Below are 72,089 nucleotides of genomic sequence, written 5' to 3' on the forward strand. Positions count from 1 at the left end.
AGACTGCTCCTTGTGACTACGGCAAGAAATACTGGCGATTCAACACCCGTTTCTATACACTCTTGCTGCATCTGAGCTGGGACAATGGCGTTTTTTTTTTTTTTTTTGTGAACATGACCGCGGCTGCTGAAGAGTAGCACCAGGCTTAATGGACAAGACACCCCTTAACTAATAATTGTTTGATTAGTGACTGGTCTACTTAATATCATAGTAAGATTTTATTATGCAAGTGTTAACTGTTTTAATTTGAGAATGCTGTTATGGTTCCCTTGGTTTAGCAATGTATATGTTAGTATTCCATGAATGACCACTTTGAGATCCTATAATGAGCCTTTCAGAGCTTAAGTTCTTACGGCACATTGCCTGTCTCATATTTAGTGACCCCTTGTGACCTGCTTAAATGGACACTGAACCCACATTTTTTCTTTTGTGCTTCAGATAGAGCATGCCATTTTAAGCAACTTTCTAATTTACTCCTACTATCAAATGTTCTTCATTCTCTTGGTATTTTTATTTGAAAAGCAAGAATGTAAGTTCAGATGCCGGCCCATTTTTGATGAACAACCTGGGTTGTTCTTGCTGATTGGTGGATAAATTCATCCACCAATAAACAAGTGATGTCCAGGGTTCCGGACTTTCTTTTTCAAATAAAGATAGCAAGAGAACAAAGAAAAATTGATAATAGGAGTAAAGTAGAAAGTTGCTTAAAATTGCACGCTCTATCTGAATTACGAAAGAAAAAATTTGGGTTCAGTATCCCTTTAATTTTTACCACCATCCACTTATATATACGCTATATTTTTGTTTTAAATAATATTCTAATTTAGTATTTCTGTACCATTTATTCACACAGTTGTAGCTTTTAGGGCCAACTTCATTTACACCCCATAATATCTCAATGCTTCTATGCCCTAGTTATATTCTTAGTGGATCAGATCATAATATTGGGAGGAAGTCTTGCTGTCAGCGGCCGGGGCGGCATGATGTTTACCCTCTTATATTTGTACCTATCTATGTTTTAAATTCTCCCAACATTTTAGCACATGTAATTCCTACCGCTGGAGCGTCTGAAATAGCCTCGGCTAAATATCAGATGGACATATAACTATATATATTTCTCTCTCTGCATGGTCAAGATATATTTCTTCCCTCTTGCTTAGTCTATTACTAATACTCTACTGCAGTGTACTTATAGGATTCTAAACTAGAGACTGAGTATACTCCACTTTAGTTGCAGCAGTAAGATCTCTCTTCCCTCTATCTGTTTAACTTACACTTAGTTCAGCTCTGGAGACTCCGCTCTTGTAACAGTTATAAATTCTTATGGGTTAAATGTGATTTCCATATTTAATGGACTCTATGGGGCATATCTATCAAGCTCCGAATGGAGCTTGATGCCCCGTGTTTCTGGTGAGTTTTCAGACTCGCCGGAAACAGCAGTTATGAAGCAGCGGTCACAAAGACAGCTGCTCCATAACCTGTCCGTCTGCTCTGAGCAGGTGGACAGACATCGCCGCAATCAACCCGATCGAGTTCGATCGGGTTGATTGACACCTCCCTGCTGGCGGCCGATTGGCTGCGAGTCTGCAGGGGGCGGCGTTGCACCAGCAGCTCTTGTGAGCTGCTGGTGCAATGCTGAATACGGAGAGCGTATTGCTCTCCGTATTCAGCGAGGTCTGGCGGACCTGATCCGCACTGTCGGATCAGGTCCGCCAGACCTTGTTAAATAGAGGCCTATGTCCTGCACACTGTTTTAGGATCGCAGCGCAGCGCCATCTTATACTACGTTACTAACATTTCCTACTCTAGTTACGTAGCAGGCAAAGCCCTAGTTACATTTTTCTTTTTTTTTCTTGATACTAATCTGATATATACATTATTAGTTTCCTTCTGCATATGTATGAGGTCTCCTGAGCACCTAGGAAGGTTCCCATTTAATTTGCAAGCTATTTTACTACTGTATGACAACATTGTTCCCTAATGTTTATTTATTGGATTTTCCACAAACATTTAATATTTAAATGTATTTGAAACTTATTGTAATATCTCATTTGTAAGCCTTACGTTAAACCTCAATAAAAATATAAAAAAAAAATATTGCATTGAAAATCATAAGGGCTCAAAGATATGAGGTCTCAGGTGTTAATAAAAAAAGGCAGGCAAAGGGCTTTAACATAGAGATACATACACATACATGTCTAAATATGTAAGATTTTTTTACAGTTTTTCCATTGAAGTGTATGGGGCCGATTTATCATGACCCAAATACATCTGTTTCCGCGCAAGCCTTCAGGCTCGCCAGAAACAGGAGTTAAGAAGCAGCGGTCTTAAGACCACTGCTCCTTTACTCAGCCGCCTCTGAGGCGGCAGACAGCAATCCGTTGATTGACACCACCTGCTAGCGGCCAATTGGCCGCAAATCTGCAGGGGGCGGCATTGCACAAGCAGTTCACTAGAACTGCTTATGCAATGATAAATGCCAACAGCGCATGCTGTCGGCATTTATCGATGTCTGGCAGGCATGATCGCTACAGAGGTAACTTGTCCGCCACTTCTGAAGCCGCAAATGTGCAGGGGGGCGGTATTGCACAAGCATTTCACAAGGAATGTTTGTGCAATGATAAATGTCGACAGCGTATGCTCTCATCAATTATCGATGTAGGGCGGACATGATCCGCTACAGCGGATCATGTCCACCCGAACATGATAAATCGGACCCTAAGGAGCTATTTGTAAACAATTGAATACACTCCAGCAGTTAAAATTGAGCATTGGGAACAAATTTAAGGAGAGAAAGTTTTGGGGTATACTGTCCCTTTAAGTTCTAGAATGAGGAACAAAACCTACTAGATTAACAGAATTGTGTCCAGTAAAATAAACCAGACGAAACCAGTGTGTAAAATGAAAATCCCACAATTGGCATTTCTATTATAAAACATACAAATCTGCCTTTTTTGAGAGATATAACGTTATGGGGGGGGGGGGGTTGCTCTGTAAATTCCTCTTATTGATTGACATGTTTTATTTTTTTATATGTGCTGTGATTACATTGGGTACGATTTGACTCCGCTCTGTAATACACATTACTGTCTGAGAAATGCTGGGGAATATGAATATAAACCTTCCTTTGGTCAGTCTGCATTATTGTATTTTATATATTAAGATTTGAAATACACAGACAGACAAAAAGCCTTCAAATGTATTTTTTTAGTGGCAGATCTCAATACATTCAGAGGTGTTCAGGAAAGATACTATTTTTGAGCATTAACTAAACCATTATTAGCATTGCCATGGAAACCAAATGCAGGATCAGAGACTGTCTAGAGTTTTCTGCACTTCAGTTAACAGAAACATATCTGCAGACAGGTAAGTATCACACTGAGCTGTCATGTACTGTATGACTTCACTGATTCATATATACTCATCACTTGCTTCTTAACCACAGTAGGTATATGCCAAGGAAGTCATTCATTGTCTGGTACAACCCTCTGTTCAGTATTGTGAACCGTAACTTATAGACCAACAAAGAAAGCTGCACAAATCTGTTCTTTTAACGGTGCCACAGGAACCAGGGGAGTAAGTGGGTGTGGCTTCTATCGGGCTCAGAGTTCAAGCAAAGGGCCACATTTGGACCCTATATGCACACACACATAGACAGATAAAATATAATATAGAATAACAGCTTGACAGAAGAATATATAGATAGGCATCACTAATATCTTGAATATGCATGAGGCTATCCTGAGAATTAATTAAGTTTACACTTTTTAGCCAGTAATAAAAAAAAACTTTCTATATTTCCTGATATATTAGAGCAATAGAGTAATGTTTCCCTTGAGTTGCTGCAATTACTAATACAAGGTAATTTAAACGATCTTGTGCTAGACATAAGGCTACAGGCTGGAAACCAAGCCAAGAATTAAATTGTGACTGCAGTATATAAAAATGAAAGGGAAAAACAGGCAGAGAGAACATGCCAAGTAGTTCTTAGGAGCCTTAAAGTACAGGCTTTTATTTAATTACTGTGAGCAAAATAAGCTAATATATTAAACACGCTGTAGATTGACAGATTTGCCAGCACTGAAAAAAAATATCTAGGGTGTTCCCTAATGCTTTGTCAGTAGGTCTCTGCAAGGAAGCACCAACACTATACAAAACATATTAGGATGTCTTTATTTTTACTTATGCTAAGGCCAACATTTTTTTAAAGGGATATTAGAGTCAAAATTAAACTTCTATGGTTTACAAAGAGCATAACATTTTAAGTAGACATGTGCATTTGTCTTCAGATGAATACCTTATCGTCTGAATGTTGGCGCATTTGTCCATTTGTTTGCATAAGGACTAGAAGAATGGATGACTAAAGACAATTTTCATGCTTTTTAGCTGCATTTATTTCTATCAGCACCAAAAAAAGGGAAGAAAACATAGGAAAAGGGGAAGGAGCTGAGATCCTTTGACAAATCAGATCTTTCATTTGCAATGATGTACAGGGGGTTTGACCATTCATGTGTACAACTTCCCCTGTCCAATACAGACAGATAAGGTGTCCAGTATTCAACCGGTCCAGTATTTTAGCAGGTTGCCCAGTAAAATCTTCACAAAAATACTGGACACTCAAATGTCCAATTTTTTTTAAAGTCCCAGAGTGTTAGCTAAATGTAAAAGGTTTCCTATGTCTTAATGCATTACAAATACGGTTCAGAAAGAAATGAGGGGCAGTCAAATGTCTACTGTACGTGTGTTACTGACAACCAAAAAGGTAACATTATTGATTTGTAGGTTGCTGGCAGTTATGCACATACTACATTATTTTTTCCCTCTTGGGACCAGGGATTGACAATTTTAAAGAGATGCAGTTTAAAGGGGCAGTTTACACAAATTGACATATAACTGCATGTAATAGATACTACTATAAAGAAGAATATGCACAGATATGCCCATTGTCTATCTATACTGTCACTAGTATACTATCAGTATTATATAAATCAGAGCACGGAGTACCCATAATCTAATTGAAACAATATTTGTTATTGCAGTGGGGGCACGGAGGGCTCCTGGCATTTTGCTAAAGGTCTCTCGAGCACCATAGTAGAATCAGTACTTTAGCAATAGGGAGCTGAAAAAGAATGAGAAAAGTTGAAAAAAGGAAGATTTACAGAAAGTTTGTAGGGTGATGAAAAAAAGAAAATAATGAATAATTGATATCACTGTAATTATCAGAAGCTTTTAATTTTAATTTATTGTTTGAATTATCTTTGTAAAAATTGTTCTGGTTCCTGTGTGTTCTTGTGTCACAGTTAGCACTGAATCTTTCAACTGTTAGCATTTACTAGCAGTGTCATTTTTTTTGCTAACAGGAGTGTTTTGTGAGCTTCCCATTGGCTTAATGCAATTTAATGAAATTCTTATCCAAATATCCAAACTGAAAGTGACCATGAACGAAATTCTAACGACCTAAATCGTCTAAAAAATCAGAATCTTTCAGGCTAACCAGTTGTTTTGCCTGTGTACATGTCTAATTTACTTCTGTTATCAAATTTACTTTGTTCTTTTATTATCATTTGTTGAAAAGCATACCTATGTAGCTACATGGACTGCAATACAGCTGGTGATTGGTAGCTACATACATATGCCTCTTGTCATTGGATCACAAGGTGTTATCAGCTAGGTCACAGTAGTGTATTGCTGCTCTGGAGCTGACTTAATCTATGTGTTTAAATTGTTTGCATTGGTTAAAAACAGTTATATAATGCACTAGTACAATAATAAACTGCTGTAACACATCAGAGCATTTACTTTTTAAACTTGTATGCCCATTCAAAGTTGTGGCACTCCATTTTGAGAGCATGTGCCCAAATTGAGTACAATATTTGTATTGAATTTATAATAATAAAATATTACACAACCAAAGGAAGAGAAATAAGACATTTGTAACAAAATGATGGGTTCTGAGGCAGGTGAGATGCTAGCCCATATTTTAGCAGTGCAGGTTCTGGATCTGAATGTCCTCCAGGTGTTGTAGCTGAGCAGAGACCAGCTTACATATGATATATGATCAAACAGAAACGTTATGGGGCCAAATTACAAGTTGAGCGCAAAATATCGCTTCCGCAAAAGCGATATTTGCTCCCAATTTAGTAATACCAGTGCATGCAAATGTGTGCTGGTATTACAAGTGAGGTGCAATGCAATCACGAGAGCGCACTTCCATAGGCTCCAATCAGTGCCTCATTCTCATGCCGTGAGACAATTCATAAGAACTAGCGCAGCGAAGGGTTTAAGTCGTGCAGCGATGTGAAGCAAATGTAAATATATATATATATATATATATATATATATATATATATATAGCTAATGATTATGAGACGCACTCAAACACACTGTGATTGTTTTGCACTTAAATATATATAGTACTCCTGTATTAAGTCAAGCTTCAAGCTGTGTGACAAAGTGCTTTTTTTCATCAGTGTAAATATAAAGTCTCTAGTTCACCTCACCACAGTATACATAAGAACACAGATTAAGAATGTGTGATGTAAATATGAGTATATGTTACATCTATCGGTATCTCTATGAATCAAAAAAGAGATTACCTTGTATCCACTGTGAAGTCTATATGTTTCTGCGTGGGTGGTAACGAGGCTCCTTGCAACCTGAAGTGGAGACACTCCTTAATCTCATGAAAAAGAGGATTACTGGATACTGTGTTGTTTGTCTGCTGCAAGGAAAACACTTCAGCCGCCTTATTTGCAAGTAAAAACCGACTTTATTTAAAGTCAAATATAAGCATGGTACAAGTGAGCTCGGGAGGGAGCACTAAGAATGAAACGTCCGACGCGTTTCCTGCCCGGATGCACTTCGTCAGGGACAAATACACAGTAAATCACTTGGTTCTTTTAAACACATAGCATTTCCTGTTACATTTGCTTACATTGGTCTCATCACACACAGCATGTCCGCGCATGCGCTACGGACCACACACAGCTACAACTTAGTTTCTCAGTATATATATCTTGTATCATCTAGTGTCTCTGTCTGTCTAATAGCTGTATGTGAGTAAACCAAAACGCTTCCGTCTGTTGCTGCACATTAAGAGTAACACTGATAAAGCAATTACGTAACAGTATCTTAAGAATCATTTCAAGCTAATATGTTTATAAAAAATAGATAGAAAAAATGTTAATGAAAACAAGTTCATCTCAATTTTTATACATATGTTATATTACATTGTATTGAATATAATATTATACAATACAATGTAATATAACATATATATAAAAATTGAGATGAACTTGTTTTTGGTAGATCTTTATATACAAGGGGATGTTTGCAAATTTTCTTCTCTCAGTATAATATCGAACAAATTTTAATAAGTAACATGTAATCAGATTCTTAAGATACTGTTACGTAATTGCTTTATTAAGAGTAACACTGATAAACCGCCAACATTTAAAAGCAGTACTTGAACCCTATTGGTTGCAACCAATAGGGTTCAAGTACTGCTTTTAAATGTTGGCGGTTTTCTGTATAGAATCACTGTCTAGGATTAAGGCCATTGGCCGAAACATGTCAGACCTTTCTATTGAATCCTGTTAAAGCTTTTAAGATTTGACCATTAAAATTTGGAACTTTTAATTTTATGACGTCTGGCTACTCGCTCCTTTATTTCTATATATATATATATAAGCATATACATATATATTTACTGGGAACACACAGATCCCATAGACCGCAATGTAAAGGCACTTTTCAGTACCGTTTTGTTTCTAACACCCCCCACCCGCTAACTTTCAGCCCTCATAACTGCTTCTTGCAGTTATTTTATTAAAAAATACAAATGCTACCATTTTTATACCACTGAATTTTGGGGCCAATTGGGGAATATTTATAAAATTAACCAGAGATTTTTACCTCTGATAAATTTTATGAGCGTTAATTGTGGCCTGTCATAAATTAGAGCTCCACTTGTAATCCAGCCCAAGATATACATTTTTTTTTCAGTTTACTGGGGCTCACTGATCCATATATTTTGTTAACTACTTTTGATGTAATCCTTAGAGATAGTGGCTCCTCAATTTGATGGTGGTACGAATGGTGACCATGGTTTCATAGCGACCCAGATGCCACAAAGTAGACTTCAGTGCATTTTATTTGATCTTCAAATGTAAGGGAATATTTTAGTGCAAAGCATTGTGGGGCTTTTACAGACTTAGAGGACAAATTATCAATGTGCGGACGGACATGATCCGCTGTAGAGATAATGTCCGCCGCACATCGTTAAATGCTGACTTTATCATTGCACACGCATTTCACTAGAAATGCTTGTGCAATGCCGCCCCCTGCAGATTTGCGGCCAATCGGCCGCTAGCAGGGGGTGTCAATCAACCCAATCGCATGCGATCAGGCGGATTGCTGTCTGCCGCCTCAGAGGTGGCGGACAAGTTAAGGAGCAGTGGTCTTAAGACCGCTGCTTCTTAAAGGGACACTGAACCCAAATTTTTTCTTTCATGATTTAGATAGAACATTAAATTTTAAGCAAATTTCTAATTTACTCCTATTATCAAATTTTCCTTATTCTCTTGGTATATTTATTTTAAATGCAAGAATGTAAGTTTAGATGCCGGCCCATTTTTGGTGAACAACCTGGGTTGTCCTTGCTGATTGGTGGATAAATTCATCCACCAATAAAAAAGTGCTGTCCGGGGGGGCGGAGCCGACACCGGGAGAAGCCAGTCGCACTTAGATTGAGCTCCTCTAACAAGATACCTAAAATCCTACAAAAATCCCTTTTTATTGTTTTTTCTTTACTAATTTTTTTTTTCCTGGAGCTTTCCCCATCCCCTTTACCAGACCCTGACACAGCGACAAGTGAAAAGGAAAACTGAGTATCAGCTGAACATATGCAGCCTTAAGAATCCGTGGCATCTTATAGGGGCAAATTCAATCCGGAGCCCAGCAAAAGCAGTGGAATCTATTCCCGCTACCGCACTTCACCTTAGCACGGACTCCGGTGCTCTACATTACAGCACTACAAGGAAGAGCCTTGTCACAGCCCAGCAGTTACCCGCAGCACGGAGGAGACGCCATCTTGGCTCCTTGCCATAACCCACGCGGTCAGGGCAGCGATCCGCTTGCGGCTCAGAAACTCCTCTCCATCCTTGCCGGATAATTGTTATCCTCATTCCACAAGTAGACCATCACTCAGAGGCAAGCATAAAAGAAGGTGAGCTACCAACAGTGAATAAAAACATTGCAGCCACGCTCTTAGACACCCATTAACTCTAAAAAGACTCAGATTGGGCCTGATACTTTTACTCTGATCTCAGAGTGCACCGCTACAGCTAAATAAGGAAGACACTGATATAATATATTGAGCCTCAAGTTAAGAGCCAAACAGAGGCCCTGAGTAACACCTGAGCCTTATGAACACTTAGGCACATATACTCATCTGTCAAGGAGGGATATATTGGAAAGGCCTACATTTCACTTCAGTAACGTCTTTCTCACAGAGAAGTTGTGAATTTTACTATTGAACACACCCATTTCTACCACAAGCCACTGTTTGAGGCCTTGCAGGGAAAGGACAGCGGAAGGTTTGTTTATTGGTGCTTTGCAGCATCTGGAACAGGGATACTGTCTTGATTTAAAAAAAAAAAAAAGCTTTCTACAACACCACCATAACCTGCACAAAATACTCCATTCCTATAATAACCTTAACTCTGCAACCATGAAATAAACTCCCTATACTTGGTCGCAGGAAACCCACCTTAACAGACCCTGAGAACTGGACACTACAATCACATTTTGCAGCGAAGTGTGCACACCGTATCCTTTGTTACTTAACGCAACCTTATTTTCTTTTTGAGGAGTGAGACTTTACACACCCCATGCTACTGAGACATTCTCACATTAATCTTTTTCTTATCTATGCCAGCTGCTGCGACAGCTTCATTGTCCTCAGGTTCATAGCCTGAGGTGGAGTGTGATTTTATATTGCTGCCTTAACCATACATCTTTCTCCCACAGGTTTTTGGGTGTTTCACGATAAGTACTAGTGTAAATTTTCTCTTGCATGAGGTGCTAACAGAGAGGCTAAGAAATACTGGTCTCTCACAAAAGGCTCCCGTGACCTAACCTGACATATATATTTACCTAAACCCACCAAGTAATTTCACCAACACTTACTTCCTGGGGCGCATACACATAGACATACATATAGACACGTCCCCCTAGCCACACACACACTGACACGTTGCTGCACCCACACTCACTACACATAGCCTGATCTTCCCACATAGTACCACCCCTACTGAAACACACCTTTTGAAACCCTATATCTTGAAGAACATCATCTATACCTGCACTCCTGACCCAACAACTTAAGGTCTTAATAGCAGGGTATCTTAAACACCCCTACTCAGTATTCTACTGAGTCACACTGTCTGTTAATCCTCTCTGGCACCTCTCCCTTTCCGGCCCAGCCAGTCTGGGTTGGTCACTTCCCTTTTCCTTTTTCCCTTCTACACAGTCGTATCCCATCACTCCCTGAGGTGCCAGTGACACATCTGTTTACATTTGTATGTTGGGACCGAAAGGTTCAGTTTCCACCCATTATGTGATGCTGTAACAAAATGTCATAAATATAGAAGGTGTTATTGACCCCTGCTCCGCAGTCTAGCAATACAGGTCAGAATTAGTAAACTTTACTATACGGTGCTTCATGCTTTTTAGATTGTTTTCAGAGTGCTTTATAATAGAAGGTTGGTGTTAATTTTTAACTTACAGGCATACCTAACAGTCTTAACAAAATGCCCCATGGGTCCAGACGACAGGGGAAACCCTCCACTAACACTCAGAAGACTGTTTATGATCATTTTACTCAATCAGGAAAGGAATCTAACCCTATCACCAATGAGGAGATGAGCGACCCTGAATCGATAGATGCTGAATCACAATCTAGTGTGCGCTCAGAAGCGCCATCACATCACTACATTACTAAAGCTACCCTACAACATATGTTGGCCAGTCAAACACGCTCTATCACCCAGGAAATTCAACGGTCCTCTGCGGAACTGAAAAAGGAGATTTCAGAGATTGGAGAAAGGGTCGAAGCGCTAGAGCGGAAACAGGATGACCTAGCAGTAGACCAATCAAACCTGCTCAATTACTCTGAAACCCTAGCAGATCAGATGACTCAACTTGAGTTTAAAATGGCAGACATTGAAGACAGATCTCGCAGAAATAACATCCGGTTTAGGGGCATCCCAGAAACTATAGAGAATGCCCAACTCCAACCCTACCTAAGGGAGCTATTTACAGAACTCGTGGGCACCTCAGATGGACACACTGATACAATGGAAAGAGCCCATAGAGCCTTAAGATCACGACTTACTCCCGCCGACAAACCAAGGGATGTAATTGTCTGCTTTCACAGCTACATATATAAAGATAAACTTATACAAGCAGCCTTCAAAAAGCCGCCTATGCCTGAAAAATTCAAGGATGTTCAACTCCTGCCTGACCTTTCAACTCATACACTACAGTACCGTAAAACCTTTCAACAAATCACTCTGACACTCAGGAAGGCTAATATTAAGTACAGGTGGGGCCATCCTACAAATCTAGTAGTCACCAGAAATAACCAGAGCCACACAATCAACTCCATACCTCAAGGTATGGCTCTCCTGGCCACATGGGGCTTACACCAGGAGCAACCTCCACCGATACAGCCGACCTACCCAAAGCTGAGAGCTTCGGCTCCCGAATGGACTATCAAAGAGCAAAGAGCTAAGAAACCTAAAACTAACCCACCGTAAACACACGTCTGGTAACCTTTCATGGAACTTATCTAGACTTCATTTAATCCGGAAGTTTGACCTGTCTTCAACAGATCATAACTGAGATTGAGTTAAAGTTTAAAAAGTTTACTATTAGATAGTACAATTAAGTTATGTGTTTGATTGTTATTTTAAGGTTGTTGTCTTAATCTAAGTATTGCTCATATGTAATAGCAAGTTAATTTACAATGTTTACTGCGGAGCAGGGTCCACCTCAAAGACCCCTGCTTCTGTTCGCTTCTCGCCCCCCCCACAGGCAGCCCACACTAGGGCTCCACCATAGCGAACTATTTTCGCTAACTCTCCCTCACTTTATCTGTTGCCTATTCCCCTCCCTCTATCCTCCCCACCTACACTGACTCTTATTACTAAAAGACTTGACCTGCTCCCCACACCTCCCTATGCCACCCCTCAAAATACTAACCCATAATGTAAGAGGCCTAAATTCCCCACATAAGCGCAGCCTTTTAACTAGATCACTCAAGTTCCATAACCCTGACATAGCATTCCTTCAGGAGACACATTGGTCATCAGACAACCCTCCCTACACAATATCTAAAGATTACACTGTCCTCGAACACACCTCTTTTTCAAAAAAAGCCAGAGGTACGGCGATTTTAATCCATAAAAGAATAGCCTATGAACCAATCCAAGTCCTAAAAGATCCCCAATCTAGATTTCTCATTCTAACATGTAAGCTAGACCACACTGATCATACCTTAGTCTCTATCTATCTACCTAACTCACATCAGCCTAGATACCTCAAGCGGATCCTACACACAGTCGACCGGATAAAAATAGGCAGAGTCTTACTAGCTGGGGACTTCAATATGACTTGGGACCCAATACTAGACAGAAAAAGAACTTCCTGGACAAAACACACTACCCCTCCTGCTCAACTCTCCCAAAAGTTCAGACAAATCATCACTCACTTCGGCTACTTCGATGTATGGCGTTCACTTCACGCTAGGGATAGAGACTACACTCACTTCTCATTTCCTCATAAAACATACTCCAGACTCGACTATGTTTTTTGCTCAGCAGAAACCCTTGACCAAGTCAAACACTCTACCATCTCCCTATGCCCATGGTCTGATCACGACCTAGTCACAGTAACCCTCCGCTCAGCGGAACGACATAATGTTAAGCCTTCATGGCGCCTCCCACATGACATCTTACAGGATGCTGCATTTAAGGAAACCCTGAGAAAAGACATAGCCTTCTACTGCCAAACTAATGACAATAATCAGGTCAGAGATGACACACTATGGGGGGCGGCAAAGGCCACCTTTAGGGGTCTCATAATTAAAAAACAAGCTCATCTCAAAAAACTATCTGGCCTACCCCTTTCCAAATCTCATATTGAATTACGTCGTCTAGAACTCCTAAACAGAAATACTCCCTCAGATGAAAACACAGCTCAAATTATACAGATTAAAAATCATATTAACCAGCTAGAGCTAAAACGCACTCAGGCTAATTTATTTAAACTGAAACAGATTACTTACCACAAGAGTAACAAAGCAGATACACTATTAGCAAATAAACTTAAAAATAGGACGAGCACCTCAAGAATACATCAGATTCAATTTGAGAACCAGACATACCGCAAACCCTTAGACATTGGCACTTGCTTTGAGAGATTTTACTCAAACCTATACAATCTAGAAAAAAATGCAAGCGACAAACTAACTCCTGTTGACAAGATTAGCTCTTTCCTTCGCAACTTAAATCTTCCCTCATTGTCGTCTGATGACCAAGAAACACTCTCATCCCCCTTCACCTCTAAGGAAATCAAATACGTAATAAAACATCTAAAACCTTTCAAAACTCCGGGCCCAGATGGCTACTCGGCTGCCTTTTACAAAACATACACAAACGAACTAACCCCACTACTCTTAAGATTTTTTAACTATGCTAGAGAACAGGGTAGGTTTAGTCAGGAATTCCTGGAAGCAACGGTGATTACTATTCCTAAGCCCCAAAAAGACCCATCTTTATGCTCCAATTACAGGCCAATCTCCCTAATTAATTTAGACATTAAAATTTACGCTAAATTATTTGCTATACGCATATCCAAATTACTCCCGAAACTCATAAACCTAGACCAAGTAGGATTTATCCCCCATCGCGAAGGACCAGACAATACTAGACGTCTCTTAAACATCTGCACTGAATCCACCAGACTAAATAGGCCATTCTCTGTAATCTCATTAGATGCAGAGAAGGCTTTCGACCGTGTTAGATGGTCCTACTTATGGGAAACCCTCAAAATCTTTGGTTTCCCAGATCAAATTATCAAAGCGATACAGGCCCTTTACTCCACTCCCACAGCAGTAGTTAGAGGCCTAGGCTTTGCCTCACCCCCCTTCCCAATATCTAATGGCACCAGACAAGGGTGTCCACTCTCACCCCTTCTTTTTGCCCTGGCAATCGAACCACTAGCAGAACAAATCAGACAAGATATAAAAATTGATGGCATCCGCCTACATGGCACTATCCACAAAATTGCACTCTTTGCAGACGACATCACAATATTCTCATCAGACCCCCTATCTTCATTCCCAAGACTGATAGAAATTTTAGACTCCTTTGGAGATATGTCACATTACAAGTTAAATCTAGGTAAAACAGAAATCTTTACTTGGGGAATTCCACAGAATACAGTTGACACCCTCAGAGTCCGATATAGAGTCCACTGCGTCAATAATTTTATCTCCCATTTAGGCGTTAAGATATCGAATAATATCCCTCAGATGATCAAAGACAACTACCTGCCCCTTTTAACTGAACTGCGCACCCTGAGAGACAAATGGGACTACACTTATATTTCATGGATAGGTAGGCTAACAGCCCTTAAAATGTCTTTTCTACCTAAAATTACTTATTTATTTAGATGTCTACCTCTCCGTATCCCGGGATATCTCCTTCGCCAATTTCAGAGTGAATTTACAAAATATATATGGCAACACAAACCCCCCAGAGTGGCGCACAAAATCCTTCAAAGCCCCCTTAGTAGAGGAGGTATAGCCTCCCCATCAATAACTAGGTACTATGAAGGAGCCATGCTCACCCATATTTCGCAATGGGGTGCGAAAGATTCCCCTAGCAAATGGAAAACCATAGAACAAGCCTCCCTCCCAAGCCATATATTTTTACCCGATTTAATTTGGATCCCTGCCCATCTAAGACGTACCACAGACATTAGCAATAACATAATACTAGAATGCCTCACCATATGGGATAAGCTAAGACACTACCCACACATCGCCCCACATCCCTCACCTATTACCCCCTTGACAGGTCTCCTACGAGGCTTACCTGACTCTCATCCTAATACTTGGACACGAATTGGAATACAAACAGTAGCTGACCTCTGGGTTACTTCACCTTCTCCGCATTTCGTGACACTCTCAGACATAAAAGCTAGCTCCAACTTACCCAGGTTCATGACATATGAATACACAAGACTAAAGAGCTTTCTTATTAGCTGGGGATTTCGACCTGAGTTACACCGACCCCGTACACTTTGGGAAACGACTTGGCAACAAGGTAACAAACTTCACAGACCATTGTCAATGCATTACACCTTAATAGGAAACACAGACTCTGAGAATAAACTTCCTCACTTGCTCGCATGGGAATCAGTGCTGAACTTGACCCTGTCCCCACAATTATGGCATCATGTAATTTCCCTCACTAAAAAAGCACTACACTGTGTCACACTCTTCGAAACATATTATAAACTCTTAACGAACTGGTACCTTACCCCCGCGAGACTTAACAAAATGTTCGTCTCTACCTCTCCTTTATGCTGGCGTAACTGTGGCAAAAAAGGAGACTCTCTACACATATGGTGGGAATGCCCCAAGTTAAAACCCTTATGGAGTACCTGCTTCCGTACGCTAGGGAGATTAGGCATAACACTCCCTATAACCCCTTCTAACGCCCTCTTACACATAGGCATTACTAAACTACCTAAACATCAAGCATACCTAGCAATTTATTTGCTAACAGCTACTAAAGCGACAATAGCCAAGGCTTGGAAAACCGAGACGCCCCCAAAATGGTCATGCATCCTAAACTATATGGCATACATCTACAATATGGAGAAACCCATCTTTTACTCTCTGAATAATTCAGACCTATTTGAACTAGTGTGGGCAGACTGGCAATCTAACCACTCCATTACTTGGACCCCAAACCCTAGAGTAAACGCACACTAGACAACCTTCTCCATGTACCACCCGCATATGAACTAAACCTCGGCCTCTAATAACAACCCCTCCCTTCCCCCCTCCCGAGTCCCTCCCCCCACCCCAGTCAACTCACCTCATCTGACTCGAACTATACTGTGTTCATTTTCCTCATTCTATGAACACATCTTGACCTGGCACATTCTTAGTGTACCATTTTTTCTGTTCATACTTTCTGTAGGAGCCTGCGAGCTCCAAATTGTTTATTACGTCACTATTATATTTGAGAAATCTTTACTAATAAAAATTTTGAAACTTTAAAAAAAAAAAAAAAAAAAAAAAAAAAAAAAGTGCTGTCCAGAGTGCTGAACTAAGAAAAAAGCTTAGATGCCTTCTTTTTCAATTAAAGATAGCAAAAGAACGAAGAAAAAATGATAATAGGAGTAAATTAGAAAGTTGCTGAAAATTTAATGTTCTATCTGAATCACAGAAGAAAAAATGTGGGTTCAGTGTCCCTTTAACTCCTGTTTCCAGCGAGCCTGAAGGCTCGCGCAGAAACGGATGCATTAGGGCAGATTCACTGGTTGATAAATCGGCACCTTAGTATACATATGTCAGCAACTCTGAATTATGTCAACGACCATTTAGCACTAAGAATATTGCTGGAGAGGTTTACAAAGCCTTAACCGATATGTAACAAGATTTGCTGGATCATTGTGTGTGCTGCTAGCTCTGGAGATCAGAAGTAAACACTAGCTGATAACAGAGCAGTGTAATTCAGTGCAGATATACACACAAAACAGTAATAAAAATAACTAACAATAACACTAGCTTATGACTCATGACTAGAGTTCAGCAACCTTATTTGCACTTAAAGTAACAGTGTAGTGTACCACAACATGAGTATCAGCTCCAGCCCAGGATTTAACCCTTCAATCATCAAAGAAAGTTTCAGTTTAGTCTTTAATGTGCGTTGTAATACTGTATTACAGCCTCTCTGGTTCAGTGGACAGGCGGCACACAGCATGGCAGGGGCATAGGACAAGGTCACATGTTATACACTACCAAATGGGAGGTAACTGGGTACTAATATTTCTGCTTCACTGCAGGTGATGTAAGTGGGTTGAATGGCCAACCTATGGTGAAGCAGAGATATTCTTAATTAATTCTCCAAATTTATAGTCAAACAGCTCAACCCCTTTAATTAGCAGTGAGTACTGAGTGCATATTACGTTAGACTCTCTATTAACCAAAGGGTTAATTCTCCACAGCAGTAGCAGTTATCCACTGATAGACAAACTCTATACAAAGTGCTCCTGTTGTCTTGTGACAACAGATATCAGCTGTCTATTGCTTCCTACTCACTACATCTCTAAGGGACAGCAGTATCTCTCATTTAACGCCATCAGTACTTGCATCTGACTACTGCTACTTAATGTGAAGAGTAAACTATGTGAAGCTGTGGGTAGGTTTTAGGTTTCATGTGCAAACAAACCATTTTTTTCAGATGATGAACATGATATAAGGGCCTGACAAACACAGGTCACCATAGCAACTGAAAACTGGCACCTGGTAAATTGTCTATTAGGCCGGCAGGTGGGCACCCATCCTCCCTCAGTCTGAACTATGACTATGTATTGGGAACGCTTCAGGACTATCAGATTTTGATATATTACTCAAACTGATGGCAAAACCTATTGGGGTTATTTTAGCCCCAGTTCTCAAACATCAAATTCTATATATATATTTGAAAGTAAGTCTATATATATACATATATGTCCTTTGCCCTCCCCACAAAAAAGGAGAGAGAAGTAAATAAGAATAGGAAGAGTTAAATAAAAAATAGTATTGGTATTAACACCCACTACTCTTTAACTCGTCTGCTCCCTCTGAGGTTGCGGACATCAATCCGCCCGATCTTATTACGATCGGGTTGATTGAAACCCCCTGCTAGCGGCAGGGGTGGCATTGCACAAGCAGTTCACCTGAACTGTTTGTGCAATGATAAATGCCGACAGCGTATGTTGTCTGCATTTATCGATGTCTGGTGGACATGATCGCTAAAGTAGATCATGTCCGCCAGACAAATGATAAATCGGCTTCTCAGAATCCGCTCTGACAATAAAATTAGGGATTAATTAATTTAAAGTGACATTATAGTAATTTTTAAAATTACATACAAATGAGTAGCAGTTACCAAGTTTTTTTTTGCATGAGCAGCTTTCATTGTTTTATAGGAAATAAGGAACCCAAAAAGGGAAATGACCAGTGTTTGGTCGAGAAACGCGTTGCTCTGTAACATTAAAGCGTTTCAAATTTTTTATACTTAATTGGAAGTTGTCCTTCTACTTTCCTTCTTTCCACCTGACGGTTTGATACAGAAGCTGTTTGTATCATCACTGGAAGCTGTGCAGTGTTGAGAATTTACAGCTGAAAATACAACAGGGAGACCCCGTTCAGTTTACTAGCCACTGTTTGAGTGCTAGCCTGCCCTACTGCACCGATCACAGTACGGTGCCTATACGTCTGGTAAGCAGATTCACTACCAATAGATACCATACTATATGAGACGGATTACACTATGAGACGCCCTCTTTCTGTTTTTACATCCATTGTTTTATAGACACTTATTTTGTCAATATTTAAACAACTAATGCAACTTTAAAAAAATACGTTATTCTCAGACTAATCTTTTCTTTCTATCTAGCATTTATTTAGTGTTTAGAAAGGGTAAATATATGCTTGCCATTATATGAAATAAGTTCAGTCACTTATGGAGATTTAGGGGCATATTTATCAAGGTCCGTACACAGCTTGATGCCCTGTGTTTTTTGTGAATAGAGTTCGAAAAGGACATTTGTTAGTCACTATTTTTGGCCACCTTAATATATTTCCTTAAAGCAAGTTCAACACCGCTTTTCACCTAGTTTGGATACAGACACTCAATTTTGATTTTTGATTTTTGACATTGGACACTTTCTTCTTTTTTACATTTTTACATTTTTATTGACACTCACAAGTTTTATAATTTTGCATTTTATTTTTTATTTTTATCGACACTCACAAGTTTTAACCAGGATTGGTTCAACACGGATTTTTTTCCACATTGTCTGCACTTCCGTATTTGATTATTCACATTCTTGTTGCACACATTTTTGGCACCACTAGGATCACGAACATACTTTCATTTGACCTAAGGACATATAGGACCACATCACCTTCACCCGTCCTAGGCTGCTCAACATATATTTGTCATTTTTTAACCCATCAATTGTACTCCATATCCAGAGGATTTACTATTGGTTTTATATTACCTGTATTGTTTTCATATACCTGCATTGTTTTTATATTTTCTACATTGTTTTAATTATTCATTGTTAAGCCATCATGGATCCATGAAATATTGGTTTTATATATTGTATTGTATGTAATAAATTAATTTTTATATTTCCATCAGAGTGTGTTAGTACCTGCCTCCGTTTGGTTGGCGCCTGGGCATATCCACTATCTAGCCTGCCTACTCTGAGGCCGCAGACAGAAATCGACAGAAATCAACCTAATTGAATACGATGATTGACACCCCCTGCTAGCAGCCGATTGTCTGCGAATCTGCAGGGGGCGGCATATGCTGTCGGCATCTATCGATGTGCAGCGGACATGATCAGCTATATCGGATCATGTCCGCTTGCACAATCATAAATATGCCCCTTAGTATGGAGTTTTAATGCCTGTTACTATCAATCATATGATCATCTGCTAAATTCAAAGATCTGTATTATGCAGCAGTAAAAACTTTGAATTCTAAACCTCATTTGCCCTCCCACAGGTCTCACCAAATTGAATTATTCTTTCCCGATCTGTTCATTCGTAACCACATCAAACTGCAGCACGGAGCAGAGAAACAGAATTTATGTTTACCTGATAAATTTCTTTCTCCAACGGTGTGTCCGGTCCACGGCGTCATCCTTACTTGTGGGATATTCTCTTCCCCAACAGGAAATGGCAAAGAGCCCAGCAAAGCTGGTCACATGATCCCTCCTAGGCTCCGCCTACCCCAGTCATTCGACCGACGTTAAGGAGGAATAATAGCATAGGAGAAACCATATGGTACCGTGGTGACTGTAGTTAAAGAAAATAAATTATCAGACCTGATTAAAAAACCAGGGCGGGCCGTGGACCGGACACACCGTTGGAGAAAGAAATTTATCAGGTAAACATAAATTCTGTTTTCTCCAACATAGGTGTGTCCGGTCCACGGCGTCATCCTTACTTGTGGGAACCAATACCAAAGCTTTAGGACACGGATGAAGGGAGGGAGCAAATCAGGTCACCTAAATGGAAGGCACCACGGCTTGCAAAACCTTTCTCCCAAAAATAGCCTCAGAAGAAGCAAAAGTATCAAACTTGTAAAATTTGGTAAAAGTGTGCAGTGAAGACCAAGTCGCTGCCCTACATATCTGATCAACAGAAGCCTCGTTCTTGAAGGCCCATGTGGAAGCCACAGCCCTAGTGGAATGAGCTGTGATTCTTTCGGGAGGCTGCCGTCCGGCAGTCTCGTAAGCCAATCTGATGATGCTTTTAATCCAAAAAGAAAGAGAGGTAGAAGTTGCTTTTTGACCTCTCCTTTTACCTGAATAAACAACAAACAAGGAAGATGTTTGTCTAAAATCCTTTGTAGCATCTAAATAGAATTTTAGAGCGCGAACAACATCCAAATTGTGCAACAAGCGTTCCTTCTTTGAAACTGGTTTCGGACACAGAGAAGGTACGATAATCTCCTGGTTAATGTTTTTGTTAGAAACAACTTTTGGAAGAAAACCAGGTTTAGTACGTAAAACCACCTTATCTGCATGGAACACCAGATAAGGAGGAGAACACTGCAGAGCAGATAATTCTGAAACTCTTCTAGCAGAAGAAATTGCAACTAAAAACAAAACTTTCCAAGATAATAACTTAATATCAACGGAATGTAAGGGTTCAAACGGAACCCCCTGAAGAACTGAAAGAACTAAATTGAGACTCCAAGGAGGAGTCAAAGGTTTGTAAACAGGCTTGATTCTAACCAGAGCCTGAACAAAGGCTTGAACATCTGGCACAGCTGCCAGTTTTTTGTGAAGTAACACCGACAAGGCAGAAATCTGTCCCTTCAGGGAACTTGCCGATAATCCTTTTTCCAATCCTTCTTGAAGGAAGGATAGAATCCTAGGAATCTTAACCTTGTCCCAAGGGAATCCTTTAGATTCACACCAACAGATATATTTTTTCCAAATTTTGTGGTAAATCTTTCTAGTTACAGGCTTTCTGGCCTGAACAAGAGTATCGATAACAGAATCTGAGAAACCTCGCTTCGATAAAATCAAGCGTTCAATCTCCAAGCAGTCAGCTGGAGTGAAACCAGATTCGGATGTTCGAACGGACCCTGAACAAGAAGGTCTCGTCTCAAAGGTAGCTTCCAAGGTGGAGCCGATGACATATTCACCAGATCTGCATACCAAGTCCTGCGTGGCCACGCAGGAGCTATCAAGATCACCGACGCCCTCTCCTGATTGATCCTGGCTACCAGCCTGGGGATGAGAGGAAACGGCGGGAACACATAAGCTAGTTTGAAGGTCCAAGGTGCTACTAGTGCATCCACTAGAGCCGCCTTGGGATCCCTGGATCTGGACCCGTAGCAAGGAACTTTGAAGTTCTGACGAGAGGCCATCAGATCCATGTCTGGAATGCCCCATAGTTGAGTGACTTGGGCAAAGATTTCCGGATGGAGTTCCCACTCCCCCGGATGCAATGTCTGACGACTCAGAAAATCCGCTTCCCAATTTTCCACTCCCGGGATGTGGATAGCAGACAGGTGGCAGGAGTGAGACTCCGCCCATAGAATAATCTTGGTCACTTCTTCCATCGCTAGGGAACTCCTTGTTCCCCCCTGATGGTTGATGTACGCAACAGTCGTCATGTTGTCTGATTGAAACCGTATGAACTTGGTCCTCGCTAGCTGAGGCCAAGCCTTGAGAGCATTGAATATCGCTCTCAGTTCCAGAATATTTATCGGTAGAAGAGATTCTTCCCGAGACCAAAGACCCTGAGCTTTCAGGGATCCCCAGACCGCGCCCCAGCCCATCAGACTGGCGTCGGTCGTGACAATGACCCACTCTGGTCTGCGGAATGTCATCCCTCGTGACAGGTTGTCCAGGGACAGCCACCAACGGAGTGAATCTCTGGTCCTCTGATTTACTTGTATCTTTGGAGACAAGTCTGTATAGTCCCCATTCCACTGACTGAGCATGCACAGTTGTAATGGTCTTAGATGAATGCGCGCAAAAGGAACTATGTCCATTGCCGCTACCATCAACCCGATCACTTCCATGCACTGAGCTACGGAAGGAAGAGGAACGGAATGAAGTATCCGACAAGAGTCCAGAAGTTTTGTCTTTCTGGCCTCTGTTAGAAAAATCCTCATTTCTGAGGAGTCTATAATTGTTCCCAAGAAGGGAACCCTTGTTGACGGGGATAGAGAACTCTTTTCCACGTTCACTTTCCAGCCGTGAGATCTGAGAAAGGCCAGGACGATGTCCGTGTGAGCCTTTGCTCGAGGGAGGGACGACGCTTGAATCAGAATGTCGTCCAGGTAAGGTACTACTGCAATGCCCCTTGGTCTTAGGACCGCTAGAAGGGACCCTAGTACCTTTGTGAAAATCCTTGGAGCAGTGGCTAATCCGAAAGGAAGCGCCACAAACTGGTAATGTTTGTCCAGGAATGCAAACCTTAGGAACCGATGATGTTCCTTGTGGATAGGAATATGTAGATACGCATCCTTTAAATCCACCGTGGTCATGAATTGACCTTCCTGGATGGAAGGAAGGATAGTTCGAATGGTTTCCATCTTGAACGATGGGACCTTGAGAAATTTGTTTAAGATCTTGAGATCTAAGATTGGTCTGAACGTTCCCTCTTTTTTGGGAACTATGAACAGATTGGAGTAGAACCCCATCCCTTGTTCTCTTAATGGAACAGGATGAATCACTCCCATTTTTAACAGGTCTTCTACACAATGTAAGAACGCCTGTCTTTTTATGTGGTCTGAAGACAACTGAGACCTGTGGAACCTCCCCCTTGGGGGAAGTCCCTTGAATTCCAGAAGATAACCCTGGGAGACTATTTCTAGCGCCCAAGGATCCAGAACATCTCTTGCCCAAGCCTGAGCGAAGAGAGAGAGTCTGCCCCCCACCAGATCCGGTCCCGGATCGGGGGCCAATATTTCATGCTGTCTTGGTAGCAGTGACAGGTTTCTTGGCCTGCTTTCCCTTGTTCCAGCCTTGCATTGGTCTCCAAGCTGGCTTGGCTTGAGAAGTATTACCCTCTTGCTTAGAGGACGTAGCACTTTGGGCTGGTCCGTTTTTACGAAAGGGACGAAAATTAGGTCTATTTTTTGCCTTGAAAGGCCTATCCTGAGGAAGGGCGTGGCCCTTACCCCCAGTGATATCAGAGATAATCTCTTTCAAGTCAGGGCCAAACAGCGTTTTCCCCTTGAAAGGAATGTTTAGTAACTTGTTCTTGGAAGACGCATCAGCCGACCAAGATTTCAACCAAAGCGCTCTGCGCGCCACAATAGCAAACCCAGAATTCTTAGCCGCTAACCTAGCCACTTGCAAAGTGGCGTCTAGAGTGAAAGAATTAGCCAATTTGAGAGCATTGATTCTGTCCATAATCTCCTCATAAGGAGGAGAATCACTATCGAGCTCCTTAATCAGTTCATCAAACCAGAAATATGCAGCTGTAGTGACAGGGACAATGCATGAAATGGGTTGTAGAAGGTAACCCTGCTGAACAAACATCTTTTTAAGCAAACCTTCTAATTTTTTATCCATAGGATCTTTGAAAGCACAACTATCCTCTATGGGTATAGTGGTGCGTTTGTTTAAAGTAGAAACCGCTCCCTCGACCTTGGGGACTGACTGCCATAAGTCCTTTCTGGGGTCGACCATAGGAAACAATTTTTTAAATATGGGGGGAGGGACGAAAGGAATACCGGGCCTTTCCCATTCTTTATTAACAATGTCCGCCACCCGCTTGGGTATAGGAAAAGCTTCTGGGAGCCCCGGCACCTCTAGGAACTTGTCCATTTTACATAGTTTCTCTGGAATGACCAACTTTTCACAATCATCCAGAGTGGATAATACCTCCTTAAGCAAAATGCGGAGATGTTCCAATTTAAATTTAAATGTAATCACATCAGATTCAGCCTGCTGAGAAATGTTCCCTAAATCAGTAATTTCTCCCTCAGACAAAACCTCCCTGGCCCCCTCAGATTGGGTTAGGGGCCCTTCAGAGATATTAATATCAGCGTCGTCATGCTCTTCAGTAACTAAAACAGAGCATCCACGCTTACGCTGACAAGGGTTCATTTTGGCTAAAATGTTTTTGACAGAATTATCCATTACAGCCGTTAATTGTTGCATAGTAAGGAGTATTGGCGCGCTAGATGTACTAGGGGCCTCCTGAGTGGGCAAGACTCGTGTAGACGAAGGAGGGAATGATGCAGTACCATGCTTACTCCCCTCACTTGAGGAATCATCTTGGGCATCATTGTCATTATCACATAAATCACATTTATTTAAATGAATAGGAATTCTGGCTTCCCCACATTCAGAACACAGTCTATCTGGTAGTTCAGACATGTTAAACAGGCATAAACTTGATAAGAAAGTACAAAAAACGTTTTGAAATAAAACCGTTACTGTCACTTTAAATTTTAAACTGAACACACTTTATTACTGCAATTGCGAAAAAACATGAAGGAATTGTTCAAAATTCACCAAACTTTCACCACAGTGTCTTAAAGCCTTGAAAATATTGCACACCAATTTTGGAAGCTTTAACCCTTAAAATAACGGAACCGGAGCCGTTTTAAGCTTTAACCCCTTTACAGTCCCTGGTATCTGCTTTGCTGAGACCCAACCAAACCCAAAGGGGAATACGATACCAAATGACGCCTTCAGAAGTCTTTTGTAAGTATCAGAGCTCCTCTCACATGCGACTGCATGCCATGCCTCTCAAAAACAAGTGCGCAACACCGGCGCGAAAATGAGACTCTGCCTATGCTTTGGGAAAGCCCCTAAAGAATAAGGTGTCTAAAACAGTGCCTGCCGATATTATTATATCAAAATACCCAGAATAAATGATTCCTCAAGGCTAAATAAGTGTTAATATCAATCGATTTAGCCCAAAAAAGGTCTACAGTCTAAATAAGCCCTTGTGAAGCCCTTATTTACAATCGTAATAAACATGGCTTACCGGATCCCATAGGGAAAATGACAGCTTCCAGCATTACATCGTCTTGTTAGAATGTGTCATACCTCAAGCAGCAAAGGACTGCAAACTGTTCCCCCAACTGAAGTTAATTGCTCTCAACAGTCCTGTGTGGAACAGCCATGGATTTTAGTTACGGTTGCTAAAATCATTTTCCTCATACAAACAGAATTCTTCATCTCTTTTCTGTTTCTGAGTAAATAGTACGTACCAGCACTATTTGAAAATAACAAACTCTTGATTGAATAATGAAAAACTACAGTTAAACACTAAAAAACTCTAAGCCATCTCCGTGGAGATGTTGCCTGTACAACGGCAAAGAGAATGACTGGGGTAGGCGGAGCCTAGGAGGGATCATGTGACCAGCTTTGCTGGGCTCTTTGCCATTTCCTGTTGGGGAAGAGAATATCCCACAAGTAAGGATGACGCCGTGGACCGGACACACCTATGTTGGAGAAATATAATTAATCTAATTTATTGAATATAAATCAATTGTGCTTTACTAGGAAACGCATTGTGAGCTAATTAAAGTTAGCAGCAACAAACATTTATCGATACGCTCATTATACATGTACTTCATCTGACTCCTATAGGGGGCAAAGAAAAGACACAAAAAATATTGCTCTTATATAACACAAGTTAGGTTTTTAAGCAATATTTTGGATTTGATCAAAACACAACTAAATAAAGTAGTTTTCAAAATTTTTAATAATTTGAATTTTAGTAGAAAAATTCAAAGGATCTCAACCTGTCCCCTAATGCAGGTCACATTTAAATAATTTGATCCCTTCAACCAATTAGAGATTACATAGCTTCAAGCCATTATCCCCTTGGCTGCCACTCATACAAATGAATAATTGTGCGTCTTTCACTAGCAGTAACATGCACACATACTGATTGATTGACTTAGTACATACAGAGCAGAAATATTACCCTTGTGGCTACACAAACAGAGCTGTGTTTTAATAGCCCCAACAGACAGTGATTGTGTTTACTCTTCTTGGCTGCCAGTAACAGAGTTGTGCATTTGCAGTGTCAGTTCTTTCTGGGTCATGTTTGTAATGCTTAGAGGCATAAGAAACCTTTTAAATTTAGCTGCCCCTTAGGGGACTTTCAAAACAACATTTTAGTGTACATTATTTTTGTGTACATTTTACTGCCCCGTCTGGCAGGGCCGCCATCAGGGGGAGACAGGGGTGACTCCTGTCAGGGGCCCAATGGGCCAGGGGGGCCCCATGAGGCAAGAACTAAAATAAAATAAAAAATAAATGTTTTTTTAAAAATTTTTGGCAGCCACCAGTGGGTACTACAGCAGAGTGCTAATTGAGCAAGGGGAATGTTATTACAAGGAGTAAAATATTAGTATTTAAGAGGATTTCAGATGTGCACTAAACCACTATGCACAGTGTGAGACAGATTTGGCACTTCGTTTGTACAGTGTGTGCCTGAGTCAGACGGCAGATCACTTTCATTTGCAGAGGAGGTAGGACTTACTTAGCAAATGTTTTTTATTTCTTTGTGCAATTTTGGATTGTAACTTCAGTGTGGTAGTAGTTGTATGGTGGGGCCAGGGGTCCATAAAAACAAATTTTTAGCAATATGTAGCAGTGTATTTATGATTATTTGACAATGCTGTAGAAATTCTATATTTAAAGCCATGTAGAAATGTTTCCTCCTCAATACACAAATGGTAGGTGCCCTTTTGGCAGATATTAGTATTTTTTATTACTATATATATTTTCATTACATTCCAGTTTACTGCCCCTTTATGCAAGGACTTTCCAGATGCAAGGAGGCATTTTATCTAAGATTTTTACATCTGCATAAAATGTTACTCTCAGACTAAGGTTGTTCAGTCTTTGAAATGAGACAGGTTAACTTAACACTGTTCAGTTTACACTACAGCTGACTTAATTTTGAAATACATACCAACAAGCCTAAATTCTGCATTAAACCAGATCTAATGGTATGAGTACCATAGCTTATGGTTCCACCAAGACCATATAGAGTACAGCATTTTCAAAATACATAAGTACAGCTGACAGATGGGAAAATTTGTACACTATATTTGAAGTGGTGCTCTTGGTTGGGGAAAATGGGGAAAAAGCAAACAAACATATGCCAACCTTTTAAAAGCACTTTTCTTTATCTAGCCATTTACCCAGATCATTAATGTACAATTTTGAATTCACAGAATAATTTTTGTTTACACATTTACAAATATGATTCTTTAAAAAGTGTTCTCTTAATTTCTGCAATTTTTTTTATCATGCATGTCACACACTGTTGATTTAGGGGTTGCAAGGTGCATAAATGTTTCCTCCTGTGAGTGTTTCTGTGGGTGTCTGTGTTTATTTTCTTGTTTGTGTCTATGAGTGTGTATGTATTTTTTTTTCTGTGGGTCTCTCTGTGAGGGTGGGTGTGTATGTCTTTGTGCATTTTCTGTGGATGTCTGTAAGGGTGTGTGCATATGTCTTTGAGCTTTTTCTATGGGTGTCTCTGCGAGGGTGTGTGTATGTTTGCCTTTGTGTATTTTCTCTGGATGCCTCTGTGAGGGTGGGTGTGTATATCTGTTTTCTGTGGATGTCTCTGTAAAGGTGTGTGTGTATGTATGTATGTCTGTGTTTTCTGTGGATGTCTTTGTGAGGGTGTGTGTTTTCTGTGGGTTTCTCTGTGAGGGTGTGTGTATGTCTCTGTGTGTTGTCTGTGGATGTCTCAGTGAGAGTGTGTGTATGTATGTCTTTCTGTGTTTTATGTGGTTTTCTCTCTGCGTGTGTATGTCTTTGTGCGTTTTCTGTGGGTGTCTCTGTGGGTGTCTCTGTGTGTGTGTATGTCTTTATGTGTTTTCTGAGGCTATCTCTGTCGGGGTTTCCTTGGGTGTATGTGCAAGTTTGAGTTTGTGTGTGTGTGTGTCTATTGTCTGTTCCTTTTTAGGACATTTTGACCTTACTACTGATTATTCACATCTTTCTAAAGACTTTGAGACTAATGAGACCTTTACGGAAGTCATCAATCCACCATTTAACCTTTAAATTATTGTTTAGGCAGTTCAGGGCCCTTCCTTTCAGCCACTGCATGCTGTTGTCATCATTTAGTTGGCATCTTCCTTTAGAAAAAGATAATCAGAACTCCATATTTAGTTTTGTAAATCTCCTTTTTTTACAAAACTGTAGTCTACCTTATTACTTGTCAGGTCAATGTAATCAAGTGCTGAGTGTCTGTTTGGGTGTCAGTGTCTGAGTGTGTTTGTGTGTTTCTTTGCGTGTCTGGTAGAGTGTCTATATGTGAATCCTTATGTGTGAGTGTGTGTGTGTGTTTGTTTCAGTGTATGAGTGTGTGTGTGTTTGTATGTTACTACCTTTACAACATTTCCAAGTTTAAATAGACACTTAAGAATAAAGTGCATATACGTTTTAGTCACCTGGTCAAAAATGACACATGTCAAAGGGGCCCCAAAATTTCTAGTGGCGGCCCTGCCGTCTGGACTGTCCTTTTGAATACTGGACACCTTGCAACCTTGCTCAGCAGATACACAGTCTGATTGGCTGCTGGGAATCGAGCTGTGTAAAGGCACATGCATTTTGTGTTTCTAATTCAGGACTAGATGTAAGGGGTGGAGTCTTGTCAATTGAAAGAGATTTGCTCATGATCTGGAAATACTTTGGTAATAACAGTAATAACTTTTACTAAAAGCATTTTAAAATTGAAATGCACCACTGCACATTTTAGTTTTGACCTTTATAGCCTTTATATCCCTTTAAAGGGACACTGAATCCACATTTTTTCTTTTGTGATTCAGATAGAACATTACATTTTCAGCAACTTTCTAATTTACTCCTATTATCATTTTTTTCTTCGTTCTTTTGCTATCTTTAATTGAAAAAGAAGGCATCTAAGCTTTTTTTCTTAGTTCAGCACTCTGGACAGCACGTTTTTATTGGTGGATGAATTTATCCACCAATCAGCAAGGACAACCAAGGTTGTTCACCAAAAATGGTCCGGCATCTAAACTTACATTCTTGCATTTAAAATAAAGATACCAAGAGAATAAAGAAAATTTGATAATAGGAGTAAATTAGAAATTTGCTTAAAATTTCATGCTCAATCTGAATCATGAAAGAAAAAATTTGGGTTCAGTGTCCCTTTAAGTAAAAATATCAGTTAAAGGACAGTCTACTTGATTATTTTTATTATTGTTTAAAAAGATAAATAACACATCTTTACTACACATTCTCCAGATTTGCATAACCAACACTGCTATATTAAAGGAATATGAAACCTAAACATTTTCTTTTGTGATTGAGACAAAGCAAAGTGCAAACCATTAAAAAAAAGTTTCCAATTGACTTCTATTATCAAATTTACTTTGCTCTCATGATATTCTTGTGTTGAAGAGATACCTATGTAGGCATCTGGAACACTATATAGCAGGAAATAGTGCTGCTCTCTAGGGCTCTTGCAAATGGATAACATTAATGGAAAACTGCTGCTATATAGTGCTCCAGAAATGGGCCACCTCCTAAGCATATGTGCCTGCTTTTCAACAAAATATACCAAAAGAACGGGAGGCGGAGCCAAGCTGTGCTGGGACATGGCTGTGCGTTTGTAGAGCTCCGGTGATGTTACTGCTCACCTAACATAAGACCCATAGGTGGAGACCCTAACCTTGCTATATAGGATTCCTAAAACCTCCGGACAGGCACCGGTGAGCTTTGGGAAGACACTCTTGCACCATATAAGAGAACGGCCGGATCTTATTCATAACGGAGGTCCGGCCGCCATCTTGGATTTTCCCGGGCAGGTCTGGAAACATTCCTGCTTGTTTGAAACAAGCCCAAACTCTGCAGGAACTGAAAGGAGGTGACTACCCTCGGACCTCCAGTCAAGGAAACAGCCGCTGGTGACCCGCTAAGGAGAGGAGCAGACACAGATCGACCGCAGGCTCACCACACCGGGCCACGCGGTACATAAGGTAAAACTGCACCGCAATTTTCTATAACTGTGGGAGAGACTGATCACATAAGAGGCCAGGTCTAGCCTCTGAGACACCCAAATTTGATCGATACCTGGCTGTTCCTGCCTTAGTCATAACATGGGAGAGTGAGATGCGTGTCAAATCTTGCTAATACTTTATTAACCCCTTAATTGCTGCACGCCAAGCCCCCAGAGGCATCTGATACCTGGGAGGCTGAACAGGGTAGGACCAGGTCTAAACACAGGGAGAACACTATAAACTTGGAAAAAGAAAAACAGCCTTGCTACCCTGTTCATACCTGTCAATAGAAGTGATTTTTATTATCAGCCGCAGCAATTTTAGAAGCCAGGTCTAAACTCAGGGAGAACACTATAAACTTGGAAAAAGAAAAACAGCCTTTCTACCCTGTTCATACCTGTCAATAGAGGTGATTTTTATTATCAGCCACAGCAATTTTAAAAGCCTGAGAGGGTACTTTAATTTAGGCATATCACTGTGGGAAGACCATACTACCTAAAACTGATCTGTTTGCTTTGGGGGCAGTGATTTCTGTCGCTCCTGCTGGGCCATTTCTTTCATATACAGCTGACCATTACCTGACCTGCCTCCATAAGACTTTTGCATAAGAATTTGCCCTACCCTTTTAACACGAACTACCATTATGTCCCAGCGAAAAGGTCCTAAGACAGACAAGAGCAATAAACTACCAGCGACCACACCATCTGTGTCTGCATTTTTTCACTCTACAGACTCAGGCCTCTCAGAGCAATTACAATCGCAAGACAAACCTACAACAGACATGCAGGCGGAATCCTTGCCTTTGCAACATAACTCCCTACTGGCCCTGCAGTCACAGATTGCTGAACTCCCTTCCAAGAATGATCTTGAATCCCTTAAATCTTTCATCAAAGGCGAAATGAGGGAGCTCAGGAAGGACCTTACTGAAATGGGCTCTAGACTGGACTACCTCGAGGAGGGCCAAGACGCTCTCAACACCATGGTAAGCTCAAATACACAACAACTTTCAATACAGGACTCCATGGTGCAGTCTTTGCAGGAGAAACTTGAAGATTTGGACAATCGTGGAAGGAGGAATAACCTCAGGATCAGAGGTATTCCTGAAGATGTCCCACAGGATCATTTGAAAACATACATTACAGATTTGTTTCATTTTCTAACACCAAGGTCACCTCCACTCCAAAATGATGACATTGAAAGGCTCCACAGAGCACTCAGGCCCCCATCTAAACCACCATCTCCACCACGAGATGTGATTCTGAGGTTTCTAAGGTACACTACGAAAGAGGAGCTGTGGCAAGCAGCGAGAGCAAGGAGAACTATCACATTCAAAGACCACAACATACAAATTTTCCAAGACCTCAGCCCGCAAACCATCCAGCGGCGCAAAGAGATCAGATTTCTTACTAAAATTCTGCAAGAAAATAATATTAGATATCGGTGGGGATTTCCATTTAGTTTAATCATCACTCACAATGGTTCCCAGATTATTTATAAGTCCTTCCAAGACCTGGACAACCTGTCCAAGAAGCTAAAGATTAATATTGCTCCCCCTGGAGAAGACGTCCTGGAACTTTCATCTTCAAGACAGGACAATAATCGAGACCCCCCAAGGGAACAGCGACTGCAGTGGATCAAGTCACAGTCCAAAAGAAGGAAAACTGATCCATCTACATCAGACACTCCTTGAATCCACTGCAGATGATGTGTGCTAAGAAGCCTGGACTTTGCTATTTTGGACTAAACCCGTTATGCCTACCAGACTTTAGCTCGACCATATGAGGTCATTGGACTTTCAGTAATCCCTTTTTTTCCACGAGGACTCTGAGCTTAGGTAATGGGTAAGAACCAAATGGTATACACACAGCTTAATATAATACTAATAAATATGTTAAGATGTACTGCTTGCATTTTAGTCCCTAAATGTTTGGGTCAATCATAGTTAGCGAATTGTCTTAGAGTTTGGGGTCATGTCCTCTTTCCATCCCCACCCCTGTTTCACATTCACCATAAGTCTCCACTTTGTGTCTTTCTATAGCACTTATATTGATACCAAGAGCGTTAAGTAACACCGTTTACCCCCCTACCAAGATGTGTTTTCTTTGGAATGCACTACATATTAGAACAGTTTTTAGATGTTGTTCTATCTATTATGTTATTATTGTGTTCATTGTGTATATGATGTCTCATGCCATTTTTCCAATGTTGTCCTACTCAGCTAAGAAATACAAGCTAACCCTGTACCAGTCCTTCTCAATAGTGTATGATCAAAAACAGACTAATGCTGACAAATACGACTACAATTAAAGTCCTTTCCCATAATGTCAAGGGGTTTAACATCCCACAGAAACGATCTATGGCATTTCGAGATTATAAAAGACTTAAGTGTGACGTTGTCATGCTTCAAGAGACTCACTTTAAAAGGGGGTCTGAACCCCGCTTATCTTTCAAGAAATTCGGCCCTGCTTATTTTTCTTCTAATGACTCCAAACGTAATGGAGTATGCATAATGATTAGTAAAAAAATTCCCTATAAAGTGAGTTCAATTGTTAAAGACAGAGAGGGGAGATATCTAATTATTTCAGGGACCCTATACCATAAACCTATCACTTTGGTGAACATTTATGCGCCCAGCCTCGATTCTTCTAAATTTTTCCATCAAATTGGTAATAAAATATTAGAAACTGCTAGAAATAGCTTGCTTATGGGTGGTGACTTTAATGCTGCGCTCGACCCTACCATTGACTGCTCATCAGGTAAATCCTCAGTCCCCAACTGCACCCTTAACCTAATAAAGTCCCAACTAACGACTCTTGCATTACATGACGTCTGGCGAATCCAACATCCGACCATGAAGGATTATACCTTTTACTCATACCCTCACCAAAGTTATTCTAGGATAGATTACTTGTTGACAGATGTCTCTAGTCTATCACAAGCTCTCGAGTCAGAAATATATCCCATAACTTGGTCAGACCACTCCATGATTAGTTGTACCTTTAACTTTCACATCAACACCTCCCAGTCGAGGATCTGGAGACTAGACGAATCTCTCCTCAAAGACCCTTTAACCCAGATCCAACTTACTAAGTCCATTGAGGAATATTTTGAACTGAATGCTAACTCTAACACCTGCCCACAACACATCTGGAATGCCCACAAATGTGTCCTTAGAGGAGAACTGATAGCTATTAAGGCCGCTAAAATTAAACAAAATCAGAACTACTTAGCCTCACTGTTAGCAGATTTAAATAAACTCCAAGATATTCACAAAAGATTTCCCAAAGATCGCTCCCTCCTTAGTAGCTTAGAACACAAGCGAGCACAACTCAACATGTTTCTGGGGGTTGAGGCTAAGCGCAATGCGCTATTTCTTAAAAAACATTTCTATGAAGGAGCTAATAAACAGGGCAAGCTGTTGGCAAGACAGTTGAGGAAAAAAGTGCTCAACAGGTATATTCTACATATAAAAGACGACAAGGGGAAAGATTGGTACACATCCAAGGACATAACATGCAATTTCAGACAATATTATGAGTCACTGTATAACTTAGACCGGACTACCCCTTCTCCTTCCCTTGCAGACATACAAACCTACCTGAATCAGTTACACATCCCCGGAATATCCGAGGAGCAGAGGGACAGCCTAGATGCACCCTTCTCAGCTGAGGAAATTAAGCTAGCAATTAAATCACTTAAAAAAGGAAAGTCCCCGGGCCCAGACGGCTTTGGTAATGCTTACTATACCACATTCAAAGACCTCTTAATACCACATCTCCTAACATACTTTCAAAGCATAGATGATAACAAAGCGTTCCCCCCTCTAGCACTACAAGCCCATATAACTCTGCTCCCAAAACCAAATAAACCTACTACATCAATGCCAAACTACAGACCAATTTCTTTGTTAAACACAGACATAAAGATTTATGCTAAGGTCATAGCCAACAGGCTTAACCTGATTCTGCCTGGAATCATACACCAAGATCAGGTTGGTTTTGTCCCTCACCGCGAAGCTAGGGATAACACTGTACGCAATCTACACTTGATGTGGTATGCCAAATCCAAAAATATCCCCTCAATCTGGCTCTCTACCGATGCCGAAAAGGCCTTCGATAGAGTCGGATGGCCTTTTCTAGAGATGGCGTTGCGAGCCTTTGGGCTCAGCGACAAGACGCTACATAGAATTTTTGCACTTTACAATAAACCCAGCGCCAGGGTGGTCCTTAACGGTGTATTATCGGACCCGTTCTGCATCACAAATGGCACCAGACAGGGTTGCCCCCTGTCCCCCTTGTTATTTACATGCCTCATTGAAACCCTGGCGATTAAAATCAGATCTAGCCCAGGGGTACAGGGATTAGTGGTGGGGGGAAAGGAATACAAGATGTCACTCTTTGCAGATGACATTCTCTTCTCTTTAATAAACCCAGTTGCAACAATTCCACTCCTTATGAAAGATCTGGAATCATTCTGTAAACTATCTAACTTTAAAATCAACCATTCTAAATCTGAAATACTGGGTGTGGCCATAGATCAACAAACAGAAACACTCATAACCAAAATATGTCCATTTAAATGGAGTGGGGAATCCCTGGGATACTTGGGAATACAGCTAGCTGATAGCCCTGATAAGTTATTTAAATTAAATTACATCCCAATCAAGAACATCCTCACGAGAGACATGTCTTCCTGGACTAGGAAGCACCTGTCTTGGCTGGGCAGGATTAACACTGTAAAAATGAATGTGTTTCCACGCTTGTTATATATCATGCAAACCCTCCCTATCCAACTACCCAACGCTTACACCTCTCAAATGCAACGACTATTCAGTTCGTTTATTTGGAATAGACGCCCCCCTAGGATTAACAAATCCACTATGACAAGACCTACAGCTCAGGGAGGCCTAGGCGTTCCTGATATAGATTCTTATCGTAGATCCATATTTCTCCAAAGAATTCTTGATTGGAGAATACACAAAAATCACAAGAGATGGATCCTATTAGAGGAAGACCTAAACCCTGACACTGACCTGCCTTCCGTATGTTGGCACCCAAATTCCCAAGTGTTGAGTAGACAGGTAACCAATCCAATCACCCGAGAGACCCTTAAAATATAGGACACCTCTAACATAGTAAACCCATACATCTCCTCATGCCCAGGCCCTTTAACATCACTTTTGCACAATAGCGAGTTTTCCCTGCTATCTTTGATCAAACTTGCTGAAACACAGGTTGGTAGTTCCGAGGTCTCAGTAACACAAATTATAAATAATGAGCGATTACTCACTCGGGAACAATTGGTTGACGAGGGACACGACTGGGCTACTAATTGGTTCTCTTATAGGAGAGTACACCACTATATCACGACACATCACCAACATGCAAACCTGGTACGCCCCCTAACAAACTTGGAGCAGCTATACAACTCCTCACCCCCCATCAAACATAGTCTCTCACGTATTTATAACATTATCACTCAAGCACCCCCAGGTAACTTGCCGCGCTCCATTGAAATGTGGGAGAAAGAGTTAGGGATAATTATTACCCCTCAAACTGCGACTAGCATTTTCCACAATACCAAATCTATTTCTACATCCGCCTCCATTAAAGAACTAAATTACAAAATATTACACGGTTGGTATCTGACTCCTAAAAGGTTATATAAATTGTTCCCAAAGACTAGCAATCGCTGTTGGAGATGTGGACATGTAGGTAGTAACATGAGCCACATGTGGTGGTGGTGCTCTCAGATTAACACACTATGGCGTAATATAATCAATGAAATTGAGAACATCTTCCAGACTCTTCTCCCTCTAGACCCCTTGGTTTGGCTGCTGAATAAGCCTATTAAGCTACCGCAGACACACTTTAAACCACTATTGAAAATTATGATAAATAGTGTTAAGGTATTAATAGCTCAGAACTGGAAATCGCATGAGGTCTTCTCTGTGAAACTCTGGCAGAATAAAGTCACAGATATGATAGAAATGGAGGAATATGGTTCATACCTGTCTGGCAATAGGGAATGTTTTATTGAGGCTCAACAAACCTGGGAACAATATATACAGAGAATTACTACTAGAAATCCCAACCCCCCCCCTTGACAATACATGAGAGCGCATATACCGTAGATCATAGCCATTATTGGCTTACTCTGAAGACTGGTACAGCTATTAAGCTTTCGAATTACTAAAACATTGGATTATTTACTGGCAGATTAGGTCTATCAAAATGGATACTGTTACAGACATTGAGACACTGAAGTTCTGTTAAAACTAATTTATAAAAGGTTAAAATGAGAATCCGTGATACATGTTTAATCATATTTGATTGCTTTATTCCTTATAGCAATAATATGTATTATAGCGTTTGCTAGACAAATGTAAATTGTCATTACTGTATAATTATGCATTGTGTTCTATGTTGTACTACGGATCCTTAATAAAAAGATTTTGAAAAAAAAAAAAATATACCAAAAGAACAAAGAAAAAGTGATAATAGAAGTAAATTAAAAAGTTGTTTAAAATTCCATGCTCTATCTGTATCATGAAAGAAAAAATTTTTGTTTCATATCCCTTTAATATATTTTATAACCTCTAACAATGCCTGTTTCTAAGCCCTTACAGGGCGCCCTATATGTCAGTGCTTTTTAAATCATGCACAACAGCTAGACAGTGCTAGTTCTCGTGTGCCATATAGATGACATGCTCACTCCCATGGAGAATAATAATGGTTAGGCAGGAACCAGCTCTGATTGGCTAAAATGCAAGATTGTAAATAGCACTGAGATAAGAGGCAGTCTGCAGAAGCTTAGATACAAGGTAATCATAGAGGTAAAAAATATATTAAAGGGACACTGTACCCAAAAAATTTATTTCGTGATTCAGATTGAGCATGACATTTTAAGCAACTTTCTAATTTACTCCTATTATCAAATTTTCTTCATTCTCTTGGTATCTTTATTTGAAATGCAAGAATGTAAGTTTAGATGCCGGCCCATTTTTGGTGAACAACCTGGGTTGTCCTTGCTGATTGGTGGATAAAATGAATCCACCAATAAAAAAGTGCTGTCCAGAGTACTGAAACCGAAAAAAAGCTTAGATGCCTTCTTTTTCAAATAATGATAGCAAGAGAACGAAGAAAAATTGATAATAGGAGTAAATTAGAAAGTTGCTTAAAATTGCATGCTCTATCTGAATTACAAAAGAAAACATTTGGGTACAGTGTCCCTTTAATATAACAATGTTGGTTATGCAAAACTAGGGAATGGGTAATAAATGTATTATCTTTCTTTTTAAACAAGAACATAATTTCAAGTAGATTGTCCCTTTAAGAGGTTGTTACCTTAGAAAGATATATAAAAGAACAATGACCTCTTCTAAAAATTTTGAAAAAAATCCATCATCTGAAGAGGATAATTTGGAATTTAATAGTAAGTGGAACTCTATATCAAAGAGAGCACCCAAAGACTAATGTTACTTATTATAACTGAAAGAAAGTAAATATTTTATTACTTAGATACGGAAATCAATTGTTTACAGGAACACTTAAGTCCCTATGGAGACGGTGGGGAAAATAAGGATTTTAGTAAAAGTATTGCAGTAAACATAGAAAGTGAAATTATATTAATAAAAAAATACAGAATATATGCCCAAGAGACAGACGAGATTAAAGAGCAAGAATTGAACACAATCTAGATTCTAGATTAACAAATGTAAGAAGTAGAGATAAAGAAAGAAGGGGCATATTTTGGCAAAAAAAGGCACTTGCCTGGCAGGGCATATTTGGGGAGGGGGCAGCATTCTTTGAGTCTCACTACACACACTAAGTGCACACACATACACGCACACTGCACAACACACACATTGGCATCTATCAAGCTGTCAACCGCAAATACGCTGGAATTCTGCAGCGTATTTGTGGCGAGCCTGATTCGCCTTAGTTATCAAACCCTATAGACCGGCAAAAGTAGAAATTTGTGACGTAACATACCATCCGCCGGACTCAGTCCGACACAGATCGTTGTTTATGTCACTACAGATGTTCCGAATGCAAGTTCGTCACAATCTGAATACTTTTGATAGTTTTAAAAGTCTACCAGGTACACTAAATTACAAATAGCCCTTAAAAGGGCCTTTTGCGGGGCATTGCCCCAAAGTAATCAGCTCTTTTACCTGTAAAAAAAAAAATACAACACCCCCCAACATTAAAACCCACCACCTACCCAACCAACCCTACTCTAAAACCCACCCAATCCCCCCTTAAAAAAACATAACACTAACCCCTTGAAGATCACCCTACCACCCAACCGGGCCAAAGTCCTCAATGAAGCCGGGCGAAGTGGTCCTCCAGATGGGCAGAAGTCTTCATCCAGACGGCATCTTCTATTTTCATCCATCCAGCGCGGAGCGGGTCCATCTTCAAGACGCAGAGCATCCTCTTCATCCGGAGTCTTCTTCAACAATGACGGGTCCTTTAAGTGACGTCATACAAGATGGCGTCCCTTCAATTCCGATTGGCTGATAGAATTCTATCAGCCAATCGGAATTAAGGTAGGAAAAATCCTATTGGTTGATGCAATCAGCCAATAGGATTGAACTCATTATAAACACAAACTCACCATATACACACACTCCACACACTCACTATAAACACACACTCACCATATACACACACTCACCATATACACACACACTCACTACACACACTCACTATAAACACACACTTACCATATACACACACTCACTCACTATAAACAAACACTCACCATATACACACATACTCACTATAAACACACACTCACCATATACACTCACATACTACACACACTCACTATAAACACACACTCACCATATACACACACACTCACCATATACACACACACTCACTATAAACACACACTTACCATATGCACACACTCACTACACACACTCACTATAAACACACACCATATGCACACACTCACTATAAACACACACTCACCATATACACACATACTCACTATAAACACACACTCACCATATACACTCACACACTACACACGCTCACTATAAACACACACTCACCATATATACACACACTCACTATAAACACACACTCACCATATACACATTAACTACACACACACTGTACAACACACACTCATTATAAACACACATTCACCATATACACACTAACTACACACACACACACACTGCACAACACACACTCATTATAAGCACAAACTCATCATATACACACACACTCACTATAAACACACACTCACCATATACACACACTCACTACAAACACTCACCATATACACACACACTCACTACAAACACACACTCACCATATACACACACACACTCACTACACACACTCACTATAAACACACAATCACCATATACACACACTCACTATAAACACACACTCGCCATATGCACTAACACTATAAACACACACTCACTATATATACACACACTCACTACACACACACTCACTATAAACACACAATCACCATATAAACACACACTCAGTATAAAAACACACTCGCCATATACACACACACTCACTACACACACTCAAAATAAACACACACTCACTATATACACACACACTCATTACACACACTCACTATAAACACACAATTACCATATACACACACTCACTATAAACACACACTCGCCATATGCACTAACACTATAAACACACACTCACTACACACACACTCACTATAAACACACAATCACCATATAAACACACACTCAGTATAAAAACACACTCGCCATATACACATACACTCACTACACACACTCAAAATAAACACACACTCACTATATACACACACACTCATTACACACACTCACTATAAACACACACTCACCATATACACACACACTCACTATAAACACACACTCGCCATATGCACACACACTATAAACACACACTTACCATATACACACACACTCACTACACACACACTCACTACACACACACTCCCTACACACAAACGGGCACTTGAATATTAACATTTACTTTGTAAATACCATGAAAAAAGTCACGTTACACCCCAACCAAAAAATATTAGGGTCAAAAAAGGCCTAAAACCTGGGGGGGGGGCAGCTGAATTTTGAGTGCCTAGAGCAGCACAAAACCTAAAAAAGCAGCCACTGAACGAAAGTAATAAATAAAGTCTAGTTTAATTAGAAAGAAGGTAGAAAAAGGAAAAATAGGGACAGAAGAGAGAAAAGAAAGGAAGATGTGTAAATAGTAGATAAAGAAATGTGAACCAAATAATAAAGTACAAAAGTACAAATCAAATAATAGTGACGATGAAGAATGGAAAACAGTTTTAAGAAATAACAATTTAAAAAAAATAAAAATAAAAAATTCCTATCAGCAAGAATAATTATGAAGTTTTAGCAGTGAAAGAGAATGAAATTTCTTTTAGATGAAACAACCAAAAAAGTGGGGGGGGGGGGGGAGAAGAAATTTAGCAAAAAAAAGAACCAGACTTAGTTCACCTGAGCAAGCAAAAGTGTGAGACATAAAAGACACAGAGAAAGAAACACATATGCTACATAAAAGGTTTATAAGAAAACAGTAAACAAGATATTAAATCTCCAATGGAAAAAATCTAATGAAGGTTTAGCAACAGATTAAAGGGACACTGTACCCAAAAAATGTATTTCGTGATTCAGATTGAGCATGACATTTTAAGCAACTTTCTAATTTACTCTTATTGTCAAATTTTCTTCATTCTCTTGGTATCTTTATTTGAAATGCAAGAATGTAAGTTTAGATGCTGGCCCATTTTTGGTGAACAACCTGGGTTGTCCTTGCTGATTGGTGGATAAATTCATCCACCAATAAAAAAGTGCTGTCGAGAGTACTGAAACAAAAAAAAAAGCTTAGAAGCCTTTTTCAAATAATGATAGCAAGAGAACCAAGATAAATTGATAATAGGAGTAAATTAGAAAGTTGCTTAAAAATGCATGCTCTATCTGAATTACAAAAGAAAAAATTTGGGTTCAGTGTCCCTTTAAAGGTTTAAATGTTGCTCCAATTTGAAGATCAAATACATTTGACAGGTGGATTTATATAAATGATCGCACGCAGAAACACATGAATCTCTTGATAACCTAGACATACATGGTAATAAATACCGTATCTCACAAAAGTGAGTACACCCCTCACATTTTGTAAATATTTTATTATATCTTTTTATGTGACAACACTAAACAAATGACAATTTGTTACAATGTATAGTGAGTGTACAGCCTGTTTAAATGTGTAAATTTGCTGTTCCCTCAAAATAACTCAACACACAGCTATTAATCTCTAAACCATTGGCAACAAAAGTGAGTACACCCCTAAGTGGGAATGTCCAAATTGGGCCCAAAGTGTCACTATTTCATGTGGCCACCATTATTTTCTAGCACTGCCTTAACATCATGGAGCTGGTGGATGTTAGAGACCTTGTGCTCCCCCACATTCCATTTGATGATGCCTCACAGATGCCCAATAGGGTTTAGGTCTGGAGACATGCTTGGCCAGTCCATCACCTTTACCCTCAGCTTCTTTAGCAAGGCAGTGGTCGTCTTGGAGGTGTGTTTGGGGTCGTTATCATGTTGGAATACTGCCCTGCAGCCAAGTCTCCGAAGGGAGGGGATCATTCTCTGCTTCAGTATGTCACAGCACATGTTGGCATCATGTTTCCCTCAATGAACTGTAGCTTCCCAGTGCCGGCAGCACTCAAGCAGGCCATACCATGACACTCCCACCACCATGCTTGACTGTAGGCAAGACACACTTGTCTTTGTACTTCTCACCTGGTTGCCGCCACACATGCTTGACACCATCTGAACCAAATAAGTTTATCTTGGTCTCATCGGACCACAGGACATGGTTCCAGTAATCCATGTCCTTAGACTGCTTGTCTTCAGCAAACTGTTTGCAGGCTTTCTTGTGCATCATCTTTAGAAGAGGCTTCCTTCGGGATGACAGCCATGCAGACCAATGTGATGCAGTGTGCGGCGTATGGTCTAAGAACTGACAGATTGACTCACCCGTTCAACCTCTGCAGCAATGCTGGCAGCACTCATACATCTATTTCCCAAAGACAACCTCTGGATATGACGCTGAGCATGTGCACTCAACTTCTTTGGTCGACCATGGCGAGGCCTGTTCTGAGTGGAACCTGTCCTGTAAAACCGCTGTATGGTCTTGCCCACCATACTGCAGCTCAGTTTCAGGGTCTTGGCAATCTTCTTATAGCCTAGGCCATCTTTATGTAGAGCAACAATTCTTTTTTTCAGATCCTCAGAGAGTTCTTTGCCATGAGGTGCCATGTTGAACTTCCAGTGACCAGTATGAGAGAGTGTGAGAGCGATAACACCAAATTTAACGCACCTGCTCCCCATTCACACCTGAGACCTTGTAATACTAACGAGTCACATGACACTGGGGAGGGAAAATGGCTAATTGGGCCAATTTGGAAATTTCCACTTAGGGGTGTACTCACTTTTGTTGCCAACGGTTTAGACATTAATGGCTGAAAAGATATAATAAAATATTTAAAAAATGTGAGGGGTGTACTCACTTTTGTGAGATACTGTAGTTTAAACATGGAGGGCCCCTGTACCCCAGGTATCATGTCACTGCCGGACCAGGGAAAAGAGCCCAGTAATTCTCTGCAGCAGGGCCCCTGTACCCCAGGCATCATGTCACTGTCAGACCAGGGAAAAGAGCCCAGTAATTCTCTGCAGCAGGGCCCCTGTACCCCAGGCATCATGTCACTGTCGGACCAGGGAAAAGAGCCCAGTAATTCTCTGCAGCAGGGCCCCTGTACCCCAGGCATCATGTCACTGCCAGACCAGGGAAAAGAGCACAGTAATTCTCTGCAGCAGGGCCCCTGTACCCCAGGCATCATGTTACTGCCAGACCAGGGAAAAGAGCACAGTAATTCTCTGCAGCAGGGCCCCTGTACCCCAGGCATCATGTCACTGCCGGACCAGGGAAAAGAGCACAGTAATTCTCTGTAGCAGGGCCCCTGTACCCCAGGCATCATGTTACTGCCAGACCAGGGAAAAGAGCCCAGTAATTCTCTGCAGCAGGGCCCCTGTACCACAGGCATCATGTTACTGCCAGACCAGGGAAAAGAGCCCAGTAATTCTCTGTAGCAGGGCCCCTGTACCCCAGGCATCATGTCACTGCCGGACCAGGGAAAAGAGCCCAGTAATTCTCTGCAGCAGGGCCCCTGTACCCCAGGCATCATGTCACTGCCGGACCAGGGAAAAGAGCACAGTAATTCTCTGTAGCAGGGCCCCTGTACCCCAGGCATCATGTCACTGCCAGACCAGGGAAAAGAGCCCAGTAATTCTCTGCAGCAGGGCCCCTGTACCACAGGCATCATGTTACTGCCAGACCAGGGAAAAGAGCACAGTAATTCTCTACAGCAGGGCCCCTGTACCCCAGGCATCATGTCACTGCCAGACCAGGGAAAAGAGCCCAGTAATTCTCTGCAGCAGGGCCCCTGTACCCCAGGCATTATGTCACTGCCAGACCAGGGAAAAGAGCACAGTAATTCTCTGCAGCAGGGCCCCTGTACCCCAGGCATCATGTCACTGTCGGACCAGGGAAAAGAGCACAGTAATTCTCTGCAGCAGGGCCCCTATACCCCAGGCATCATGTCACTGCCGGACCAGGGAAAAGAGCACAGTAATTCTCTGCAGCAGGGCCCCTATACCCCAGGCATCATGTCACTGCCGGACCAGGGAAAAGAGCCCAGTAATTCTCTGCAGCAGGGCCCCTGTACCCCAGGCATCATGTCACTGCCAGACTAGGGAAAAGAGCACAGTAATTCTCTGCAGCAGGGCCCCTGTACCCCAGGCATCATGTCACTGCCGGACCAAAGGGAATAGAACATCCTTGGCCGGAGGTCAACACCCCCCCCCCAAAAAAAGGTGCTAGGCTGCGACAAAGTCACGCAATTTCTCTAGAGCCCAAAGGCCCCAAGGGCAACACAAGGGAAATGAGAACGAGAACAGAGTCACCCGAAAGAGAGAATAGAAAGGAATCTCCATAATCCTTTTAGATTAACGTTCCACAGGACCACACCCAAGGGAGCAAGGGAGAAGAATGGAAAGCATCCCAAACCCAGGCAGAAAAACATCCCCTAAGCAGAAAGCTTGGAAAAAGAGACAACACCTCCTATCACCCCTGATATGGAGACGACTAACTCCCGAAGGAAGACAGAGCCTCAAGGCCTTCACTTCTTATTTAAGTGGCCTAAGATACCAGAAAAAACGGACGAAGTCTAGAAAGTCTCGACCCAATGCAAGAGAACCTCTAAAAGGAACAAGTCCTAAAAAAAAACTTCCAAAGAGACCATGAAAGGCAAAACCGTAAGAACAGCAGTATGAAGGACCTAAATCCTCCAAACCTCCAACCCACAACGGGAAGGAACACATATTCTTCGCAAGAAGTAGAGTCTGAAACAGAGCCATCCGTCTCCACAAAATCAGAATCCTCCATAACTGGGATATTGAATAAAAAATGGACCAATAAGAAAAATCTAAACAGCACCTTACACCAACAATGGCTGGGGCACTCACCACCTCCAAGGAACCAGACACCAGCGAACCAGGATTTCTCTGTCGCCACATGGTCAGGAATGCGGAAATGGAGAGCCAAAATGTGGCCACGTCCGGTCACAAGGTAAACCGTGCAGTCCATGCAAAAGCGAGCCCGACCGTAAAGGCCACGTCACTAGACATAGGCAGTTATGTTCCAAAATAGCCATGAGCCAAAGCAACACTACACAGTAGCAGACATATTAACATAACAAACATGATTATTAACCCCCCTGTTCAATAACCCCCTTAAGGAGATATTAACCCTTTATTCCGAGATACAAAAAGGAGCCTCACTGAGACACTATGTTAAAGTTATCCCTGAAAGGTTGTAGCCCCTCTCGGATAAACAGTTGTAATTGCAATACATCCATGATGAAAGTAAAATGAAACAATCTTACTGGAATCTCCGCCGTGGAACAGGAACACGGCCCTTCAAGTGTGACAGATAGTAGCGTCGCTTCTGTCATGGACTCGAGAGAAAAAAGCAGACAGCAAAACTCGTCAACGCTGATTGCTTGTGGAGCTGTTAATATGAGTCGGGATGGTTTCGCAGAAAGACTCTCCCTGCAACTCCGGACTCTAACTTTCACCCATGCTCTCACTGAGAGGCTGACAGGACTAGAATGACTGGGGGATGAGGGAAGTGGAGGAGTATTTAAGCCTTTGGCTGGGGTGTCTTTGCCTCCTCCTGGTGGCCAGGTTCTGAATTCCCAAAAGTAATGAATGCAGCTGTGGACTCTTTCTATTTATGAAGAAAAGAGCACAGTAATTCTCTGCAGCAGGGCCCCTGTACCCCAGGCATCATGTCACTGCAGTCCCTACAGTGACATATTTCTGGGGAACCGGTCATACCCCTAAAAAATCCCCCACTGGTAACTGCATTAAGCAAAATGAAGTTTAATTGCCACCAACAGCCTGCAAATTCACTAGGCACAAGTCTCAGGATTCAAGTGACAGAGGCCTATTTATCAAAGGTATGTCGGACCTGATCCGACAGTGCGGATCAGGTCCGACAGACCTCGCTGAATGCGGAGAGCAATACGCTATCCGTATTCAGCATTGCACCAGCAGCTCTTGTGAGCTGCTGGTGCAACGCCGCCCCCTGCAGATTCACGGCCAATCGGGCGCCAGCAGGGGGTGTCAATCAAGCCGATCGTACTCGATGGGGTTGAATTGTGGCGAACTCTGTCCGCCTCATCAGAGCAGTCGGACAGGTTATGGAGCAGCGGTCTTTAGAAACACGGGGCGTCAAGCTCCATCCGGAGCTTGATAGGTAGGCCCCTAAGTCTCCTGCTGCCATGAGGCATGCAGGGAGGGATAGTTCCAAGTGACCACCATCCGCAAATTCCGCACAGCAAAAAGGTACAGCAAGATATGAGAAGTATGGTGACTCACAAATCCGCCATCAGGTAAATTTTTTAAAGGAACAGTAATGTCAAAATTAGTCTGATTTGGTTATAGCAAATTTCCAATTTGCTTCCTTTATCAAATTTGCTTTGTTATTTTGGTATCCTTTATTGAAGAGAATACCTAGGTAGGCTCAGGAGTAGCAAAGCACTGCTGAAAGCTGGCTTGTGATTGGTGGCCACACACATATATCTCTTGATATTGGATCACCTGATGTTCAGTCATATCCTGTAGTACATTGCTCCTCCTGGATATTAAGAGAGCAAACACACATAGATACAATCAATGTTAAAGTCGGTAAATGAAACTCTGCACTACAGAGATTTAACCTCTTGATTACCATAAACACATGGACACAGTAAGCAGATATACTGTAGAACATGTCACCTTATAGGCTAGTAGTTAACCTGGATACACTGCTGCCAGTACAGCAAATATAACCAATAAAATTTAAACAACTGCCATCTAGAATTACAGGTTAAGTGCCCAATTAAATCAAAAGGCATTGCCTAAAAATGCCACCCTTACATAAATGCAATTTTTTATTAAGCTAGTACATCTCGTTCATGAAAATAGAATCTACAAAACTGCTTAGCTAGAATTTTCTGTCCTGTAACCTTCAAACATTCTGCTTTGTCATAACTGAGATAAGAATAACCGTATAAATTCAATATACCTGTAATACATCATGTCAGATGCAAAGAATATTATTGGCAGTGTCTTGAAGTGGAACTCTGCATTTCACTATTATTAGATTAAAAAAAAATGTGTTTGTTCAAAAGTATACAAGAGTGTAGAAGAATTCAATAACTTCCATGGACGTCAGTTTATTTTTTTATTTATGGATGTAACACTGATAAAACTAATATTTCACAAAAAATTCTTGCCACAATGTCGCTATTTGAAAATTGCGTAATTCATAAAGATTTTTACCCGTCCCTCGTCAGCTGCAAGATCAGCTGCGTTGAAATCAGTAGAGTTGTTTCTATTTTGTAACCAGTCATTTCTTGCTGTATAGAATGAATTACACTTTTAAGGACACTGACATCAGTCGCATCAACAAACATTACAAAACAAATGTTTTTGTTTTAAAAAAACTCTATAAACCAGTCCACTCTAACATAAGCGGGGGAAAAAAAAGAAAGGAAAATGAGACAACCTTATCAGCTTTGACATATCGAGGAACAACCAAGGGATGAGATGCTTCAAACAGGCAATTGCGTCTTTCTAAATGCTGATTCAGTAAAAAAGTAAAGTTTACTGAATTGTCTATGGCTTGGAGGTTGAGCACGGAGAGTTAGGGCCGTGCTTAAGTCAGGGCTCGACAAACCCAGAAGCCAGAGGGCCACTTATCCTAGAATTGTACTCCTGGCTCCTAACTTTTTGGGTTATTCTCCATATATCTATACACAAATACCATTGTCTGGCTCCTAAATATTCTTACTGGTAAATAAATTTTAAACAGGTTTGTCGACCACAGGCTTAAGTGTATTATTCAGGATACTCTGCATTTATTAAGGGTGTTAAGCCATATGCTGTATGGCGGAGGCCCGGAGAAGAGAATAGACTGAGGTGTTTCCCTGGATAACAGAGAATAAGTCCATCAGACGGGTGCTCTTACATTAGGTGTGTGGTGTGAGCCAACAAGTCGGAGAGCTCCAGTTTCCTTCCTGTATGGACACACGGGATCCAGGAATAAGGTATTTAATTGTGCTGAAGCCATGGCAATAAGACTGAGGATTTACTCACGTGAGTTTTACCCCACAGGTACAATCTGTGAAGTAGTAACTTTAAAGTGTGCACAAGGAACATTGTTGCTGAGATTTTCCTGGACTATTTGTATTACTCCTGGAAGAAAGGGATTCTTCTTTGTTTTTATTTTGAGGTCTCTAAATACTAAGCCACGGTTAGGGTGAAATATCAAGACGTGAAAAATCATGGCCTTGAGAAGACCCATGGTCATCCTGTTCTAAGTTATCTGTAAGAATGTTGAGGCAAAATCTGTCAGTACTTTAACATAACAAAATAGACTTGTGTATTTATCGGTTACATTCATTTATAAAACCGCTTTTCCAAATGTGTTTAGAAAGTATTTTGCGGTTGTATGTATTGGTTTTCCGGTTCTCCTTTGCTGAGCGAGATATTATGTACTGGACCATTTTACACAATATAAATTAATGGCACGAACACACACTGGTGATTAGCTAGAAAAGAAAGCAGAAGTAAGCCTCATTGAATATAAAACATAGGCTCACCTCAACACAAGGCCCCTCTGCAGCCTAACAGGTGTCCATTAATATAGCTCAATATCCTAAGAATTATTGTTTTTAGCATAAAACCCCAGTTATTCTTTTCATCTTTTTTTTTCTTTCTTTTTTTAAAGAAATGTGGAAGTTAACATTAAACTTTAACTGATCCAGTTAAAAAAAGAAAAAAAACTTTTATTACATTTTGTCTTTTTCCTAGTATGTTTTGTTAAAACTTCCTTCCATGAGAGCAAACTTGGGTAGGCTTAGGAGTGTGCACAAGTTTCCAACACTATGAGGAATACACAGTTATGCCTTCACGTACTGCCACTGCACACACACTTTGGATTTTTCTTAATTAAAGATAGATACACTCAGTGTGAGTTCATACAATATTTTTATTTATTAAACAGTGCTTCTAGATATACAGCTTAGTTTTCAGGGACAATATTGGGAGGTATGGCATAATATGCATATAAAATGTAAAACATTCGTTTTTCAAGTAAGTATTTCATATTTGCAGCTACCAACTTGTTGTCTTCTTCTGATCTTCTGAAATTCTACAAAATACAGTAGCACCTATAATTTTTTAGTCCAAAGCAGGTTCTTGAATCTTGTCACTTTTTCTAAAGTCCACACAGTAAGCTTACAGATCAGTGAGAATTGATTAATCCCACTGAGGAAGTAAAGTGCTTGATAGAAACATCTAGGGATCATACACTGGGGATGGACCTTTATCTACTGTCTGCATTTTTCTTCCTGCAGTTCCTTATTCTATTAATGTGCTTCTCAATTAGTTAGGCAGAATGGTCTTTAAGAGTACAGTTCACTCCTTAGATGTGTTTTGTATCTAATTAGTCATTCTAACCTTGTGTAAGAGCACAGGGGGTTTTAATTGACAGGGTTTAACAGTTTTTCAGCTGTTATTTTGCCAGTGATATTACTGGTTTTAAGGTTGGAGCCCATTGGAGGAAGGCTGCAGTCACCACTTACAAACCAGAAAGAGGTGATGATGGAACCAGGGAGTCTTTATCTGAAATACCATCCAACAATGTTATCATAGCTGGCAAAATATAACATCTACAATATTGCCATGATCAGAATGTGTTTGTAGCAATGTCACCTGTGCAGGGATGTTGGGGAACTTACCACCAAACAAGTAAACTCCTGTCACCTGTTCAGGAATGTTAAAGGGACAGTCTAGTCAAAACTAAACTTTCATGATTCAGATAGGGCATGCAATTTTAAACAACTTTCCAATTTAATTGTATCATCAAATTTGCTTTGTTCCCTTGGTGGTGTTTTTGAAAAGCTAAACCTAGCTAGGCTCAAACTGATTTCTAAACAGTTGAAAACCGCCTCCTAGCTCAGAGCATTTTGAAAGTTTTTCACAGTTAGACTGTGCTAGTTCACATGTGTCATATAGATAACATTGTGCTCACTCCCGTGAAGTTATTTGGGAGTCTTCTCTGATTGACTACACTGCATGTCTGTCAAAGGCACTTAGATAAGGAGGTTGTCTGCAAAGGCTTAGATACAAGTTAATCACAGAGGTAAAAAGTATATTAATATAACTGTGTTGGTTATGCAAAAACAGGGAATGGGTAATAAAGGGATTATCTATCTTTTTAAATAAAAAAAATGTTGGTGTAGACTGTCACTTTAAGGTCAATTTACCACCAAAGGGGACAAACTCCTGTTAACTGATGATCTCACCTATGCCAGGAAGGTCTACAGTACATTTTAAAGCAATGTAAAACTACAGACGTAAACTGTTTTACATTAGATCAAAATTATGGAGCTCAACATGTCAGTAAGATCTCAGGTGCAAGGTTGTGGATATTGTTGTCAAGTGATAGGGTTCCTGGGTGATGGTTTTAGTCAATACTGTGATGATCCCTATGAACAGTGGCAGAGGATCTCCTTGTGATGTCTAGATATTTATGGCACCCTCCGTGTAAGGGGTCTGCAGAGCACAGAGATAGGGAATTTATTGCCACATGTTAGTCTTGTTACTGTTTTTCATGTTTACTTTGTAAAATTCACCATGTATCTTTGTTACTTTTATTATTTAAAGGGGTTAAAATGTGTGAACATGTGAAAGCAACTTAAATAAACTTAAAGGGACATTGTACACTAGATTATTCTTTGCATAAATGTTTTGTAGATGATCCATTTATATGGCCCATCTGGAAGTGTTTTTGTAACAATGTACTGTATAGTTTTGCTTATTTCTTAATAACATTGTGCTAATTTTCAGACTCCTAACCAAGCCCCACAATGTCAGATGTATACATGTGTTTACAGACTCCTGCTGGCTCCTGTTTGTATAATCTGTCTTTTCATATGCAGGGAAAGGGGGGGGGGTCTGCGCATCTTGCTTCCCAGCCCCTTTCAGCAGGTGTCCCAGCCTAATGTCATCAACAGTGCTAAACTGGGAGCTTCTAAGTAAGTTTTTAAAAGGTTTTATACTGGATTTTTACATCAGCATCTGTGCATATTCTTCTTTATGTTACTCTCTATTACATGCAGATATATGAAAATTGGTGTATACTGGCCTTTTAAATAAAAAATGCTCTATCAGCAACACAGTATTTTTTATTTTACAACTGCTTTAAAAGATTGTTTAGGGTCATTATAAGCTATCAATTTAGCAGAAAGACCAAGCAGGACTACAAGGCACTTGTGTTAAATCAAGTTTTGAGCTTTATTTGTTCTGATGTTAAAATCCACAGAGACGAGCCTGACAGCTCCTAAGACAAAGTGTCATTATAAGCTGTAAACTAAATACTGTACATAAATATGCTAACGGTACCTACTGCCCTAATATGCATGCAGAACCATTGGGCTAGCCAATCAGCATGTCACAGTGTTAAAGGTATACAAAAGCCATTTTTGAAAAGGGCATATTTTATAAAATATGCAACTTTTCACTGTTATTGTCATTCATTTTAAAGTGTACACTGTACACATCACTACTGATGCAGCCACAGACCTTTACCTCCTACACAAACATCAAGTGCATGCAATGTCACCAAAAATATATATATAATAAAAATAGTGTGTTCATAAAACAAGTCCCTGCTGCAAATTTTAAATAAAGTTTTATATGCATTCAACTCAAACACATTGTAGAACGTGTGGCAGCAGTTCATTGGTTGAATGCTCTGTGTCTATAAAAGAATAACCACAGGTAATATGTTTTAATTTTTTAGCTGATCATAAGTAATCCATTAAAGGGACAGTATAGTCTAAAACAAACGTTCCTTATTCAGATAGGGCATGTCATTTTAAACAATTTTCCAATTTACTTCTATCACCAAATTTGCTTTGTTCTCTTGGTATTCTTAGTTAAAAGTTAAATCTAGGAGGTTCATATGCTAATTTCTAAGCCCTTGAAGGCTGCCTCTTAGCTCAGGGCAATTTAACGGTTTTTCACCACTAGAAGGTGTTAGTTCATGTGTTTCATTTAGATAACACTGTGCTCACGCACGTGGAGTTCCTAGGTGTCAGCACTGATTAGCTAAAATGCTGAAGAAGAACTAAAATAAGGGGGCAGTTTGCAGAGGTTTAGATACAAGGTAATCACAGCGGTAAAAAGTGTATTTATATAGCTGTGTTGGTAATGCAAAACTAGGGAATGAGTAATAAAGGGATTATCTATCTTTTAAAACAATAAATATTCTGGTGTAGACTGTCCCTTTAAGGGGTCTTTTTGGCAAACAATGAATGCTCCATATGAAGAGCAGTTTATTTTTTCCTTTAATGTCCCTTTAATTTGCAGTAGAATGGTTGTAAAGTTGCATCATTTACTAGAAGTAAGAACGATGAGAAGTGATTATCACCAGCTAATAGCACAGAGCTCTGCTGTTTCTACAAATCTACTGCACTTACCAAATAATAAGATGTAAGAACTGTACAATTCAGTCTGTGTTCTTACTAAAATAATATTCAAATTATATTAAATAAATAAATAATCTAGTAGCATTATAATATATGAGTCTGTAATAACTTCTTATTTCAGTTATATTAATTACTATTGGTGTTGTGTATTAAATACTGTGTAATGTCTTATGATTACTATCAGACAACAATGTATCATACATTTTAGAACATGTTTGTAAGTATATATTCATTTTTACAAAATTTAGTGAGATATGCAAGTGTATGTTACCTTGCAATACCTTTTTTATGTATTTATTTATTGTGGCTAATGTCACTTTAGCAGAACTTTTAAAATGATAGAACACTCGACATGTTTTAAAATCAGGTCCGGAATATAAGCAATATTTTAGATGGACTTTAATTTATAACTTCTAATAAAGATGCGCTATAACTTACTATTTATTCTGGCCGTGCCATTCTAATCCCCCGCGCTCCCGCTGCCCACTTTAAAACTCATATTTTTTTTGAGCTAACGGTTTGAACTGTTCTCCAATCAGAGCTGCAGCTACAAAAAATAGTGCCATATGGCTAGAGCGCCGATTGGAGAACATTTCAAACCATTAGCTCACAAAAAATATGAGTTTTGAAGTTGGAGGCCGGAGCGCTGGGGATTAGAATTGCACAGCTAGATTTAAAAGTTACAGCGCATCCTTATTAGTAGTGATCAATTCAAGTCTAAAATATCGCTTAGATTCCAGACCTGATTTTAAAACATGTCAAGTTTACCATCACTTCAAGCATACATGTGGCTAGTATATTAGCCTGAATGTAATCATTTCAAAAAGAGAACATACAATGGCCCATATTTATCAAGGTCTGTCGGACCTGATCCGACAGTGCGGATCAGGTCCGACAGACCTCGCTGAATACAGCGAGCAATACGCTCGCCGTATTCAGCATTGCATCAGCAGCTCACAAGAGCTGCCGGTGCAACGCCGCCCCCTGCAGACTCGCAGAGCTTGATAAATATGCCCCATAGTGTTTACATAGGTTTCCATAAAGTTTCTGCTTTCCTAGGTTACATGTTAAAGGGACGTGAAACCCAATTTTTTTTCTTTCATGATTCAGAAAGAACATACATTTTTAACAACTTCCGAATTTACTTTTAATATCAATTTTGCTTCATTATCTTGGTATCTTTATTGGAAGAGCAACAATTTACTGCTGGGAGATAGCTGAACACACCTGTAAGCCAGTGATAAAAGATATATATGTGCAGCCACCAATCAATTAGCAGCTAGCTTCCAGCCCCTAAAACTGCATGGGTATGCTATTCAACAAAATATACCAAGAGAACAAAGCAAATTCCATAACAGAAGTAAACTGGGAAGTTGTTTACAATTGTACGTTCTATGTGAATCATGAAAAAAACCATGTCCATTTAAAGGGACAGTCTGCACCAGAATTGTTATTGTTTTAAAATATAGATAATCCCTTTATTACCCATTCCCCAGTTTTGCATAACCAACACAGTTATATTAATACACTTTTTACCTCTGTAATTACCTTGTATCTAAGACTCTGCAGATAAACCCTTATTTCAGATCTATTGACAGAATAGTACTTTAGCCAATCAGTGCTGACTCCAAAGTTAACACAGGTGTGAGCACGATGTTATCTATATCAGGGGTCGCCAACCTTTCGGAACCTCAGGGACCGCTGCTCCATAACCCTGTCTAAAGACCGCTGCTCCATAACCCTGTCCGCCTGCTCTGATGAGGTGGACAGGAATCGCCGGAAACACGGGGTGTCAAGCTCCATTCGGAGCTTGATAGATAGGCCCCTCTATGTAAACTTAGCTATGGTTGTACTAGTTTTGAGCTGCTGGTGCAATGCTGAATACGGAGAGCGTATTTCTCACCGCATTCAGCGAGGTCTTGCGGACCTGATCCGCACTGTCGGATCAGGTCCGCAAGACCTTTAATAAATTGGCCTCTATGTATATATTTGAACATTTTTAAGAAACATTTTTTGGAATCAACTAACTGAATAACTGAGAGAATACTTCCGAATGACAGATGAAGGGTGAGTGCCAACTTTTCAGCTGGAAACAGAGAGGCAGAAAGTGGGGAAAAGACTTATGTTTAATAGGACCAGAAGACTTCCAAGTTACCTCCCCAGTTAGGAATTGTTCAAAACTACTTATGATCATGGACAGATATTGGAGTCATAAATTTAGTTTATATCAGAAAGCTCTCAATATGGATGTGAGCTAACCACGACTGATGTTACTGGCAATTACTATAATGCTGGTGGGATATGGCTGATCTGCTGGATGGCAATTAATGGAATGGCTTTGTGTGCTGGAAAATTATTAGAATGAAAAATAATTAATGTTTAACAAAAAAAAAAAAAAAATGGAGGGGAGGGGAGGAAGACAAACAGTGATGTAAGTCCATCTGAAGGAATTAGGAAAACTACTACAAAGAGACAGGTAACGGGAAGAAAATAAATGAAATATAAAAGAGATTTTTTTTTTTTAAGATATTCTTTTTTTTATATACTTTGCTTCCACTATTTCATGCCAAGACTTTATCAACCTCTCTGAGCAGCACACTGGACAGGAGGAGTTAAATGTACAATCTAGCTACGCACATTGCGAAGTACTACGCAACATGTGTAGGGAGATTGTAATTTAACTCCTCCGTCGGTTTTCACTGATGTCCAGCCAGGCAATGTAGGGAGTTGCAGCGCGACGAGGGTGACACCATCAGAGAAGATTAATTCCTGCTTGATGGTGTCAGGGACCACCAACATCTTCTCGTGGACCACTGGTTGGTGACTGCTGATCTATATGACAAATATGAACTAATGCCCTCTAGCGGTGAAAAACTGTCCAAATGCATTCAGATAAGAGGCAGCCTTCAAGGGCTTAGCAATTAGCATATAAGCCTCCAAGGTTTAGCTTTCAACTAAGAATACCAAGAGAACAAAGCAAAATTAGTGATAAAAGTTAATTGTAAAGTTTATTAAAATGACATGCCCTATCTGAATCATGAAAGTTTATTTTGGACTAGACTGTCCTTTTAAGCTACTGTAGTCAAACTTATGGTAACTTAAAGGGACACAGAACCAAAATTTTTTTTCTTTCGTGATTCAGATAGAGCATGCCATTTTAAACAACTTTCTAATTTACTCCTATTATCAATTTTTCTTCGTTCTCTTGCTTTCTTTATTTGAAAAAGAAGCTATCTAAGCTATTTTTTTGGTTCAGACCATGGAAAGCACTTGTTTATTGGTAGGTGAATTTATCCACCAATCAGCAAGAACAACACAGTCTGTTCACCAAAAATGGTCCGGCAACTAAACTTACATTCTTGCATTTCAAATAAAGATACCAAGAGAATGAAAAGAATTTGATAATAGGAGTAAATTAGAAAGTTGCTTAAAATTGCATGCTCTATCTGAATCACAATAGAAAAAAATTGGGTTCAGTGTCCCTTTAATACATATATCTGTGTGTCTAGCTCCTGCAACTATAGCAAACACCCCAGAGGCAGAACTTTTTTCCACTTTCTACAATGATATTTTATTTTTAGTGAACAATTTTCTGCAGTTCATTTTGAAATGAAATTCGACTTACCGTATATTAGGCAGTTATACTAAAGCATCATCTCAATTGCAATGTGTTGATTATCTGGAGGCTAAAGCAATTTTTAAAGTTTTATAATATATTGCACCAGCTGAATATCTCATTGCAAATTAGCTGCAGAGAGAAAAAAAATAGAAATTTGGAAAAGTTTTTAAAATGCCTCTTGAATAAATTTGTTTCCTTTGCTCTTGGTCTAATATTACATAATTAATTTATAATGCAAAATGTAGTAATACAAAAGGTGCATTGCTCACAAGAATGTATTACATTCAGGAGAAACAGCTTTGCAGACTGAAAAAAAAAATAGGGGGCAGGTGTTGAAAAAATCCATTCCTGCTCCATATTTGACTGCTCTCTTCCAACAATGCTTTACTCTGGTTGCACTGTGTTATGGAAAACGTACAAAGTGCAGCCAGAGCAAAGCGCTGTTTACAGAGAACAGCCTAATGCAGATCAGAGTTGCAAAGAGAAAGTGCTAACAGTTCCTGCATGTGTCTCTTTTTCTTTCTGCAGACATACTGAATTTTCTGTGATAACATCTCAGATCACACAGTATGTTCTGCCTTGGGGTTAAACACATAGTTAAAATCATAGGTAGCTGAACACCTCTGGGAAACCACTGAGGCTTATGTTTGTAGCCACCAATCACCAGCTAGCTACCAGTGGTACATTGCTGATCCTGAATCTACCTGGATACATTTTTCAACAAAGGATAACAAGAGAATGATTTGATAATGTATTTATTTTTTAAAGTTTTTTTTAACATCAGGATTGGTAAACTTTGCAATTCTGATATTTTAAATGTAGAACAAATCTATAGAATGAATGTTGACATTTGAATATTGAATTCCATTGACTAACATTGAAGTTTATGAGAATAAACATACAAATATTGATATATGAACATTTGATAACTTAAAGGGATATGAAACCCAAATGTTTATTTTGTGATCCAGATAGAGCATGTGATTTTAAACAACTTTCTAATTTGCTTCTATTATAAATTTTTCTTCGTTCTCTTGGTTGAAAAGCAAAGACGTAAGCTTAGCAGCCGGCCCATTTCTGGAACACTATGTGGCAGCAGTTTTGCAAGATTGTTATCCATTTTCATGAGACCTAGATGGAAGCACTATTTCCTGTCATGTAGCGCGCCAGATGTCTACCTAGGTATCTCTTCAACACAGAATATCATGAGAACGAAGCAAATTTGATAATATAAGTAAATTGAAATATTTTAAAATAATTTGCTCTGTGTGAATCACAAAAGAAAATGTATATAATTTTAAACAATGTTCCAATTTACTTCTATTATCTAAATTGCTTAGTTCTCTTGGTATCCTTTGTTGAAAAGCATACTTAGGTAAACTCAGTAGCTGAAAGCTAGCTGCTGATTGGTGGCTGCACATTTATACCTGTTTTCATTGGCTTACCAATGTGTTAAGCTAGCTCCCAGTAGTGCATTGCTGCTCCTTCAACAAATGATACCAAGAGAATGAAGCAAAATTGATCATAGATGTAAATTGAAAAGTTGTTTACAAATGCATGCTCTATCTGAATGATGAAGGAAAATGTTTGGTTTCATGTCCCTTTAAACCTTCTTAGTTTTAGAATCCATACAAATATCTGAATTCTATGGCACTTTCTCCCAGCCATATTCACTATTGTCTAAAATAATTCTACATTACTACGTTCTGTTCTAGTAAAATTCATTTTGGATCTTTTAGAACAACTTTATACAATTGGCACAAAAATCCAGTTTAGCACCTACTTTATCACCAGGAAATCTTTACAACCGGATTACTGGTTTCCCTAATCCACTTAGTATTTTAACCCCTTAATGACCACAGCACTTTTCCATTTTCTGTCCGTTTGGGACCAAGGCTATTTTTACATTTCTGTGGTGTTTGTGTTTAGCTGTAATTTTCCCCTTACTCATTTACTGTACCCACACATATTATATACCGTTTTTCTCGCCATTAAATGGACTTTCAAAATATACCATTATTTTCATCATATCTTATAATTTACTATAAAAAAAATTATAAAATATGAGGAAAAAATGGAAAAAAACACACTTTTTCTAACTTTGACCCCCAAAATCTGTTACACATCTACAACCACCCAAAAAAACATATGCTAAATAGTTTCTAAATTTTGTCATGAGTTTAGAAATACCCAATGTTTACATGTTCTTTGCTTTTTTTGCAAGTTATAGGGCCATAAATACAAGTAGCACTTTGCTATTTCCAAACCACTTTTTTTCAAAATTAGCGATAGTTACATTGGGACACTAATATCTTTCAGGAATCCCTGAATATCTATTGACATGTATATATTTTTTTTTAGAAGACATCCCAAAGTATTGATCTAGGCCCATTTTGGTATATTTCATGCCACCATTTCACCGCCAAATGCGATCAAATAAAAAAAATTGTTCCCTTTTTCACAATTTTTTTCACAAACTTTAGGTTTCTCACTGAAATTATTTACAAACAACTTATGCAATTATAGCATAAATGGTTGTAAATGCTTCTCTGGGATCCCCTTTGTTCATAAATAGCAGACATATATGGCTTTGGTTTTGCTTTTTACTAATTAGAAGGCTGCTAAATGCGACTGCGCACCACACGTGTATTATGCCCAGCAGTGAAGGGGTTAATAAGGGAGCATGTAGGGAGCTTCTAGGGTTAATTTTAGCTTCAGTGTAGTGTAGTAGACAACCCCAAGTATTGATCTAGGCCCATTTTGGTATATTTCATGCCACCATTTCACCGCCAAATGCAATCAAATAAAAAAAAACGCTAAATTTTTCACAATTTTAGGTTTCTCACTGAAATTATTTACAAACAGCTTGTGCAATTATGGCACAAATGGTTGTAAATGCTTCTCTGGGATCCCCTTTGTTCAGAAATAGCAGACATATATGACTTTGGCGTTGTTTTTTGGTAATTAGAAGGCCGCTAAGTGCTGCTGCGCATCACACGTGTATTATGGCTAGCAGTGAAGGGGTTAATTAGGTAGTTTGTAGGGAGCTTGCAGGGTTAATTTTAGCTTTAGTGTAGAGATCAGCCTCCCACCTGACACATCAGACCCCCTGATCCCTCCCAAACAGCTCCCTTCACTCCCCCACACCACAATTGTCCCCGCCATCTTAAGTACTGGCAGAAAGTCTGCCAGTACTAAAATAAAAGTTTTTTTTTAAAAAAATAATAATAAATTTTTAGCATATTTACATATGCTACTTTGTAGGATCCCCCCTTAGCCCCCAACCTCCCTGATCCCCCCCAAAACAGCTCTCTAGCCCCCCCTCTGACTTATTGGGGGCCATCTTGGGTACTGGCAGCTGTCTGCCAGTACCCAGTTTGCAAGATAAATAGTTTATTTTTTATTTTTATGTTGTTTTTCTGTAGTGTAGCTTCCCCCCCCCCACAGACCAATCCCCCACCCCCTAACTAATGAATTTTAATTTCAATAGTTAGTACTTTTAAAACTTTTGAGTACATAATTTTTCTGTAGTGTAGCGGCTCCCACCCGCTCCCTCCCCGTGCACGCGCCCGCCCCCGCCCTCCCGTGCACGTGCGCGCGTCCGTGCGCGCCCCCGATCACCCCCGCCCCCGATCCCGCCCCCCTCCACCTCATCAAGGCCATTGATGGCCGCCACCCGCCTCCCGAACCGGCTCCCACCCACCAACGGATCTTGCCGGTGATGTCCGGTGCAGAGAGGGCCACAGAGTGGCTCTCTCTGCACCGGATTGCTAAAAAATGTTATTGCAGGATGCCTCGATATCGAGGCATCACTGCAATAACCGGAAAGCAACTGGAAGCGAGCAGGATCGCTTCCAGCTGCTTTCCAGACCAAGGACGTACGCCACACGTCCTCGGTCATTAACTGTATTTTTTTTGAGGACGTGTGGCGTACGTCCTTGGTCCTTAAGGGGTTAATAAAGAGATCAGTAAAATTACAAAAGTTACAGGGATATGAAGAAAGACAAAATACGTCTTTCAGATACCCATTTCCGAGCTTTGCACAAAAAACATTGTTATATTAATATACTTTATACCCTTTAAACATCTAAATGTATTTCTGTTTCTAAGCCCCTACAGGCCACCTTTATCTCAAAGCATTTATAAAGATTTTCACAGCAAGACACTGCTCGTTCATGTGTGCCATATAGATAAGATTGTGATCAATCCTGTGGAGTTATTTATGAGTCTCCACAAATTGTATAAAATGCAAGTCTGTAAATAGAACTGAGATAAGGAGGCAGTCTGAGAAGGCTTAGATACAAGGTAATCACAGAGGTAAAAAGTGTATTAATATAACCGTGTTGGTTGTGCAAAACTAGGGAATGGGTAATAAAGGGATTATCTATCTTTTAAAACAATAAATAATTCTGTAGTAGACTGTCCCTTTAAATATCAGAGAGTGACTGTTCTATTTGAGTCTTTGTACAGCATTGACTAAGATTAATGCACAGTTCAGAACTCAGATACCTATAAACTGCATTAAATTCTAAATAAAATCTAGATAAAATGCTTAATTAAAGGGACATCATACCCAAATGTTGAAGCACTTGAAAGTGATGCAGCACGTCTGTAAACAGCTGATTAGAAAATATCACCTGAACATCTCAGTATAAAAAAGGAAGATATGTTTCCTCAGTAGCCACATCCCATTGTAAAGGGACTTTAAACAGCCAATCAGGGAGCTTGTCCTGGGACTTACAAGGGAGTATTCTTCTGACATGTGCAGCACAGTCACTTTATTTCCCTCCTCAGTTTAAGGACGTTTACAAAGAAATCTTTCAAGATTTCAGAGAAATCTCATGAGATCACATAAAGCAAAGAGTGACTGCTTTTCCTGTAATTTGTCTCTGTACAAGGTCTTTTCTACTCTACCCAGAAATAAATGCTCTAATGTTGGATATCTGACACAAGCAATATCGGTGTTGATCACAATCTATTGCATGATAATCGCTGGCATTGACTATCAGCAGTACTTTTTTATTATTGGTTTGGAGAATAATGGTCCTATAATTAACATGTGCTGGACTTGTTTTACTAATCACAATGCAAATTCTCAATACTTGAAACATTTACAAATACATTTTTACTTATTACATTTCACAGCCAATAAACCATGATCAGATCTTTTTGAATTATTAAAAGGCACCCCAAAAATGTATTTTGCAATTTTGTATTTTGCACATGAGATGGCGTAAGAAAGCAACGTCGCCAAACAGATACATACCCTATCTGCTCAGTCAATTAAAGTTAAAATATAATAATAAGATTAACAAAGCAAATAAAGATTTCATGCAGTTTTCTGGGAATCTGGGGATGCTGGTCACATCACCAAGCCCCAGAAGAGCCGCTGTATAGGACTTAAAGGGCCACTAAACCCAAAATCTTTCTTTCATGATTCAGATAGAACATACAAATTTAAACAACATTACAGTTTACTTCTATTATTTATTTTGCTTCATTTTTTAGATATCCTTATTTGAAGAAAAAGCAATGCACATGGGTGAGCCAATCACATGAGGCTTCTATGTGCAACAACCAATCAGCAGCTACTGAGCATATCTAGATATGCTTTTCAGCAAAGAATATCAAGAGAATAACACAAATTAGATAATAGAAGTAAATTAGAAAGATGTTTAAAAATGCATTCTCTTTCTAAATCATAAAAGAAAAAATGTGGGTGTCATGTCCCTTTAAGGGAGATGAATGGGTGTTAATTATTTAAACCCTTCAATGTCAGCTCCCTTAAGGCATAGAAATCCTTAAGACCCCCAATCGCCTGCTCTTTCAAACTGTTGGGGGTATATTGTTTAAGCACTAATTTATAAAAAATAAATAAATACAAAAACAACTCACTTTCCTATATTGCTTGCAGGTTGGGGGTCTCTAGGAACCTACATAATAACAGGTCATTAAAAAGGCCTAGAGACCCCATGACCCCTTGTTTTAAAGCTCAGAAGCCCCTCCTTAAAATAAAGACCCCCACACAGGTTTTTATAACCAGGTGATCACTGTATGTTTTATACTTATACCCAAAGGCTCTTATTTATATGCGGATAACTCCTTCTTCTTCTGACTATAGAGTCTATTGAGTTTAGGAGAAAAAACACAAACATTATTTATACAACATTGTATATTAAGAGTTTAATAATACCAATAATACATTTTGGTGTAGAGTTCTCACATATCATCATATCGTCATAAATTAATGGTATATTTTGAATCTTCTGGGTATGCTGAATAGAACAATAAATAATATGTGTGGGTTTCCGAAACATTACCTTCAGTAGGGCCCCTTTAAATTTAACTCTGGAGCAGCAATGCACTTCTGATTCTGAAAAGGTCCAATGATTGGCAGCTATGCACATATGCCAAACCTGATTGGCTCAGACACAATGTTCTGTACAGATTAGAAATGTATTGTTCTTGTAAATCTAATTTAAAAAAAGTCATAATTAACTTTCATTTTTCAGATAGAGCAGGCAGTTTTAAGAACCTTTCCAAATTATTTCCTTTATCAAATTGTACATGTTTTTTTATATGCACACTGTCTGACGCACCAGCTTCTACTGAGCATGTACAAAAACATCACAATTTATATAAACAAGAGTCTTTGGTTGGTTGTGGATGTCACATGATACAGATTGCAGAGAGGCGAATATTGCGTACCCCATTGCAAGCTTAGACAGCGGGAGCTGAAACCAGGGGCAGAAGGAATCTGCCTTCATATGGTAAAGAAGCACTGATCACTGTCTGCGTCACTCTCCGTAACAATCCTTCGATGCAGAGTGGGAGCCATGGGAGGGAAGGAGAGAGGCTGGTGGGCAGTCCAACTGAGAAGAGGGGAGGGGTGTGGTTCCCTACACTACCGAAAAGTTATGAAGGGAGAGCAGGAGAAATGGGGCCCTACACTACAGAAATATATGGTCTGGAGGGGGGAACCTACACTACATAAAAAAAGTAATCTCTTGGAGGAAGGGGGTGGAGTGGGCTACAGGGAACCTATACACTACAGAAAAATATATAAAATTAATAATTATATAAAATAAAAATTAATAACAATTAGTTACTGGCAGACTGGCTACCAGTAACAAACAAGATGTCAGACAGTGGGAGGGGGAAGGTAAGAGTGCTGTTGGGGGGTTTAGGGAGGGACTCCTACACTACAGAAATTAATAAATAAATAAATAAATAAATAATGCTGTCTGCCAATCCCTAAGATGGTGGTGACCAATGGGGGGGGGAGCTGTTTGGAAGGGGTCAGGGGGTAGGAGGTGTCAGGTGGGAGGGTAATCCCTACACTGCAGGAAAAATTAACCTTACAAGCTACCTGATTAACCCCTTCACTGCCAGGAATTTAAAAAGTGTGATGCACAGCTGCAATTAGCGGCCTAAACCATGCATGTTTGCTGTTTATGAACAAAGGGGGCCCCCAGAGAAGCTCTTACAACCATTTGTTGACTGCAGTAGTTGTGTGTAAATAATTTCAGCGAGAAACCCCAAATTGCAAAAAATGTAACAATTTTTTTATTATATTATCATATTTGGTGGCCAAATATACCAAAATGGGCCTAGATTAATAGCTTAGGTTGTCTACTTTAGAAATATATATAGTTTTCATGGATAAATATTAATAATAATTAAAAAAAAACAAGGTTCTATTTCTGTTTAAACGGAGTGATAGCAAAATTGCTAAAAATGTTCTGGTATTTTGGGCAACTTTTTTTTTTTATTGTACTGTCTTTTCAATATGCACTTGATAATGCAAATCTACTGTATTTAATCCAAAGTAGGGGTTAAATATGTTCTTCTCTGCAAACAATAGTGCAATAATAACATTTTATAGGGCATTTATTATTATTATTATTATTATTATTATTATTATTATTATTATTATCAGCTATTTGTAGAGCGCCAACAGATTCCGCATTCCATGTTGTTATTATTAGTCCTTTATGCACCTTTAATATGCTGCAGTTTCTCAGATCCAGCTACATTCTACTAACTACTTGCTTAGACCAGTGCAAAAGCTTATCTAGGGGGAGATCAGATAACATACTCATAAGGATTTTCATGTAGTCTATTCCTGTACTGCTCCAAAATAGCAAAGCCCTCCACAATTTGCTAACAAAATAACAATTTAAATACTTATAAAGCTTTTTTAGCTTTTACAAATCTTTTTTTTTTATATTAATTATTGATACAGTATAAATTATATCTAAATGCATATAACTTTAAAGGGATATGAAATCCAATTTTTTTTATGATTCAGATCGAGCAGCAATTTTAAGCAACTGTCTAAGTTACTCATATTATCAATTTTTCTTCATTCTCTTGGTATCTTTATTTGAAAAAGCAGGAATGTAAGCTTAGTAGCACTTGCTAAATGGTGGCTACATTTAGCCACCTACATTTAGCCACCAATCAGCAAGCGATACCCAATTTCTGAACCAAAAATGGACTGTCTCCTAAGCTTACATTCCTGCTTTTCAAATAAAGATACCAAGAGAACGAAGGCAAATTGATAATAGGCTTAAATTAGAAAGTTGCTTAAAATTGCGGCTCTAGCTGAATCTTGGCAGAAATAATTTGGGTTTCATATCCCTTTAATTTCAGTCCAATTCTGCAGTAAATAGAAAATGCGGAGCTAAATACATAGACACAGACTAGCTGGAAATATACCAGCATTCTTCACGAAAAAAAAAAAAAAACTTTTAAGAAATACCTGACAAGGCAACAATGGCAGCGAATACCAAGCTGTGAAAGTAAAGGTCGCTGCGGCACACAGAGACATAGCTGCTTATTAGACGAAATCTAATAAACTGGTTTAAATACAAAATAATAGTCTTCTGCTAATGAGCACAGATTACACTCCCTCTTTGTTACCAAAAAAAAAATGCTTTGTATCTTTGCAGCTACGTCAGGATTTTGACAGAAGCCATTGCTTTCCCAAGCTGCAATTGAAGTTGTTGCTTAATTAAAAAATGTCTGATAAATACGTCAGCCGCTCGCGAGAGAATGAAAATGTTTTTTTATATTTATTGCTGCAGTCATAGTAAGGACACCTATTGTTAAAATGACTATTGATAAATATATTCCTTTTGTGTCTACTTGAATAGTAAAATAATTTAGGTGATTTTTACAATACCAGGATCTACCAACCGTGAAATGTAATCATCACGCAACCATTTTTAGATGCTAGAGGGAAATGTGTAATGTTATCTTTATTTTGCAAACGCACCGTCTATATATAGCAAGCAGGTAAAAGGATATAATAGGCAAACTGAAATGTGCATGAGTGCATTTCAATGTTGAATAGAGGCATTTTTGCAATGTATTAACCCCTTAATGACCAGCAACGTACTCTGTATGTCACTGGTCTTTCTATGGGGTTTGCGTTATTAATAGTGCAGTCTCACCGGCAGGACCCACGCTATTATAAACAAGAACAGCCTTAACGACCAGAGATGTACATGGTATGTGGCAGTCGTTAAGGGGTTAATATCTGCAAAAATGATTCAAGTAAATATCCCTATTTCTAGAGCATATGTATATATGTTGCACGTACCCAGTGAACACACGTTCAAATGTCACATCTGCTCAGAAAGCCTGGGTAGCGCTTGCTGATTGGTGGCTACATTTAGATACAAATCAGCAAGCTCTACGCAGATGCTGAATCAAAAATGGTCCGGCTTCTAAGCTTACATTGCTGATTTTTCAAACAAAGATACCAAGAGAACGAAGAAAATTGGATAATAGGAGTAAATTAGGAAGTTGCTTAAAATTGCATGCTCTATCAGAGTCATGAAAGAAAATATGTAGGTTTAGTGTCCCTTTAAAAAGTTCTCAAGACACAAAGGAAAAAAACAAAAAATAGAAAACCATGTGATTATAGATTGTACTGTAATTAAGTATATTAATTGATTGATTGCACATTTTTTTCTTATTAAACTATTCATTTAAACTCCACACAATTTTACAAGCGATACACATTATTGGTCAGTGTTTTTTCAGACACTGTTTAGCTGGCGCTGGTATCCTTCTCAGCGATATAAAGTGAACATTCTTCCCATGCTGGGATTCTTGGTGCTTTATAAGATCTTGGCCCAACTCATCTGGATAGCACTAAGCTTTTTCCGGATTTTTATAGCGTATTGAATATCTGTCACTGACTTAAGTTGTCGTTAACAACATAACTCATTACTAAGTACGCCACTAAATAACCAATCCAATTAAGTAAAGCAGCAAACTTGCAGTGTGCTGAGAGGGTCCTCAGTGGAGTTACATGTCAGTGTATTCCTATGTCAGTGTTATTAGTTTATGCCTGGGGAATAATAAAGGGACATGAAACCTAAATATTTTCTTTCATGATTCTGAAAGAGCATGCAATTTTAAACAACTTCACAAATGTCTTCTATTATTTAATTTGCTTCCTTCTCTTGTTATGCTTTGATAAAAGGTTTATCTAGCAAAGAACCTAGGTTCTAGCTGCTGATTGGTGGCTGCATATATATACTGATTGCCATTGGCTCACCCATGTGTTCCGTTAGAAACCAGTAGTGCACTGCTGTATATTCAACAAATGATACAAAGACAATGAAGCAAATTTGATAAGAGAATTAAATTGGAAATTTGTTTAAAATTGTATGTTCTACCTAAATCAGGAGAGAATATTTTTGGGGTTCATGTCCCTTTATGGCTGTGAGAGAGTCGTATTGCATTGCTAAGAGATATGTTGCTGCTCCTCTAACAACCAAGGGTTAAATATGGATGTCTTATCACAGTACTGCAGCATAGCAAGAGTTAACAGGAACTATAAAACCTCACAACATGTTACCCCAAAAAAAATCAGACGCAGAAGCTTGGTTTTGTGGTCTGTGGGCAGGAACTAGATGGTTTCCAGATTCACCAGTTCCAATATTGTTCTAGGCAGCTGATTCCCTGAAACTCACTGATCTCTCCAGTCTTTAGTGAATTAGCTGCGCAGAATAACGGTCCCACATTTTGCATCATGGTCTCAGTTTGGGAGCTCTATCTCACTATATAACAGGAACTGCTGCCTTGTCTTTTGTCATCAGTTATACTCTCCTAATGTATGACCAGACTTGCCCATGTACTAATCAACCTCCCTGACAATGCCCCAGGTTAACATTACGCTTCCCCAGAATAGCAACCACCCTGCCCTAGACCAACAAGGCTTCCTTCCCCTCCATTGCTAGGAAGAATACATTTAAACTTGGGAGGTAATCTATATCACTTGAGAGATTTGAGTGGGCTCATTAGTGTTGCCCTCTCTTCCAGGAAAATGCAGAATCCAAAAAAAGTGTACAGCACCCAGGGAAATGCAGAGTGTAGGATAGGACACAGGGACCCAGCGTATGTTTAAACGTGAATTTTATGCCTAATACAAATCAAATGACGCTGTTCTCAGTGCACTGTAGATTAAATCTGCTATTATTGTAACATTAATTGGTTTTACTTTCGAGTAATTAGTTTATTGAGTATTTTGATAAAAGCTCAGCACCTTTTAACTGCAAAGAAAAACCAGTGAGATCTGCAGGATGAAAATGTTTAGATAATTATGTTGTTACTTGAGACACAATTTCATGCACATCCATGTTCAGCACATTATGTAAAAACAACAATTATGCTTTGTATTTTTTTTTTTTTTTAATTTCTTTTTATTGAAAGAGCAGTAAACATGCAAATACAAACAAACATCTCTATGTTACAGTATATATAAGTCAGCTGAATGCTCTATACAATATAATACAGTGCAATAGTATGTTTACAATGTGGGACCTTCTTGGCCCTTTTTACTCAGCATATCCTAGTTATAAGCAATAACTCCACATTTTATTCCAGACAAACTGTTAACATGATAGAAAGTTCACATGGTTACAGCTCTCAAACTTTTTCCTTTTTTGTTTCCCCCCTCATCTATCCTACTTCCCTCCTACACCCCCCCACCCATGGAGAGATTAAAACTTCTCCCCCACTTATCTTAAACCAAACTGACCTACAAAGCAAAAGCCCCGCAGGTGCCCTAACCAAGAAAACTACCCCACCCCTTATATTTAATGAGCATACAGTGCCTAGAGCGTTTTATTCTTTGTATCTCACTCGATGGTCCGGCGCGAAGAGAGAAAAAAAAAAAGGGGGAGAGAAGGGGGGTTGAGCTGGATAGGCAGGGTGGGAAGATAGAGGGTAAGGGGAGGGACAAGCAGGTGGGGTGGCCTTCAGTGTCTAAGCTTTAGGTATCTAGGTGATTCCATTCCCCTCTCAAAGAGTCTTCCAGAAATGTTACAGTGTTACGGAAGGGGGTTAAAACTTGACTCTGTACTTCTAATTCGAAGGTTAAGATCAATCTACGCCATTTCCGTAGAAATGGATTTAGCCTACTTCCCACATCCATTCTAACATCTACTTGTTCAGTAAATAATTGGGTCCTCAGCATATTTCGAAAATAAGCTATTGAGGGGGTCTGGGCAACCGTCCAATGCTTGAGTATGCATTTTCTCGCTAATAATATCAGTAACGTCAGTTCAGAGTCAAACTGCCTATGGTGTTGTTCCCAGTCTAAAAACAATATCTTCCGAGGTGTGAAGTCAATAAATATGCCCAGTTTTTTCCTAACCCAATATTGTAGTTTTTCCCAAAACTGTCGAATCTTGGGGCAATCCCATATGCAGTGCAATAGATCCGGCGACTCCACCGAACACTTGGTGCACCTGTTCGGCCAGTCAGGTATCCACTTGGCAAGGCATTTAGGGGTCACATATGCCCTGTGCAGAAATCTAATTTATGTCTCCCGTAGATTTGCTGACAGAGTGGCTTTTCTAGTTTTCTCCAATCCTCTCCGGGCCTCTTCCCATGTGACCTCTTGAAATCCCTCCCTCTGCCAGCCCTTTAAAAGCTCTGGCTGCAGCAGCTGTAGTCTTTTATGTATCAAGGTTTGATAGATCCCTGATAAAGAGAAGCATCCCATCTTGAATAGAGTTTGTGATACTCGGAATGGTGAGCCTTCCCAAAAATCCGGTCCAATTCTAGTTAGGGTGCCCACGTAATGACGTGCCTGCAGGTATGCATAAAAGTGATTGTTTGGTAGGTTATATTCTCTCTGTAGTGTTGCGAAAGATTTCATGGTTTTCAGTAGTGGGTCCACCAGTGATCCCACATTTTTCAACCCAAGCGCTTCCCAAGCGCGAAATGGTTTCGTATCCATACCTGCGGGAAAATCTGGGTTACCACTTAGTGGTAAAAAGGCAGAGCCTAGGTGTGTTTTGCCTAGAAATTTGTGAGCTAGGTGCCAGGCCCTTAGCAGATCTTGGTATATATGCTTTGTATTTTGTAGTTATAAGTACAAAAGAGACATGAAACCCATTTTTTTTTGTTTCATGATTTATAAAGAGTGTGGAATTTTTAAACAACTTTCTATTTTACTTCTATTATCTAATTTGATTCATTCTCTTGATATCCTTTGTTGAAAAACATATCTAAATAGGCTCAGTAGCTTCTGATTAACTGCAGCACATAGAGTCCTCGTGTGATTGGCTCACTCAGGTGAATTGCTATTTCTTGAACAAAGAATATCTAAAGAATGAAGCAAATTAGATAATAGAAGTAAATTGGAATGTTGTCTATAAGTATATTCTCTATCTGAATAATGAAGGAAACATTTGGGGTTTCATGTCCCTTTAAATTACAATTTACACTGTGCTTATTTAATACAATTTGTTTTTTACATTTTCGATCAAATATGATTTTTGCTGAACAATTTTGTTACGAATTTTGATGCACCTTAACAAAACAAATATTTTAAGCATATTTTTGTGAATGAGTTAATTATTCTTTTTGTAAGTTTTTTATAATACAAATTTAATTTTGTAATGTGTGCATCTCCTTCCCATACAATAATGTTTTCAGGGTAGAAAGCGGCTTTAGTACTTGTGAGCATTCTTTTTTCATTGATTTACAGACAGAGATAATATAAAAAATATGTGTGTGTACAGAAAGTGATAAAGTAAGAATATCTGATATCTCTGCAAGCTCAACCCATTTTGATGGGTTGTGGTTTCAAATACAGCTATTTCAAGTCATTGGAAACAAATTAAAGGGATAAGAAAATCAAAATTAAAAAATTAAACTTGCATGATTCAGATAGACCATAAAAAGAAAATGAAGCAAATTTGATAATATAAATTGGAAAGTTGATTAAAATTGCAGGTTTTACCCAAATCACGAAATAAAATGTTCGGGGTTCCTGTCCCTTTAAGGTATAAAATTGTTTACTACTCAAGACCTGAAATGAATGCTGTAAATGTAATACCAGCATTTATAGTATTCAGTTTAGGTGGTGGTTTCAACAGGCAAAATTATATTATATATACAATGAAAGAGAACAGAAGTGTGTTGATTTTAACCCCTTAATGACCGGACCATTTTTCAATTTTCTTACCCTTAATGACAATGGCTATTTTTACATTTCTGCGGTGTTTGTGTTTAGCTGTAATTTTCCTCTTACTAATTTACTGTACCCACACATATTATATACCGTTTTTCTCGCCATTAAATGGACTTTCTAAAGATTCCATTATTTTCATCATGTCTTATAATTTACTACAAAAAAATAATAAAATATGAGGAAAAAATGGAAAAAAACACACTTTTTCTAACTTTGACCCCCAAAATCTGTTACACATCTACAACCACCAAAAAACACCCATGCTAAATAGTTTCTAAATTTTGTCCTGAATTTAGAAATACCCAATGTTTACATGTTCTTAGCTTTTTTTGCAAGTTATAGGGCAATAAATACAAGTAGCACTTCACTATTTCCAAACCACTTTTTTTCAAAATTAGCGCTAGTTACATTGGAACCCTGATATCTGTCAGGAATACCTGAATATCCCTTGACATGTATATATATTTTGTTAGAAGACATCCCAAAGTATTGATCTAGGCACATTTTGGTATATTTCATGCCACCATTTCACCGCCAAATGCGATCAAATAAAAAAAAAAACTTTACATTTTTCACAATTTTAGGTTTCTCACTGAAAGTATTTACAAACAGCTTGTGCTATTATGGCACAAATTGTTGTAAAAGCTTCTTTGGGATCCCCTTTGTTCAGAAATAGCAGACTTATATGGCTTTGGCATTGCTTTTTGGTAATTAGAAGGCCGCTAAATGCTGCTGCGCACCACATGTAAATTATGCCCAGCAGTGAAGGGGTTAATTAGGTAGGTTGTAGGGAGCTTGCTGGGTTAATTTTAGCTTTAGGGTAGAGATCAGCCTCCCACCTGACACATCCCACCCCCTGATCCCTCCCAAACAGCTCTCTTCCCTCCCCCACCCCACAAATGTCCCCGCCATCTTAAGTACTGGCAGAAAGTCTGCCAGTACTAAATAAAAGGAGTTTTTTTTTTATATATAAAAAATAAAATATTTTAGCTGTGATGGACTCCTGCCTTAGCCCCAACCTCCATGATCCCCCCCCCCCCCCCCAGCTCTCTAACCCTCTCCCCTATCTAATTGCGGCCATCTTGGGTACTGGCAGCTGTCTGCCAGTACCCAATTTGCCCTAAAAACAAAAGTATTTTTTGCTCTTTTGCATTTTTTTATGTTTTCTGTAGTGTAGCAGCCCCCCACAATACCCCTATCCCCCTCCCCCTCCCAGATTCTTTTATATTATTTTTTTTTTAAATCTTTTTCCCCCCCCTCTTCCCTCCTCATTGGTGTCAGTGGCCAGCTAATGCGCGCGCACGCGCGCCCCCCCGCACGCTCCCGGCACCCGGCGTGCACATTGCACTTCTAGGAACCGGATGCCGGGTAGCGATGGGCCGCCCACCAACGAACCGGCACCATCGCTACCGGTGCAGAGAGGGCCACAGAGTGGCTCTCTCTGCATCGGAGTCTT

The sequence above is a fragment of the Bombina bombina genome, chromosome 3, assembly GCF_027579735.1.
Source record: "Bombina bombina isolate aBomBom1 chromosome 3, aBomBom1.pri, whole genome shotgun sequence".
NCBI lineage: Eukaryota > Metazoa > Chordata > Amphibia > Anura > Bombinatoridae > Bombina > Bombina bombina.